The following is a 67,540-nucleotide window of genomic DNA, read 5'->3' as shown; positions in this document are numbered from 1 at the left end:
TTTTAAATAAGGGGATATATATATATATACTTATATATACATGCATGTGTGTGTCTGTGTGTGTGTAAGTATTATCTATCACCAACAGATCAGATATTCTTTAACAAAGAGTTTGGCAAAAATTTCTACCCAGGCCTGGATGGTAAATATTTTAAACTTTGTGGGTCATACCATCTCTGTTGCAATTATTTAACTCCACCATTCTAGTGTGGGATCAACTATAGACAATACAGAAAAAAATGAGCATAGTTATGTTTTCATAAAACTTTATTAACAAACACTGAATTTAAATTTTATGTAATTTTTATATATTAGGAAACATTTTTAAAAAATGTTTTCCCAACTGTTTAAGAATGTAAAAAATTATAATTAGGCCATGGGGCATAAAAATACAGATGATAAGCCGCATTTGTTCTATGGGCCGTAGTTTTCAGTCCCCTGCTTTAAGCTAGGAGATTTATGCTGATGATAAAAGAATTGCATGTTCAAAGCCCCAGCTAATTAAAAACACATTAGATGGGATTATAATATCAGATTGAGTGGGAACAGATTATAGAAGATTTGGAATAATAATGAGGCATTAAGACAAATTATATTTTCAATAGATTGCTTTATTTATTCTAAGCAGGAGAAGTAAGTGATAAGAACAGTGTTTTCGGAAGATTCATTTGAAAGTGCTATGCCATGTGAACAGCAAAAACAACGAACCCCTCACAAGAATTAAAGTAAATTCTAAGCACACGTTGGTCCTAGTCCAGTGTCATTGTAGGCTAGCTTTCTCCTGGTGGCAGCTCTTAGAATTAAGAAGCCAAAAAAAAAAAAAAAGAAAGAATCAACAAAACTTGATAAACAGTGGATTAAAGGGTAAAATAGAGGATGTAACTAAGTAAGCTGGCAATTTTGTTAAAACAGGAAGGTAATAATGGGAAAGAGAAGTCAAAATTCCCATTACGTATCTTTGCTCTATCAAATCATCAAGTATAATAGGGCTTCTAGGATTTCTGAAGGGATTCACAAGAAAAAACCCTCTAAGGGTTTTAAGTTATTGTCTCATCTTTGTTTTTTCATAGTTTAAAATGTTGTTATTTTAGTTCTTACATTATAATCAAGCAAGTCAGTAATTTTGCTAGTGAGTGGGGAATCAATTGGACCATTAAGTGGCTGACGTGTGAGTAAAATAAAAGGTTCATATATGTAAATCCCACAGGCAACAAATGAAGTCATGATAGTTTAATAAAGCATGGAGTATATAAACACATTTGTTTTTCTTTGTTCTATTAGTATATAATGAGAGAAAAATGACTTTGTTCACATTCCATTTTCTGGATATTTTCACAGCATAACATTCAAGGGTGTATATTTCAAGTAAAAACATTTACCAGTTACCTGAATCACTGAAGATGAAATCACTCAAGATTTTCTCTGGAAATCTCATTTTTTAAACTATCATCTCTCATCCCTCTTCAGGGACATGCTACCCTACTCATGGCTCTCCTATGTGAACCTTTTATCAATCAACTGGGAGAAGTCTTGTGCTTTTAGGAAGTAAGCATAGAATAGGACCCTAGGGCTATGAAGTTCTAACTTATTTTTTCAAAATAAGTTCTTTTAAATAAAGTATTCCCCTAAGCACAGAATGAGTTTAAATAACACATTTGGTGATTTCCCAGAAATTGGCTGGTGTTATGTGACAAGTTAAATGTCTTAGTGTTTATAGGGTAGTTGATAAATGTTCATGGGTGAGGTTGCTTTGATCCTGTGAGTAGTCCTTTTGTAATTTGAACCATCACTCCCCATTTCCTTTTGTAAACTGAGAAGCAAAAGCATCTTTCTCTGTTTTGAAATAACAAAATGATATCTGCGTATATAAGCAGTTAGGATAAAACACTGTTATGCTGTCTCTGCATGTATTTGAGATTGGAGTTTATGGCTGGCAAAACAGAAAGCCTTCTGTCACAGGCAAGGGACACTGCTAGCAGGTCAATTAATTGAAAAAGTTGATTTCATAAGAATTCATGAAATAATCTGTTGTATGCATATTTTAAAGATTCTTACTAACCTAAAGCCTATAAATATATATTCATTTTTTTTTCTAATATAAGACCAAAGTTACCTTTTGTCTTTTTAAAAAATGGGCCCAGTTCACTGTCTTTCACTAGCATGAATTATAGATATATTTAGGATGAAAGCCTGTTTTGTTCTATTTTTTTTTAAGTGAAGCAAGAACTTAAAGACCATTAGGTAATATAACTTAGGTATGGAAGCCTTTATGTTTAATATTGTTAAGGAGAAAGCCCCAAAAGTCCAAATTCAGGATTGATTCTGAAGAACTGATACGTAATCTTATCCAAATTCATAAGAACTTTAATAGGAGAAATTTACATACACGGGCACAGCAGCTATTTCTCCTGGGTGGCGATGGCCAGGCAAAATCCACACCCGTCCTGGAACAGGGTCCTATTTTTATAGGGGGTTATTAGTAAAGCCATATGGCAGGTAGTCGTGTAGAGACCACCAGAAAAAAAAATGCATTTCTTAGTTAAAAGGTAACATCAAGCAGTTCTTGCACTCTGGGCATTCATTAGCTTCGCTCCTGGGACATCATGTTTGTCTTTGGACGAGCATTCCGCAGCTTTTGAGTAGTCAGCCCGGAGGGAGGATGCAGAATCACAGAGAGACACAGCCCTGAGAGAGACGGGGCTTCCCAGAAGCCTCTGCGGCCAAAGCCATTCTGCATCTCTGTAGTGACTTCCCCTACAAAGAGATTTCCCTTCAATCCTTTCAAGTCGTGGCTCCTGAAGCTAATTCAGCCCTATTGGCAACTTAAATGCTACTGAGTCTTGAAAAGCATTTAGCTTAGTTCCTGCAGCAACAGCAGCAATCAAAGGAACACTTTGGTGATCATATTTGGTCGGTTTGCTAATAGATAGTCAAATTACATAATTACAAGGAGAAGCATAACCGATCATCTAAATTGTACTGGGTAAAAACAACATAAAACCCCGCAACCAATGGGAGGAAAAGTATGAGGGTCTGTAAGACAGATCTTAGTTTTGAGCATTCAGTGTGCTTTGTGGGGACAGTGGTTGCAGTTAAGCTTGCTCACTTGTTTTCGGCTGCGTAACCACAGTGCCAGATGTCACCAAGGACAAGGGACATTGTGCACTGCTTTAATGTAAGCACCTTACGTAGTTAAGGACACAGCTTTTGGCTAAAAGCCACCTTGTCTAGCCAGCCCCTATGTGGTGGCAGGCACTTGCCCCATGAGCCTGTTCTAGAGAAGCGGTTCTTGTCCTGTCTGTACACTCGCCAGCGCCGCGAGAAGCAGCTGCTGCCCCTGCCTGGCCTCTCGCATGCCCCTGTGAGACCAAACAGATGGGAATGAATGCCACTCCACCCTCCGGCTCCATAGACAGGGCGTCCTCGGGTGACGACACAGTTCCGTTCTCACCACAGTGACGTAACCCAAATTTTGGTCTAAGTTGAAACACACACTAGCCTACGTCACTTACGTATCCTAAGACATCTGTAAAATGATAATTTAGAACATAAACACACAACTAAGCCACTGGAAATGGACATAAAATGTACTATACTGTACATGCTACTGCGTATTCTTCTGCTGTGCACAACCAAACTATAATAGTTCGCCCACGTAGTGCATAATAAGTACAAGGCTAACGGTATAAGTCGAAACACTCACATCTCGGTTTTTTAAGTTTTTATGGGAGTGAGCATTGTAAACTCGGAACGTCTTATATCGAGACTGTTGTAACCCAAGGACCTCTCATATGCGCTTTGTTCTGACTGAATCCATTGTGAGCCGGCAGGGTCTCGACCTCCTCCTGCATTACGCTATGGATATCAGATACGATGGCATAGAACAAGTAAAGAACATTGGTTAGTATGATATTTAAGTGGTAGTTGTATGGCATATGTGTTGGATATTTAAGGTCACTTTATTAATTTTTTTGATGGCTTTTGAAATAGCTAGAAAGTACTCGTAAGTTTTCAGTTTTTGAGAGCAAGGGCTGGATGTTATTGTTATATGACCAGTGCCTACCACAGTGCCTGAGATATAATAAGCATATAATTATTATGTAAATGGGTAAATGACTAGATGGTTCAATAAATATCTAATCCAGAGGAGAAGAAAGGATAATATTCTGTCTCTACATAGTTTCACAGGACATACTTCTAGATCACTGAATCAATCCCACCATGAAAATGTATCCACCTTCATATTACTATGGGAAATGCTTCTTTGCTTATTATACAATAACATAGGCCAAGTCCAACCTCAATATAAATTTATCCTGTCTGTCTTCAAGTAGCTTAGGTAACTAGATCTCATAACTTCTAATTTGACTTTCACTCTCTAGAGAATTGACATAATTCAAAGATTAAGAGTGATAGCAATCTAAATGCCTAATTATATACTTTCTGCAAAATAAATCAGGCAGATTCTCTGGGTAGCTGGTCATCTATTTTCATTTCTTTATTTGTTACATCCTACCCTCACAACCTATATACAGTTTCCAAAATGCAAACCACTTAGGCGACCTGCAAGCTAAATTACTTCTGGGTAGTCTGATTCTCCGACTGTATTTTAGAAGTACATTTACTTTTTCATCATAAAAATAGTAACCACTGACTCCAAAATGACATGCAGGCTTTTTATTGCATCAAGCATAATTTCCCACTATAGTTTCATTGTGATAGATAGTGTAAGTTTTTTTTTAACTTTTAGAAATATTAATAATGATAGGCTTTTAAAAAATTTATATTATAAAGTAATAAGTGCAAAATCTGTATTTAATGCACTTTTGAATAATGTCATTATATACAAATCACAGTGATACATTGAAATAGCTTTGAGTAAACACTTTGTTTTCACCTTTCATAAAGCTATTGATGTGTCACATTATTATTATTAATTTTTTAAGTGAGAAGAAGGGAGATAATGAGACAGAATCCCACATGCGTCCTGACCAGGATCCACCCAGCAGCCCCCATCTAGGGCCAATGCTCAAACTTACTGAGCTATCCTCAGTGCCTGGAGCCAACACTTGAACCAATCAAGCCACTGGGTGAGAGAAGGGAAGAGAGAGAAGGGGGAGAGGAAGGAGAAGCAGATAATCACTTCTCAAGTATGTCCTGACTGGGGACTGAACCTAGGATGTCAGCACATCTGGCCAATGCTCTATTCACAGAGCCATCCAGCCAGGGCCATATTATTTTTTATAGCTTCTGTTCTGTGATATGATATTCACAGGTATAAGTTTACTCAACATGAGAAGAAAAATGCTTTCTGATAAAATGACTCCCATTTTCTCCTAAACAATTTTTCACGGCATCCAGTGACCACAGAAGTAAAAAATCCAAGAACTCTTTCTCAGTTTTTTTTATCTTTTTTTTTTTTTTTTTTTTTTTTTTTTTTTTTTTTTTTACTATTTTGTACTTTATGGATTTCCCAAGCAATCAGTACTACTAAACTTATATTTCTTTCAATTTTCTGTACTCACATTTTATTCTTGTCCCCTAAATAGATCTGTTCCTTGAGTTTTCTTTATTGGTGCACTCCTCATCTTATCTTTACAGTTACCATTATGTGGACAACTCTCAAGTCCTTTCTAATACTAGTCCTATATGTGCAAACACTGGCCAAGGCCTCCACTTGGATATTCAATTGTCATCAAAACTAAAATCACCATAATCTCCACAAACAACCTAAACCACTTTTTCTTCAGGGACTTCAAATTCCGCTGCTCTTTCCCACCCAGTCATTGAACTTAAATTCCTGAGGTGAACGTGACAGCTCACCTTCCCTTATGCCCCATATTCTAGAATTCACATTTTGGGGAGACTGTTATATACTGGGTACCACGTAAGGTCACAGGGAACTAAAGCTTGCCACGTCATTGCCCCTGACCTACAGAGCTCTTAGTTTGTTGCAAATAAAAGGTGTTTTTGAGAGAGATCAATTAAGGAGACAGAGAGAAAATGAACAGTCAGTTTAAAATGCGTATGACACTTGGAAGGAAGAGTGGGATTTGGGCAAACAGGGAAAGGACAGAGAGGACAAGCCAGGTCTCGTGTTTCCATCCTCCGGACATTCGTTGGCACTGTTCTTTCTGCCCACGTCCCCCTTCTCCTTTCTCTCCGCTGGTCAAAATCCCACTGAACTTTAGGATCTGTGACTGATTATCTCGTTCAATATTTGTTTTTCAATTGATTGCAGATGTGGGAGTGTGTGTGTCGTTTGTTAAGCTTTATCTTGTTTTATTAATATCCAGTTCTGACTGGCAGTAGCACTGTTTTTGGCACCAAGTAGGTATTCACAATATATTTGCTCAATCAATGACTAACTGTACAAGAAAATGAGCTTCTCGGGACAGTGAAAATGCAGTTCACACACTACGTTCCAAATTGCTCAGACATTTTCTGTTGTAGTCAGATACAAAATCAGGAGCTGATATTGGGATTCTAATTGTGAAGTGTACTTAAATACTCCGGTGCTTTGTAATCAGAAATAATCTGTCTTTTTTTTAATATATATTTTTAAATAATCTGTCTTTTAACATGTGGAGATATCTACATAAAATATTATGAGCTATCATTCTTTTTTTTTTTTTTAAGTAAGAGGTGGAGAGGCAGAGAGACAGACTCCTGCATGCACCCACACTAGGATCCGGTGATGCTCTGCCCATCTAGGGCAGCTGCTCCGTTGCCTGTCAACTGAGCTATTTTGGCACCTGAGGCAAGGCCATGGAGCTATCCTCAGTGCTGGGGGCCAACTTTGCTTGAGCCAATTGAGCCATGGCTGTGGGAGGAGAAGAGAGAGAGAGTGCTGGGGGCCAACTTTGCTTGAGCCATTCAAGCCATGGCTGTGGGAGGAGAAGAGAGAGAGAGAGAGAGAGAGAGACAGACAGACAGAAACAGAGACAGAGAGAGAAAAGGGAGGGATGGAAAAGCAGATGGTTACTTCTTTTGTGTGCCCTGACTGGGAATCATACCTGGGACTTCCACATGCCGGGCCAACATTCAATCATCACGCTAACTGGCCAGGGTCTGAGCTATCATTCTGGTACCTTCTAGCTGAAGTTGATCACAAATGGAAATTCAATTACAATGAATAACAGTTTATTGGATCTTCAGTTTTTCCTAATTTACCATTGTACTTTTTATTTTTCAAATTGTAACTAACACTGACTCTGCAGTCTGAATTAAGAAAAGTTGATTTTTACTGATTCATTCACTAAAACATTTTGTGCCTATAGGAATAAAAATTTAATAACATCTAATATTTGTTGAGCAATTACAATGGGTGAGCCACATTAGACATGTTACTTTATCTTTCCAGCACCCAGTGGATTACTCATCTCATTTTATGGCTGAAACTAAGGATCACAATGATGAAGTAACTACTGAGTCAAAGTCATAGAAAACAGAGGCACTATATTTGGGAACTAGGTCTAGCATCAAATCCCAGCTCTCGGCCCTGGCTGATTAGCTCACTGATAGAGCATGAGCCCAGTGTGTGGTTGCCCTGGATTCCATTCCTGGCCAGAGCACACAAGAGAAGTGACTACTAGCTTCTCCATCCCTCTCTCTCCCCTTCCTTCTTCTCTTTCTCTCTCTCTCTCTCTCTCTCTCTCTCTCTCTCTCTCTCTCTCTCTCTCTTGTCCTCTTCTGCAGCCATGGCTCAATTGGTTCCAGCCCATCAGCCCTGGGCACTAAAGATGGCTCTGTGGAGCTTCTGCCGCAGGCGCTAAAAATAGCTCAGTTATGAGCATGGCCCAAGATGGGCAGAGCATCGGCCCCAGATGGGAGTTGCTGGGTGTATCCTGGTTGGGACACATACAGGAGCCTGTCTCTCTATCTTCTCTCACCTCACTTGGGAAAGAAGAAAAACAACAACAAAAACCCAACTCTCATCATATACCTGTAGCCCTCAAAGTAATAAATAAGGTGGACATATAAGTGGATACAAATGCCATAGCATGAATAGATTACTGCCCTTGGACACAGTTGTCAACTGAGAAAAGTATATTTAATTTAATCATTATGTATTATAAGTAAAAAGAAAATATTTTGAACTTATATTTAGATGGTGCCATTCTCTCAATTATAGCTCTAGTCTTTAACACCACAGAATTGTGTTTGATAAATTTTATGGGTCCTTTAAGCACTAATGCTTCTAAATCTTCATTATTAATAGTTAAAAGAGCTCTCTGTTTGGCAGCAGGTAGAATAAATGTGCTCTTTTAGAGGTCAAATTCCACACTAGTTTGGTTATTTAAGAGAGGTTGGTATTTGTCAATTATACCTGAATAAAACTTAAATAAATGAGGAGATGGATGCTCTTTCTTCTCATATAATAATCTATCAGTGTGGCTTTGATTAACATGACAGTAACAAAAACGCAGCTAGGTAAAAACCTGAGCGTGAAAAATGTCAACCAGTGGTTTGAACTGTATTAGAGAAATAACGGAGTTGAGATTCTTTTCATTCTCTTCTCATTGAATTAATTTGTGGTTTTCATTTTACGTAAACATGTTCACTAAAGAGCCTGGAGCTACTCAAACTTGGCAATGACCCCAGCTTAGCACAATGGCTTGAAAGATACATGTTTAAACTTCCTTTTCCCCTCTTCCTTTTGTCTCTGAGGTGTATTATATATCTAAGTGACAGGACTCTTACAAATATTTAGGAAGATAAACACCCTGCGTCTGTTAGGCACAACAGAAGGATTCATACATCATTTAAGAAGTCCCCTCCTAACGAGCCTGGTGCAGGGGAGGACAGTCACCTTGGATGGGCCCACTACATTATGGCTGATTGCTGTCCAGGACATCATTATTGGTGATTTTGTCTTGTCCTTGGTTTATGGTTGTTACAGAGGATACAGATCCCATAGTGGAATTTCTGCTGCAAGGCCAAAAATCATTATATGTTATTATTCACTTGCAAGATGATGAATACCATGTTAAGATTTGGAACAGCTTCTGGAAATAATTTTCAAAGAAATGCACATTTAGACTTTTATACAAGATTTCCACTTTCAAAAAGTAGATGAATAATCATTGTTTTTATCAATAATTCTTGGCATTTTAAATATGTTGATAGTCAGCTTTCAAAATTCTACTCAATTTTTCATTTGTTGGAAAATAGAAATCTGGAAGACATGTCTGTAACACTCCTAGTGAAAAGTCCAGGACACCAATTTCCCCCAATTTCCCAGGAAACCAGGTTGGCTACTCTTTTATTCTTCTCTCCTCAGTGAATTGATCGAAGTGGGGCTAAAATGACTTGCTTGGTTATTACACACGCGCAACTTACCTTCCACGTGGAGTCTGAGTCGTGGCCAGTTTCTCATGGAATTAATGAACTTAGGATTTATGGACCTGCTGCCAGTTTTGCAGTCTCCTTTGCCATGGCCGTAGGCTACCATTGCTACCCTTGTTTATCTGAATGATGTTGGTTAAGGGGCTGGAGGAAGGATACTGGGAAATATCCACTTATAATGGTAGGCTAACTCAGAAGGGGCTGAGGAACCAAGCTAGGAGCCCTTCCTTCTCCCACACATCAAATGGTACCTTCCAATTGTGGTTATGGTAACTTCAGGGAAGATGAAATAAAAAAAATGTCATGGTCATCTGAAGGGTAGCCGTGCGACAGAGGTCTTCGCCTATCTTTGCACTGGCAATGATAGATGTGGAGATTTATTTAGTGGGTCTATTTTATCCATAAGAGACACTTGAGATTCAGAAATTATTTTGCATTTGCTTGACAAAGGAAGCCTCCCCCAACTTTCACGAGTGTATCTCTGAGTCACTAATGATCACTTTTCTATGACAGCTTTTCCTCCTCAAATACATTATATATTAAAACTTCTTTACACAACCTTTGCATGGCTCTGCATATGAAATACTAAAACATCATCAGTTTTAATGAAATAGTCAACCTACTACTTGAAGAATTTATATTTATGGCCTGCAGACTAGCTAGTCTCCAACATGAGCTAGGTGATGCATTTCTGGGAACTTCAAATTAATCCTTTTCATTACAGAAGTAGGTACCCATGAAAATGAATAGAAATAGCTGATCTCATTAAAGGCTGAATTGAAACCAATTCTTATGGTGGCAGTAGCTACAACCCGTGATAATTTCCCTAGCTGCTATATAAGTTAAGTCTTGTAATTACTTTTAAAAAATTCCAAATAGCATAATTTTAGATTATATTGTATGTTTTATGTGTGTATTTGTGTGTGTATGTTGGAGAACAGAATATAGAGATGTATTTAAATAAGCCTGAATTTTAATTAGGTAGGCTTGATTTTTATATTCATACGGCTTTATATTTGTCTTTCTGCAGACACAACTTTTCCCTCTAATTCTTTTTGGATTCTCATTCTCATTTTGAGAGACTGATCCTTAGATTATGACACTCGTTATAAATGCATTCGAAGCTAGAGGGCTATTTTTATGCTCACAGACTCCAATCATTCTGGGATTTTAATATCTTTTCTATAGTTTGAAACAAATTTTTAAATTTAAAAAGATGAAGACATTTGCCCTTGCCCTAGGGCCCTTATTTAAGATTTAGACAGAAGGTTAAATAGCAAAACTTTAATATAAATCAAGTGTATGCATTTCTGAATAAAGGTCGAGCGCCATTTTGCAGATGGCATTGATTCCTCTAGCTGGAGGGCTGGAGAGTCTGTTTACAAAAGAATACACAATCTGGACAGAACAAGGGCCCTTCTATCAAATAGAAGAGAAGAGTCATGTTCATTTGTCATTACAAGCACAGCATTTCCTTTAACGTGAGTTAATGCCCTTCCTTAAAAGAAGATTAGTCCTTTAAAATAAAGAAATTGGAGCTGGCAGGCAGCATCCAGGAGTAGAGACAGATTCGAAATTCTCTAAAAGGCTGATTTCAGACCCATTCAGAATCTTTTTAAAACATCACCAGAGAATACTTGTATATTCACATTTACCCACTAGGATTATTTCAGAATCATGACCACATTGCTTTCCGCAGTAAGAATCTGCATGCAAATAGACGTCAGTTCTGAACAGACACTCGGAAACTCTTTGGCTAATGCAGCAGGAAAGCAAACACAAAGACAATGAGGGAAAGATAGGCATCTTAACATGGGACAGGGAGGGGCATGCTTTGATTTGAGCTAATGTCTGTCCTCTGCAAGTAGATGACCCCAGTTTCTTTAATAACTTACCCTCAGAATGAGACCCAATGGGTAATTCTCCTGGTAGGGAATTTAAATTCAGCCTTTGATACCTTTCACAGATGAACCTCATATTATGAACACAGGGCTGATAATCGACCAAGGAGCATTTAAATATTTATGCAGATTCTACTTCAATTTTTATTTGGAAACTTTGCAACCCTCATAGAAAGGATGTTTCTTTTATCCCTGGATGTTGTAATTTCTGGGACTTTAAAAGTGAATATGTTAGTACAGAAAAACAGTGAAGCATTCCAGTGATGTTGTAGCTCTGAATAAGGACAATTCTGTTAAATTTCCATTTTTCAATCACAATGAGGAAATGGGCCGAGTGTAACAATATGCACCATAAGTAAATTGAAAATGTCCCAGGTATGATAATGCAATGAAATATATAAAACACTGATACCATATGGAAGATATATATTCTAAATCCTCTAATTGGCATTGAAGTCACTTAGGAAACTTGCCTGAATGTAGGGACTTCATTAATGGCATTAGTTTCAAAGTTATCTGGTTTGAATTCAGGACAAAGTCGATTGTTACCTTAATTGGTTTTATATCAACCAAGGTTTTAGGCTTTTTTTCTTCAGAAAGTTCTTCTGAGGTGCACTGTATCAATAATGGTAACACTGCCCTTGTTTGTTTGTTTTTACAAGAGTTTTGATAGGAAAACAAAAAGTTATAAAGTTTATGAAATCAAAGTCTTATAAATTGAAAAGCAATGAAAGAAAAGGAAGAAATCTGAAAAGATGTAGCGTAACAGGAAACAACAACAACAGCAAACCACACTTGGTTCAAATCTTTGCTGAGTGATTTGGAGCATACACCTCTGAAGGTCATAGTTTCTTCATCCATGAAATATAAAACGTAGTTCACACTGCATTTGATCTTTGCAGGAGTTAGAGGAGATGATGTATGTGAAGAGCAGGGAAAGGAATGCTCACCGAATGTTTCTACTGCCATTACCTTCTCAGGTGATAGAAACGGCAGGCTACAACAATGATTCTTGTACCAGGCTATGTTAGAAGGCCTCAAATGAGATTTCTCCAATTCTCAGCTTTTGGATTTTCCTTCAAAGTAGATATGTCAACAAGTAGACCAGGCAAAACCCCACAGATATGCAATGCAACCTTCTGATTTATTATGGACACTGATATGACCGGAGTCAGTGGACAAAGCACATGGTATGTACTAACCTGGAGCTCAGCTGAACTTGGAAATGCAAGTTAACCCTTTTATACGTAACTCAAATTCTTTTCCTCAAAATGTTTCAGTTTTGTCTGCAACAAAAATGCCTCCTAACCCTGATTTAAAGCCTAACATCCAAGGTAAATCTCAGTAGACCTCACGTGGTCCAACCTGTACTGAGTACTCTATTTCCAGGCACCGTTATAATAGCACTGTCACACAGAGGAGTATCGCTGCCAAGTTGGTTGGGGTGGATACTGTGCTGGACAGATGGTTTTATTGAAAACAATGTAGAACATGCTTCAACTTCCACATTGTTTATGGTTCTCTTCACTTGTGAATGTAAGAATTCAATAAACTGGTATTAAAAAGTAATTTTGTAGATAACACAGCCATGATTCAAGAATCTAGCCTTTAGCCTTCTGTCGGCCAAAGAAAAAGCAAAGACTAGCGACTAAAAATAAATGTGAAAATAAATTGACTACATGTCTCAAACACCACAGGAAGATACAAGGTTCCTTGTAGTACCACTCTTCTTTCCACCTCCAACAAACCCTAACATCCAAATCTCCTGAAATATGCACCCTTCGGGCTTCTAGTGCAATGATCTCCCTTCCATTTGCCCCATAATAGTGCATAACAATAATACAAACATTGGCTTGGAATTGCAGAAAGATCCTCATTGTTTGCAGAAATAAAGAAATTTAGTGAGCAGGGCCAGAAGCGTCTTTAGTGGAAAGTGAACAGGGAAAGAATAGTACTATTGTTTTTATTTTTATTTTGCTCTTAAAAATCTACAAGCTTAAAAAAAAAATCTACAAGCTTCAGGGGCCAAAGGGAAAAGAATAGAGATGATCAAAAAAGGAATGTTGGACAATGAGTATTGTCAATGGACTACTAAAGCAGCTTAGTAACAAGAGAGATCAAAGAGAACAAATGGTTTCTGCTTTATTAATGCTTGATGACAAACTCTTAGGGAAATTAACTTTGGAGAATATGAAAAAGACGCGAATCTGAGTTTTGTATTCTGGTTGAGTGCGGCTTACTCCCTCAGCGTTCTGCTTATTTGCTATTTTGGAGACATATTCTCTTTCCTTTTCTTTCTTTCTTTCTTTTTAAATTTATTTTTTAATTAAATGTTTAAAATGTATTGTGCTAACATGGATTCAAGTGCCCCTCTCAGTATAACACCCTCATCAACATGCCTCCCATTATACCTCCTTTGCCCTCTTTCCCCTGACTTCCTCTCCCCCTCCCCTCTGGGACTTGCTGTCTTGTTTTCTCTATCTATTCTCTCTCCTTTTCAATAATGATCAATAAAATCCACGAAACATAAGTATGTTTTTCCTGCTTACCACCTTAGTAAATAAAAAATAACCTATGACTGATAGTAATTTATAAATTAAGCTAACAAGCTTTTATCCAACAAATAATGCCTGAGATTGTTTAGGATCAAGACAAATGTTGTATCTTGTCTCCTGAGATGCCTGTTTTCATCACGCTCTGAGTGTACTTCAGTACTGAAATAGGCAAAGCCGTTGAGCAGGTAACTTCATGTACCTTCCATGTTTAGAGTCTATAATCCAAGTATGCATATCAATGAATTTAAAATTAATATTTTGAAAGGACACAATCCTCAATTATTTAGCGATCATTTAGTGTCTTGTTTTTCTATTTTTTGGGGTTTTTTTTTTCTGATTTCTTACTTTTTCATTTAGTGTTTAGGGTCTTAATGCTGATTTTCTCCTTGTATTTTTTAGGAGCTTTTTTTTTGTAAATGAATTTGTTTCTGTATAAACACTAAACAGTTTTCATCCAATGAGCATTTCTATTCCATTTCGTCAAAGGTAATGGTCTCTGAATTTACAGCTTCTCAAAAAAGTGAAATTATCTAACAAAAAAACCCCACATTCTTTGATGCATTTTATTTTTCTTTTCTTTTTTTTTTTTTTTTTTTTTTTTTGTATTTTTCTAAAGTTGGAAACAGGGAGGCAGTCAGACAGACTCCTGCATGTGCCCGACCGGGATCCACCTGGCATGCCCACCAGGGGGCGATGCTCTGCCAATCTGGGGCATTGCTCTGTTGCAACCAGGGCCATTCTAGCGTCTGAGGCAGAGGCCATGGAGCCATCCTCAGCACCCTGGCCAACTTTGCTCCAATGGAGCCTTGGCTGTGGGAGGGGAAGAGAGAGACAGAGAGGAAGGAGAGGGGGAGGGGTGGAGAAGCAGATGGGCGCTTCTCCTGTGTGCCCTGGCCAGAAATCAAACCCGGGACTCCTGCACACCAGGCCGACGCTCTACCACTGAGCTCTTTGATGCATTTTAAAGTGATTTCATAGAATGTCAAGGTAAATGAGTTGGATGACAAAAACAAATGAAGGCATATTAAGAGATCAAGAAGTCATAATTGACAGCATGGACAGACTTAGAAGGTATTATGCTAAGTGAAATAACTCAGTCAAGAAAGACAAATACCATATAATTTCACTCACACGTGGAATCTAAAGAACAAAACCAATGAAACAAACAAATAGAAACAAACTCAGATAAAGAGAACAGATTGATGAACTGGTGGGTTGGGGGACTGAAGAAAAAGGTGAAGAAATCGAGAAGTACAGACTGGTAGTTATAAAATAGTCTTGAAGAGGCAGAGTGTGGCATAGAGAATATGGTCAAAATATTGTAATACCTACAGATGGTGCAGGGTGGATAATGGAAATATCAGGGCAACACTTTATAAAGTATATGATTGTCTAACCACTATGCTCTACACCTGAAATTAGTACAAAATAATATTGAATGTAAACTATAATTGGAAAATAAAATTAAGAAGAATAAATCATAACTGCAATAGAAATAAATGCATTGATCTGATAAAAACTGGTGTAATCATATTATAAATGAATTATTTCTATGCACAATTATAGTAAAATTGCGTTTTACAACTTTTTAAAATATTCTCTGTAATATGGCTATTTAAAAATTATTTCTACTGATTTATGTGTTATAATAAAAGCAATATATTGTACATTCACTCTGTGGTGAAAATTGTATTAGCATTAAAAAAGTTGATTTTACTTAATTCTTATATTTACCCTATGTAATACATATTACTAATCTTATTTAACCAATTTTAAAGAAATGCTTTCTAGAGGTTATGCAAATTGTGTAATTCCACATAATTAATAAACAGCAAAACTGGCATTTAAAGTCAAGTTCAGACCTGGCTGGATAGCTTAATTGGCTAGAGCATAGTCCCAGAGAGCAGAGGTTGTTAGTTCGATCCCTGGTCAGGGCACATACAGAAACAGATGAATGTTCTTCTCTCACTCTCTCTCCCTCTTTCCCCCTGCCTCTCTTGCTAAAAATCCATCAATCAATAAAAAATTTTAAATCAAGTCCACAGCTCTCCACAGTTCATGGTTATTGCCTTTATACAATGATAACCCAATACCTTAATTCATAGATATCAACAAATTCATGAGAATATTTAATCCTAAAGTGGCTAAGAAAATGATTTTATTTTCTTTCCCTAAAAATGTATAATCTGGAATTCTATCTGGGGTGTATTATTATTTTAATGCAATAGCATTATAGCAACACAACCATGTAATACTATGATAATCCTATAGAAAATGTGGAGAATTGTTCTGAGACATATGTAGACAAGGTTATCCAGTGAGGAAATCATTTTGAAATCTAATGCAGGAATACCAAACTGTACAAAAAAATACTTAAAAACATTCCAGGTAACATTGGAGAATATTACATAATAAAGGAGATAATTCTGGTGTAGACAATGTTTGATGAAAATGATTTCTTGGAAGAACTTAAAAATAAATATATGGTATAATGCTTCACATGATCAGTATTCTTACGCAGAATAGTCAGTAGCTTGCAGAGAGTATATAAAGCTCACGCAAACGAACTAAACCATTATGGAGAAGAAAACTGTAATATTCCCTTCTTATAATATTGAAATCTTCTTAAAGAAATCCAGGTATGTTTTGAAGGAGATTGACTAGCAAGTTTCAGCATTGCTTTCCTTTTTTGGAGGCTGAGGGATTAGCAAGTTTTCAGGACCCTGCAAGAAAGGTGGCATCGTTGGATGGGGCAGTGAAGGAACCATCAAAATATAAGTTGGACCTTGTATACCCGAAACAGTTGTTCACATCTATTTAGTGTATCTTATCATATATACTAGTTCCAATCAAGCACTTGAGCAGACACACACCACTATCGAGCATTCAGTCGCCTTCTTTTGATCTTCTAATACTTTCCATGTTCTTTCTTCATTTTACCTTGTTCCAAACCCGTGTTGTGCAATCCTCTCCTAACGACTTGTCCCGACATTCATCACCGGAGTCCAACAAAATTATTAGTACTTTCTTAAAGCCAATGTGAGGGACCCATTGAGTACAGGTCTGACCCACAGGGTGTGGGTGTCAGTTCTGTCCCCACTCCTTCCTATGTCTGTGATCTTGGGAAAGTAATGTACATATTTGGACTTCTATTTACTCATTTATTATATAATGCTGTATTTCTATGCATTACCTCATTTAATCATCCCAATAATTCATTCAGGAAGTTTGTCCCATTATTCCCACTTTATAGATTAAGTGAAGAACTTGTCTAAGGTTACTGAGCTGGAAGTTGTCAGACATAGGAATCACTTTTGTGCTGTCTAGTTTCAGAGTCCAGCGGTCTTGACAGCTATATTATATCTCCACTATTGTATGTGTTACAACCTGGATGCTGAGACTTTGGATCTTAATACTATTCAACTTTATGTTTAAGGGTGATAAAATTTTGTGTGCACATACTTATATCATGGGAAACTGTATAATTCACATTTCCAAAGTATGTACCCTTGTGAGAATAGTCAAAGGAAAATAGCAAACGATACTCAATCTCTTTCATTATGATGAGTGTTCTGTTTGCAAATGAGTGAATTGAAATTTTACTTTTGCTTCATTTTGTTTTTCTTGAACCGCTGGAGTCATTGTTGGGTCTTTGGCCATGATGGTGCAGTAACCTGTTTCCTTACTGAAGACCCTGGCAGCAGTAAACGGGGCAGTACTAGTGACTGAATGCTGATGTCCATGTTAAAACCCATGGAATAGGTAGTAGTTTGAACCCTCATCCTAACACAAGACATCATCATCTATAATAATTCTTAAAAGATTCAAACTATAATTGGTTTCCAATAGCTTAATTGGTTAAAGCATAGTCCCAAAGAGCAGAGGTTGTTAGTTCGATCCCTGGTCAGGGCACATACAGAAACGGATCAATGTTCTTCTTCTCTTACTCTCTCTCCCTCTTTCCCCCTGCCTCTCTTGCTAAACATCCATCAATCAATAAAAATTTTTAAGTCAAGTCCACAGCGCTCCACAGTCCATGGCTATTGCCTTTATACAATGATAACCCAATACCTTAATTCATAGATATCAACAAGTTCATGAGACTATTTCCCATTGGATTGGTCTGTATTACCATGTAGAATCTAACGACACTGCTGATTAATTTGAATTCATTTGGTTTCTTCAATGCGTCTTTTGATTGCTGGATAACTGGCATGTCCTCAAGAGATACTTCTAGAAAGACTTTCTAACTTTCCATACCCAAAGAGAGGTGGCATTCAGATGTTACATAACACTCAGGGCGGATGCTGCTCATAGGTCTCCAAACAGCTTACTTTTGAAGAAACTTTTGGAGAAACAATGGCGGTGCAGGCATTGTGAGGAAGAACACGAGAGAAATGCTTACACACTATTCAAAACGATAGCTAAAAATTACCCTGACTTGTCTGAGGATCTCCTAGAAGGTGCTCCCATTCCCTTCCTTTGTTTTTTTGTTTTGTTTTGTTTTGTTTTGTTTTGAGTGTTCTTTCCAATCCTAACATAGAAAATTATCTGGAAGTTATCTGTAATATGGCTGGTTTGGACAATGCGATGTGATCCAGGCTGTAGAAGGGGCGGTCACAAATCTAAAACCATCACAGTATCCAGCACTTACCTTGGTATCGCATAGTGTGCCTTCAGAAATGTGGAGCTTTTCTCACTTTCCCTTTCGAGTCCCTGGACCTACTATTAACATATTATGATTTACCAGAGAGAGGGTATTTTAATAACAACACCGAGAGAGCAAAACCCATTTGTTTCATCCCTAGAGGTTTGCGAGCACATTTCAAGCACCTGATGGTGAGAATAAAAACAGATACGAGCGCACGGTCCGCTATTGTTCCTAATTGGAGAAAACACCCGATTAGAACCAAAAGGCTGAGAAACACATTGTTTGCCGCAGAAAATTATTCTCACAAATATCATTATTTAAAACGTCCGAACTCTATTTTCGGATATATAAACAGCCATGTGAGCTTCACAAGGAACGCCGAGACAGAAGGCTGACTTGAAATCTTCGTGGCATCCACCTTGGAGGCTGCCGGGGTCTTCTCCTGTTCCATTTTAGCTCAAGGCTGGATTCCTGAATCCACGTGACATCCTCCATCTCATTTTCAGCTCTATTGCACCAATTATGCTGCATTGAGGCTTACAGGGGGCTTACACTGTGTTTCGGATAGATGGGAGAAGCCAGTCTATATTCTTTGTGATAAAAATAGTCATTAATTACTGAGACTTGTAAACCGCTTATCAGCCTTCTTAATGGGGCCTGTCAGGTGCTTCTCGTTCTATAGCTAATCAGCAGAAGAGAAGAAAAATCCCCAGGAACAAGATGGTCTTTTTTTATTCTTTGCCTCAAACAGATAGTCAAGGTTAAAAATAAATCTAAAATGTAGTGAAAACCTCAGTCAATAGGCTCTCACCGGCAAAATACTGTCTTGTTTGCTTTTCAATCAATGTTTATTATAGAAAAAAAAGCTTTACAGTATTGTTCTATGGGGAAACTAATTACCAATAAAATATTTCCCCCCTATCTGGTAGAAAATAACATGTTTGGAGGACTTGGATGCAGGGAAACACTTTTATAAGTAACTCAGATGAAGTTAGAGAGGTACCTAATTAAAGAAAAGTGAAATGTCATAGGGATTAATGAAGCAATTCAGTTGAGAAGGAGCCCAACTAGTCAAGAGTCTGCTGAAAGCAACAATGGGTAGTCTTGCCTTCGAGTTAGTCTGTTGCAGAATTGACTGCCATAGCCAGTATTTTCATTTTTAACAATAACCTTATGTTTAATTGGCAAAAATGCCCATTATGTTACTTCATTAAGGCATTCAGATGCACGGGGTAGTAACTGGCAGCATGAAGAGCTATAACAACCTTTACTTGGTAGACAAAATAGGGATGAATGGCGTTTGTGTGTAAAGGAATCCCGTAGGTTGGAAAGATAGAAAGCATGTCTACATGGAGTGTGAGCACATACTGAGGGCTTCTTTCTTTAGCGTACATATTTTGTAAGTAAAAACCAAGCTTTAAGGAAGGCCGTGCACCTAGGTTTCATGCATTTCGATGCGACTAGTATTCCTGAATCGGAGGGCCGTTTTTCAAAACAGCCCAAGAAAAACTGGAGTGATGGCATATTGGCAAAGTTGATTTTTCTAAAAGCCTTGTAGAGAGCTTTAAAAATGAACAGTATGTGCAGGGGGGAGAGAAACAACTGTGAAAGAAATTACAAGTGAGTTTCACTACATTAAAAGCTTGAGATTGCTTATTAAACACAGAACTTGTTTTTCTGCTCTACCAGTCATTTTACATAAGTGTGTGATTTGGCTCCCATTTATAATGTGTAACTGCAGCAGGCTTCGACGGTGCCACGGGGAATACTCGTTACGGGTTGACTATTTGGTTAAAATCCTTGGAAAAATTCCAAAAGCGTTTCCATACCCATGGCAGACTTGGGCGAGCACTTATTTTTAGTTTACTTCTGTCCTTGGCGAGTAGGGAGAGAACTGGCTTCCAGACACAGGGCAGACGATCTATCCCCATTTCCTCTCTCCCTTCTCCAAACTGTTAGGGACTGATGATATTTGTATTTTGAAAGTAATTTGAATTTATACTACTCTTTGGGGAAAAAGATGTTTTAGGCTCTGTTTGTAAAATGTTGAGCTAGAAATGTGCGCTATATTTATACATAGTTATTTAAATCATAAGTAATTATTGTGTTTAACACCAACAAGAAAGTATTGACTTCTTAGTACAGTGTTTAAGTAAAATTCCATTGCACAGCAGTTTTGAGGAGCAGGGAGGGCTAGAAAGGAAATGTTCTGAAAGCAAGTGTAAGAAGAAATTTGCCCAAAACATAGAAAAGTAGGTCCTAGGCCAAGAATAAATTCTGGCACAGATTTTGTGATGGACAAGTGGAGTAAGTAATACACACACACATACACACACACACACACACACACACACACACACACACACACACACTTCTTTCAGATATAGTCGATTTATAATAAAGGAGGCAAAGGGAACCAGCAATGGAACTCAAAGCTACAAAAATGGAGAAGAAACATTTAAACATGTTCCAGGACAGTTAATTTTCTAATTGTTTTGCTATGGCTTGCACTATTTGAAAGGCTTTGCAGGAACAATCTGTTAGCAGAGGGAACACATGTTATTTTTCATTAAAAAAAACATATAGAAACTGACAGATGATACAAAATAGTCTTTTCTTTTCACATGGTCACCTTTCCGTCTACACATGAGGCACCTAGCTATGACGGACATTCAGAAACCCTTTCTTTCTCTGACATCCATTCCTTTACTCCATTGCTCTCCAACCCTGATGCCTTGTTCCTTCCACATCTTTTCCCGTCACCTGTGCCCTCTTTGTTAGGATTTTTGGGTCTTGGCTTCATCCTCTGAGGGAGCTTTAAAGTTAAGGTCTTGAAAAAAATCCTTGGGTGGGTTCTGTTGTGGCTGTTATCAACTCTGCACTCATGTCTTTGGGAGGAATAGGCCTAAGTCTTTAAAAATATCATGCTACAGCATCAAAACACTTCCTCACCATCAGGGTTAAAGAAGTAAAGAAGTAAGGAGAGAAAAAAATCTACTTCCTGTTTCTCTCCCTCTCGTGGTTTATGAGTTTTTGCAACAGATAGCAGCTTGTCTTTCATCAGTGATTGGATGTGTGTAGGATATCTCTCCTTGCTACGCTTAGCACTTAGCCAGGGGGCGCTTAGCCACCTGGGAGATGCCTTTCTTGGGCATCCCTGACAAATCATAGAGCAGTTGTGCATAGAATGAAAATACCAGTGGAAGCTGAAGTAAAAGAGGAACAACGTAGACCCCCAGAACTGAATAGATCTGGGCATGATGTGGTTGGAAGCGGAAACACCTTTCTTTCTTCTTTCTTTCTTTCTTTCTTTCTTTCTTTCTTTCTTTCTTTCTTTCTTTCTTTCTTTCTTTCTTTCTTTCTTTCTTTCTTTCTTTTCCTTCCTTCCTTCCTTCCTTCCTTCCTTCCTTCCTTCCTTCCTTCCTTCCTTCCTTCCTTCCTTCCTTCCTTCCTTCCTTCCTTCCTTCCTTCCTTCCTCTCTGTCTTTCTCTTTCTTTCTCTCTCTCTTTCTTTCTTTCTTTCTTTCTCTTTCTTTCTTTTTTGATTGTGTTTACATAGATTCTAGAGTTGCCTTGAATACATCCCCCCTCCCCTGTATTCCCCTCAACATCTCCCTTGGCCCCCTCCCTACAGCGCCTTCCCCCCCTTCCCTTCAGGTTAATCCCATCCTATCATCCCCTTTCCTTCTGTCCTCTTTTCCTCTAGTCCCTTTGATCCCTCCTCTGTCTCAATTCCGTTCCTCAGTTCACATTGTTCATTGGATTCCTCAAATGAGTGAGGTCATATGATATTTTTCTTTTTCTGCCTGGTTTATTTCACTTAACATAATAGTTTCCAGGTCCATCCATGGTGTTGCAAAAGGTAAGATTTTCTTCTTTTTCATGGCCCCATAGTATTCCATTGCATATATGTACCACTGCTTTTTAATCCACTCCTTCACTGACGGACACTTGAGCTGTTTCTAGATCTTCGCTATTGTGAACAATGCTGCCATAAACATGGGGGTGCATTTTTCCTTTTGAAACAGTTCTATGGTGTTCTTGGGGTATATTTCTGAAAGTGGAATAGCTGGTCAAAAGGCAGCTTGATTTTTAATTTTTTGAGGAATCTCCATACTGTTTTCCACAGTGGCTGCACCAGTCTGCATTCCCACCAGCAGTGCAGGAGGGTTCCCTTTTCTCCACATCCTCGCCAGCACTTATTCTGTGTTGTTTTGTTGATGAGCGCCATTCTGACTGGTGTGAGGTGGTATCTCATTGTGGTTTTAATTTGCAATTCTCTAATAATTAGTGATGTTGAGCATTTTTTTCATATGCCTATTGGCCATCTGTGTGTCCTCTTTGGAGAAGTGTCTATTCATTTCTTTTGCCCATTTTTTGATTGGATTGTTTATCTTTCTGGTGTTGAGTTTTACAAGTTCTTTATAAATTTTGGTTATTAACCCCTTATCAGATGTATTGTCAAATATGTTCTCCCATTGTGTAGTTTGTCTTTTTATTCTGTTCTTATTGTCTTTAGCTGTGCAAAAGGTTTTTAGTTTGATATAGTCTCATTTGTTTATCCTGTCTTTTATTTCACTTGCCCATGGAGATAAATCGGCAAATATTTATATTTTGCTGCGAGAGATGTCAGAGAGCTTACTGCCTATGTTTTCTTCTAAGCTCCTTCTGGTTTCACGGCTTACATTTAAGACTTTTATCCGTTTTGAGTTTATTTTTGTAAATGGTGTAAGTTGGTGGTCTAGTTTCAATTTTTTGCAGGAAGCTGTCCAATTTTCCAAAAAAGCATTTGTTGAAGAGGCTGTTTTTATTCCATTGTATGCTCTTACCTTCTCTGTCAAATATCATTTGTCCATAAAGGTGTGGGTTTATTTCTGGGTTCTCTATTCTGTTCCATTGATCCATATGCCAGTTCTTATGCCAGAACCAAGCTGTTTTGAGTACAATGGCCTTGTAGTATAACTTGATATCAGGAAGTGTGATGCCTCTGACTTTATTCTTTTTTTCTAGATTGCTGAGGCTATTTGTGTTCTTTTTTGGTTCCATATAAATTTTTGGAATATTTGTTCTATATCTTTGAAGTTGTCATTGGTATTTTAATTGGTATTGCATTGAATTTATAAATTTCTTTGGGTAATATAGACATTTTAATGATGTTTATTCTTCCTAACCATGAGCAGGATATATGCTTCCACTTGTTTGTATCTTCCCTGATTTCTTTTATCAATGTTTTATAATTTTCCTAGTACAAGTCTTTAATCTCCTTGGTTAAATTTACTCTTATGTACTTTATTTTTGTTGTTGTTGTTGTTGCAATAGTGAAGGGGATTGTTTCCTTAATTTCTCTTACTGAGAGTTTATTGTTGGTGTATAAAAATGCCTCTGGTTTCTGAGTATTAATTTTATATCCTGTCACCTTGCTGATTTCATTTATCAGGTCTAGTAGTTTTTTGACTGAGACATTAGGGTTTTCTATATACAATATCATATCATCTGTAAATAATGATAGTTTTACTTCTTTTTTTCCAATTTGGATGTCTTTTATTTCTTCTTCTTGTCTCATTGCTGTGGCTAGCACTTCCAGAACTATGTTGAATAAGAGTGGTGAAAGGAGGCACCCCTGCTTTGTTCCCAATCTTAAGGAGATTGCTTTTAATTTTTGCCCATTAATTATGATGTTGGCTGTTGGTTTGTCATACATGGCCTTTATCATGTTGAAGTATTTTCCTTGTATTCCCACTTTGCTGAGAGTTTTGATCATGAATGTGTGCTGGATTTTATCAAATGCTTTTTCTGCATCTATTGAAATTATCATGTGGTTTTTCTCCTTTCTTTAGTTTATGTGATGAATCACACTGATTGTTTTGTGAATATTTTACCAGTCTTGCCTACCCAGAATAAATCCCACTTGATCATGGTGTTTTATTTTTTTCATATATTGCTGGATCTGGTTTGCTAATATATTGTTGAGGGTCTTAGCATCTAAATTCATCAGGGATATTAGCCTATAATTTTCTTTCTTTGTGTTGTCTTTGTCTGTTTTTGGAATCAGAATAATGCTCGCCTCATAAATGGAGCTTGAAAGTCTTCCTTCCTCTTGAATTTTTTGAAATAGCTTGAGAAGGATAGGAGTTACTTTTTCTTTGAATATTTGGTAGAATTCACTTGTGAAGCCACCTGGCCCTGGGCTTTTGTTTGTTGAGAGTTTTTTGATAACTGTTTTGATCTCATTTGTTGAAATTGGTCTATTTAGGTTTTCTGATTCTTCTAGATTGATTTTTAAAAGATTATATGTATTAAGTAATTTGTTTATTTCATCGAGGTTGTCTAATTTTTTGGCATACAGTTTTTCATAGTATTTTCTTATAATCATTTTTATTTCTGTTGTGTCAGTTGTTATTTCTCCACTCTCATTTCTAATTTTATTTATTTGAGTCCTCTCTCTTCTTTTCTTGATATTTCTGGCTAAAGATTCATCCATCTTCTTTACCTTTTCAAAGAAACAGCTCCTGGTTTTATCAACAAATTTAAGAAGATTGAAATCAAGCATTTTCTCTGATCACAATGGCATGAAACTAGAAATCAACCACAATAGAAAAACTTAGAAATGCTTAAATACTTGGAAACTAAGTAGCATGTTATTAAATAACAAATGGGTTAACAATGAAATCAAAGAAGAAATAAATAAATCCTAGAAACAAATGATAATGAGCATACAACAATTCAAAATTTATGGGACACAACAAAAGCAGTACTGAGAGGGAAGTTCATAGCATTACAGGCATACCTTAAGAAGCTAGAAAAAGAACAAATAAACAACTTAACCCTGCATCTAAAATATCTAGAAAAAGAACAGCAAGTAAAGCCCAGCATCCAAGGGACGGGTGAGTGACCCTCTGCAATGGGAAACCTTCTCGCCCACTCTCGAGCCCCGCAGGCTTGAGCCCTGCACACCCTACTGCAGAGTAGGCGAGTTGAAGTTTGTTAAAAGGATCCCTGTACTTACTGGGAGAGCCTCTCTGGTTTCAATCCCTGGATTAGGGACGCGCCTCTCTGAGACCCGGATACTTGGGCCCGAGCTCTCCCACGCATCTGTTCTGCTGAGGTGCATGGGGGGCAAACCTTCCCTCTCGGCCTCACTCCTGCCTTATTGGCAATATGCTCCTGCTGCGAACCCTCCGCCGGTGCCAAAAATATTGCAGGCTGCCCCTCTCTCTGGGGAGCCCCTACCTTCCTATTCGCCTCCCTCCACTGAGGAGGAAAGTAGTTTAGCCTCCGAGTTTGACAAAATCATGGCTGAGCACGCAGAAATGAAACCAACCGAATTGCTAACTGTGCCATCAGCTCTGCCACCAGGAAAAGCGGAAGTCGCTACTTCTGCATTCCTGTGTGTGGGGGGACTCAGTGCTCCACCCCAGCTTCTCAGAGGCCATTTCCTCCAACACGTGTTCCTGCTGCAGACCCATGGGCCAGCCTATATGCCCCATGTGTCTTTTTTTCTTTTTGTTTGTCTTGTCTATTTTTCTGTATCTCTCCCTCTCTCTCTCCCTCGCCCCTCTCTCTGAAATGACGCTGGAAGGACCCAGCCATGGCACAGTGGCCGGGATCACACCCTCTTCTAACACAGGGGAGAGGTTATGCTTGTGTTTTTCAGCCAATTTGGATCCCAGGAACCCCCCAACCTGCTTGACAGGGTTTCTTGGGCACCCACTAAGTGGTTCAGTCTTCACCCGTCCAAAGCCACAGCCCTGGCCTTCTCCACACTGACTATGCATGAGGGGAGGAGGTCCTCAGCGCTCCAGAAGAAGACCTCGTGTCCGGCGTGCGCGCCCCATCACCTGGGGGGGATGTGGAAGCTTTGGTGGGGTGGGCCTGGAGAATTGCCCCTGGTGCTCTGTTCTTGCTTATGTGTGCTGTAGTAACTGCTGACTCCCAGATGCAGGCGGTGGCAGCCTGCTGCTCGAGCCTGGCAGCATGAGCTGGTGTTTCCAGTTCATCTTTGGAGGATGAGGAGAATTGGGCTGGAGTTGCGATTCGCAGACTCCAGAAGGTAAACGGCGGCAGCTGCAGCAGGAGGATGAACGGCAGCCAGGTTTGCATCACCAAGTGGCCGCTGAATTGGCAGGGAGTGCCTGCTAAGCTGCTGGTGGGTTCGCTGACATTTTGGGACATAGGGGTGAATGCCATCATGCTCTCCAGAGCAGAGATGGAAATGCTGACTACCATTGCCATGTGCTCCTCTTTGGGACAGTGTAAGACCTGCCAGGACAGCAGGAATGAGGGGGGTGGCTGATGCCTTATGTGCATGGACTGATTCCTGGACTACGACCCGAGTGAGCATTGGCTCCTTTGTTGGATGAACTTACGGATTTTGGACAATGTGAAATACCCTGATGGGGGTGGGGGGTAGCTTAGCTGGAAGCCATCCCCTGCCCTGGGAAGCTTTTGCCATAGCTAGAAAGAAGGCCGAGGACATTTTGTGCTTTTGGAAAAGTGCTCAGAGACTGGTGAAGTGTACCTCTGTAATTGTTGAATTTGTATGATTTGTCATGTTGTAATTTGTGTAATTTGCCTTATAACCATATGCAGTACGCAGCCCATGGCAAGCCATCCGTTTCATGTTTGGACGCTGGGATCTTTGTGGGAAGGGGGTGTGCATGGACCTACATCCATTTTTTACATTCAAAATGGAACTGTGTTTAATGGCACCTAGAAGGTCTCTGTAACACAATGGGAGGGAAATGACATCCCAACCCCTAGGAGGAATCCCCTGTATTATTTTCTAACTAGTCAAACATTACAGAAGCTTGCCTCATTGTTTAATCTGAATAAAGTGGATCTGCGTCACTGAACCTGGTTCCCGGAGTCGTGTCTTTGCATCTCCATTGTTGTCACCCCCGGCAGGACTTGTCCACAACTGGCGCCCAATGTGGGGCTCGAACCCACAACCTTGAAATTAAGAGTCTCATGCTCTACCGACTGAGTTAGCCAGGCATTGCACTTTATTCTAGGTATAAAATGGACAAAAAAAAAAACGGATTTGATCCCTGTTCTCATGTAGTTTAGATTCCACTATTGGAAGAGGGGAAAAAATAATCAAGTAATCTTACAATGCAAATACAGCTAGAGTACGTGGTGTCAAAAAGGTTTATGGTTCTGAAGAGAGCATTCTGGAGGGATTTAATCTCATTGCCAAAGTTGGGAAGTGCGTTTCGGAACATTATATTGAGCTGATACCTAAAGAATGCTTAAAAAAAATGTAGAGTTAGTTACCAAGGCCCTGTGATAGGAGAAAACATAGCTCCCTCCTGGAGCTGAGACACCAGTGTGACCAGAGTAGAGATGATATAGAAATAAAGGACTGAGTGAGAGTGGTCAGAGTACTTGGCTTGGGGGGCATCTGAAGAATTTTAGACATTGTCCTAAGAGTTCTGGGAAGGTACTAAAATGTTTAAAGAAGAGTGTGAGATGTGTAAATTATTTCTTTTATTACACTTGCTCTGGTGGCCATACACGGAGAACAGATTGGAAAGGCACACAGGTAAATATAAGCAGAATTTTCAGACAGTTTTTGCAGTAGTTCAGGATGAAAAATAACCATCGTCCAGGCCAGTGGTAGTGAAGATGGCATCCTATATATCAGCCTGGGAGATACTTAGAGGTTATAATCATTAAGACTTGGTGAAGTGTTCGATAAGGGCTGTGAAGAGGGTGGTATTAAAAATTATTTTTAGATATTTGTAATTTGTAACTGTAGTCTTTGTTAACCAATTTCATCAAGAATGTTTGTCAAGGAAAAAGATCAGTTTTGCTACGATAATGGTGTATACAAATAGCTCAAGTCATTAAAGGAAGGGGCCAAGGTGTAACACAAGTGTTGGAGAGCTCGCATTCAGTTCTCTCATATACATACTAGAACACACACATACACACAAACACATGGATGTTCGTGGAGAACTTGGATGGTGTGTAAAATTGTTAGTATTGGGGACAGTTATGGTCGTGTATGAGAATTCAGAATTCAGAATCTTTAATTGCAAACAACAGAAATCAATTTGGTTTAAATGAAGTAAAAGTACATTTAGTGGAAACATTATTAGAGGTTGCAGAATGCATGGGATCCTAGATATGAATGTCGGACAGACATGGCAATGAGCCGGTCAAGTAGTCCTAGAAACTGGAGAGCAAGAAGCACCGAGTTTAAGAACAGTGATAATCCGGGTGAGCTATGGTTTTTAAGTTGAATGATTCCAATTACATGTGGTCTCTTTGTCCTTCTGCTGAAGAGGAAGTACCTGATTGGTCGAGCGACTAGCCCATATCACTTATCATGTACTGAAAATGACAACAGCAGACCATACTGGAGAAGGTAATTTCTCAAAAGGACATCAAGATTCAATCAGAAATCGGAAAAGCCCCAAACAAATCTCTGCTACATCTTGGAAGGCACTTACCCTTCTCTTTCTCTTAAGTAATCACCGAAACAGTACAGAAATAAAGCAATTCTTCTAAACATTTCTTGGCTCACACATGTGAAAAGAGAGAATCTTCTCTTAATGGGCAGTGACTGTGGCACTAAAAAATTAATTGGGTTTGGCCCTGTCTGTATCCTCCTTTTCACCTCACATAATCAAGGGTTGACAAGGTGGCCGTATCTGTCCATCTTGGTTTTTGCAGCTGCTAAATGCATTGCATCATAGGGGGAATACTGGTTGGGAGTATGGGGAGAGAACCTTTCTCTAGTACACAAATACAATCTGTTTGAAATACAGATAAACTCTAACAAAATATTTTACACAGATTTTTCATAAGTCACATCGAATTCTAAAGAGGTCCCATCATTATTCAGAAGGACAACAATATAAATTTTATATACTGCATTTTTCTCTCTCCCAAATAAGTATTTTTCTATACTGCAGCCGTGTTATATAAAGTTATAGATTTTTTTTTTAAAGGAGGCGTTTATATCACTGTTGATTTACAGGTATTTCACAATACATTCCCACCCTCGACCACGATTCAGACATGTTCATCAGAACTCGTACCGTTGCACATGGAGTAATTTTAAGAGTTTTGTTTGTGCCCATCAATTTCCTGTCAGTACAATTCTCCTCACTCCTCTCAGGAAGATACGTCTCTCTCTCTCTCTGAACACAATTTTGGTTCCCAACTGTGTTAAGTAATTTATCTCTAGTTGTTGTCCCAAATCCTGCATCAAATTACCTAAGTTGTCAGTCAGGGTTCCACATATTGATTCAGCAATCTCTGCCTTGTGTCCTGCCCAACTCCAGCAGAGAGCTGATTGCTTTACTCCAAAATCCTTTGAAAAGTTAAATTGTTAACAATACAAATTCACAGGAAATTGGGATAACTCTTTGCCTTAGCTTCAATCTCTTCACCTTGAGCCCTGGGCATTTAGAACTCATCTCTGGGCAGCAGGGTGGGGGAATTGGAAAGGAAAGTGGTAATGCAGTTACTGCCAGGAGCCGGAGGAGTTAGTTAGACGCCTGCTTACTCAGGCAGTAAGTATAGTTGATGCTCAGACACTCACCTGCTTCCCCAAGCAAACAGCTGCTGATAGAGAAAGTCAATTAAATATAACCTACATTCCAAGATCCCTGCTTATTCCTGGACAAATAACCATAAAGAGAGAAAAATAAATTGGTCTGGAAGGTAAGGGAATCATTCTCTTTAACTCAAATCCTTGCATTGATTCAGCTCTTGCTCTAAAGAGAAAATTTTCCAATTAGCGACATTGTTCTGTGGATTATTTTCATAATAGCTAATGAAAAACCGTATCTGATTGCAAATATCATACCTTTATTAGAAGGCATTAAAACCTTAAATAGCCTTGAGTGCTTTTTACTTAATGTTCAATTTGCCGTTAATATACTTCAGGAGTTAAGTGCTAGTGTTTAACCTGTTAGGAGATTGTAAGTTAACTTGGGTGTTAAACAATGAGCTATTTTGAAGCGTATTACAAGTGAGAAGGTGCATAAAAAAGTGGATTATAATTTAAAATACTTGACTGGAAATGAAGCATCCTTTTTAATGACATTTATGCGTTGAAGTCTTTAGTAAAAGCTGTATATGGGGAAAAGAAACTGACCCATGAAGGCAGAATAGTGCACATTTATTGTTGTTCTTCACATGATTATAATGCTGAGCTGAATCTTTAAGTTAAAAGGGAGCCCAGAATTCATTTATTGCATCTTTTCACCATTCTTTTAAAAATATACGTTTTCATTTTATCTTCATCAACTTTGCAACTTCTCTTTATAAAAAAAAATCTAAAAAAAATTGTTTTTAGATGCAACTTAATTTATCTTCTTTTATTCTCTCTCACACAAACTCAGTATGCTGACCCTACCACATTATAAATATTCCCCATCAAGGCTACCAATGACCTTCACATTCCAAAATCCAATTGTTAATTGTAATTCTCATCTTAGTTGATATCTCAGAAGATTTTTACACAATTCTTTCTTCTTTGGCAAAGTATTTTGTTCACTTGGCCTACGGGGTACATTCTCCATTGTTTCCCTTTTTCCTCTTGGCTGGTCATGTTTAATTTCTCTTCATCTCCCTGGCATTTTAACGTTAGAAGTCCATAGACATCTTTTATTTTTTCTTTCTACGCTCAGTCTCTTCCTGATATTGTCCAATTTCATGGCTTTCTTTGTTGAACCCTAAATAGGATATTTAAAGTGAATGGCTATAAAATAATAATTATTATTCTTACAGGTGTGCTATATTAACCAATACTCTATTATGGTTAATTCATATGCATTTTCATTATCTACTTTATGAATATGAACTTTATTTTACTTAGCTCAAGTATACTTGAGAATCCATATATTTTTTCCTAGATTCCATTTTTAAACTAAGAATGAGCACAATGTATGAAGACTTTGTGGAATAGACATAGGAACACCCAGAGGACAATGGAAGTGGAAGCTTATAATAAAATATTTCATTTTGGCACTTGGAGGAATGTCAGAGGGGGTCGAGAGGATGGGACCTCTGGTTGACCCCCCAGCTGGATCCAAGCAATCAGAGGCTCCTCACCCTGCCTTGCTGTCATTGGAATGGATGTTCCACATACAATTTCCCACAGTGGGAACTATTTCAAGGACACAGCCTGGACAGAGTAATGCGTTGTTGCATCCTTCTGAACTGAATATGTGACTGAGCCCTGTGAAGGCCTCTAACATAAACTTTTAAGATTATGGCCAGGTATGGGCATCCACTCATCTTATAGCTGCCCAAGACAAGCCTCAGATGGAAGTATTCTTGTTTAGTAAGCCTGCCACCTGCCAAATTGGAGTGTCCTGCCTCTTTTTTCAGTCTCTCCCTGCCCTCCACGTAGGGGTTCCAGTTTCAGATTTCCCCTGGAAAATTTCCAAGGTTTTAAAACAACAAAAAGTTGAATAGTTTTAGAGATGATAAAAAATTATTTTTCTCAGAAGTGCAAAAAAATCACCTCTAATACTTCTTATTGATCATTCATTATTATTTATAGGCAACAAGACACATACTTTCTCATCACGTGTGGATATTCGTTCTTTAATTTCGCCTTGAACTGTTTGAGCTGTAGTTTGGTTGCTCTGGAAGCAGCTATTGAGATGGAATTTGGGTCAAGATGTATATTAGAGGTAGAGACTTTTGAGAGAAAAGGAGAGGAGATGGGTTTGGACAGAGGGAAAGAGCCACACAGATGAGACAAGGCCTCGACCAAACCAGCAGGGGGCTCCGGAACAAAGTCACTTGTCAAACGGTTGTGCATCTGGCTGAACTGTCTAAACTATCTTTCTCACTTAATAACCAGTTATGAAGTTTTCTAGAAAGGATGTGACCTTGGACAAAAAATATTAAAACCTGTCAGGTTTTTTATTTAAGGATACGTCAACCATTGTGTAACCCTTGTGCCCTAGAACCTCTGTATATATTGAGATAGCAGCTCTATCTCATGTCAGGGGCCAAGGTTTTCCTAATCAGAGCCCTATCCATGGTGTCACTGACTTGTCTGGGTTGAACATTTCACCTTGTTTTTTCTTGGTCATTTAACCATTTGGTTCTTGGGTTGGTCTATGCCTTTTTCTGCCCTGATATATAGATAATAAGAGTCCCATTGTAGGCCAAACAAGCTTGTGGTTTTTCATACTTAGACTTTTTCTTGCTTGTTTCCTCTAATGCTTATTTTTGTTTATTTTATTTTATTTTTTTTCTCAACGAAGCATAATGGCCCTTAGCCATAACCACCTCATCCTGTTATCTTTCATCTGCTAGGCCCTCCCTAAGTTACAATGCCTGATATTTACCTGGGCTAATTTATTACCAGCTTCCCTGCTATACCCTGCTAATTTACCAGTGGCAAAGCATTAACTGCCACTTTGTTGGAAGACTATTTGTGACCTTCTACTAGTGACAATATCTTCATTCCCTGGAGGTTGTTGGGTCATCTGGTCCCAATGCCTTAACTCCCAGACTTCTTTCTTAGACCCCATTTCTGGGGGCTCCTGGAGCTGAGCTTGAGCTTGGGATACAAAGTGTTCATTAATAATTAACTCTGAAAAAAAGAGGAGAAAGTAAAAGCTGGCCCTGAGAGTAGTTGAATTGCAATGTAGGTCCCGCGAAGGTCCAGCCAACTTGGCAGAAATTTCTAGAGTGGGTACTACCCATCAGAATGTCTCAGCCAAAATCCTGAGACTTTATTATTTATTTATTTATTTATTTATTTATTTATTTATTTATTAGGGGGGGGGATAGACAGACAGGAAGGGAGAGAGAGGAGAAGCATAAATTCTTCATTGCAGTACCTTAATTGTTCAATAATTGCTTTCTCATATGTGCCTTTAAATGGGGGCTACAGCAGAGCAAGTGACCCCTTGCTCAAGCCAGTGACCTCGAGCACAAGCCAGCGACCATGGGGTCATGTCTAAGATCCCACGCTCAAGCCTGCGACCTCAGTTATTTGAACCTAGATCCTTAGGGTCCCAGGCTGATGCTCCATCCACTGTGCCACCACCTGGTCAGGCATACTCTCACCTCTCTCAGCCAATAGATATGGAGTCACTAATCGTGTGGTCCCAGCTCCTTCAGGCTGGGAGCTGAAGGCTACCCTCTGAACATGCTATCGCTTAGCAACACGTGCATTCTTGAAAAGATGCCTCTGGGCCACACGCATTGGCATGTACCACAGTACCCTTGTATTTCATTGGTCAGTAAATATATTTATTATAGTTATAAGTAAATCTTTGGTTTTTAATACTTTTCATTGCAATTTTTTGAAATTCTCCTTTGCACATTCTCTTTCACCCACTTTCTTCAATCTCTTAAATTAATGTTTTTTTTTGTTTATTCTTTTATACCATTAAGATAATCTTCCTATGTCAAACTTGTAATGAGATTAAGGCTAAAAGGAATAATACTCGTGAAAAATTTCTATGTGTGGTTTGCCTGCTAGAAAGCAGGGTTTCTTCTTTCTAAGATCCGAGAGAACTAGAGCACTCAAGCTGGAGCTACTGGTGGTTTTGGAGTGTGTGGAGGAGGTAGATAGAGCATTCGTCTGCGGTGTGGTGTTAGAAGGATGTGACGGATACTGCTGGCTCGTAAGCCATCAGGGCAAGTTGTAAGTGAGAGTGGGGTGGGGAGCTGGATCTGGTGGAGCAAAGTATGCACATGGACAAGGCCATGATGAGCACACGGAGGGAAACCAAACTGCAACAAAAATCAAGGTGCTCGTAAGGCAGTAGCGGAGCATAGAGTTGTCTGAGCCCACAGTAGAGAGCAGCCAGGAGCCAAGAGCAAGATGCGGGTAGATAGAGTGACCACATCCTCCATGTCCTGTAAGCCACACTTCTCCATATATGCATTGGTGTCTAATGAAACAGAAGTGGGCAGAGGAGAGACAGCAGTGATGACAGTGAAACTCTGAATTGACTGAATACTTAATAACTAAAAAGGAGAATATCAAACAAACTTGAAGAACCAATCTCATCACTGTTATGCACCAGGGAAGAGATTTGAAGCAAGATTAGAATGCACGTGAAAAATAAATATGTCACATATTTTTCAGCATGCGTGTACAATACAGTATGAATGACAATGCTTTGTTTCTGTACAGCATTTCTCAGGAGCTGGTAGGGCTCCTCCCATTCAGATACACCCTCCTCATCTTTTTAATTCTTGGGCTTGGCATTTATGGGTCCTCAATTTATGTTTGCACCTTTAGAAGAGGGGCCCTGTTTTGTTTATCTGTATTGCTTATAGTGCCCAAAACTGAGTTTTGTAAATAGAGGACATTTAGAAAATACTCTTTATGTTTAATAGTATAATTCCATAGTCAGGTACAGTTTCCTCTTCCGTGTGTATATGGATTTATGGTTTATAAAAGGAGTGTACTCAAAGCATTTTGAGCAATTTGGAGATTTGATTTATCTGTCCTCCTGCCTTTCTAGGTATTATAAAGTCTTTGTGTTGCTACTTTCCACTTCACCTACAATTATGTCTTGGTTTTAATTTTAGTAGACTGTGTTGTTGGTGCTAATTGATCTTTCCTTGCATATATACTTTAAAAACGACCTAATACCTTTTTAGCAAGAAAATGGGCCTAAGAAGAATTATTTATTGCTAATTCACTTAATACTTAATATTTCTTTACCAGATTTTTAAATATGAATAACAGCATTTACTGAAACAGAACATTTTACAAGGTTTTTACATTAATTCGTCCTCTAATTCTTGCCAATTTGCTGCAACAATGTAATTGCCCTGCCTACATTATGGTTAACAGGAAAGATTAGGTATGTAGCATTTTATTGTCTTTGACAGCTTGATGAATTGTGACTTGAAGTGAGCAAGTGCCTTTGTTCTAATTGTTTCTTTTTCATTAAAGCTCGAGCACTATACTTGGGCTTTGGGGGAATACTCTCCTCACTGCTTTTAAAGTTAGAGCTGTTTGCCCTGATAAATGGGCTCCACCTAAACATTGTGCAGGTGGCTCTTTGTTTATGGCCCACCCTTTTTATCATTTCAGGGCTGAAACTGATGAAGATCAATCAATACAACCCACTAAAAAAAATTGTTAGAGAAAGGGATTCCAGGAAACAGCATGCATTTTCCTGCATTGCAAAGAAGTAGAAGAATAAGATAAAAAAATCTTTAGTGTTATGTATTTTTTCTCCCACATATACATGTCTACACCTATACAGTATGTACAGGTGTTTTTCTATATCGGTGTAGGGTGAACCTATGGTTCATTAACCTTCTTATCTAGCATGGTTAATGCAGATTAACATCATTAGTTTGATACCTTGGAGGGAACATTTGCATTTCTCTTTTCCAGAGATATAAATTAATTCTAACTAGTTGTTCCACCGAGTCATTTATCCACTCATTCACTTACAACTAATTAATTTCATTTAATTGACACGGTCCTATTGAGGGTCAAACATAAACCAGGCTCTATGCTATCGGCAATGTGGAAAAAAGATGAATGCAGTATATTCAATCCCTAAAGAGGTTATATATTCTGCTTTTTAGGGAAATCAGATGAGAGACTGTAACTGGGAATAAATACAGTTTATTACTGATTTAAAGCTATTGTTCAGACCAGCCATAAAATAGAGCTAAATAAGAATGTGCTAACAAAGTAATCTTATAAAAGAATTTCTGTAAAATGTTAAATCTTGTTTGCTGCTCTTATAACCATGATTCAATTGTACTAGTTTAGTAATCGAAGTTATGTATGCTGTAACAAATCAAAAATATATAATCAGTCCTATACTTTCACCTCTGGCCAAACTCTCATTACAGTTAAAAACCTCTTCCCCTCCGGCTGATGCACATCAAGGGTTAACATCCGAGCAAGAAGAATAAAATAAGCTCACCACTCCCAGGACGCAGGTACTTACAGTTCTGATTCCCATTCACTCACTCAAGGTCAAAGAGGACAGCTTGACTGTGGGACTCTGTGGACAGTTGTTACACGAAACAAAAATCCTGATTTATAAGTTACTTGCTAGCTTCAATTCTTATAACAACGGAACAAGCTCCAACCTTCGGATGTCTGAGAGCGATGGGACCTTCATCCACTTACCTGAACAAATTGGGCTGAGTCCCCTCAGTCACGAATTCTCAACCCCTTTCTTTCGATTCCTTTCTTCTAGTTCTTCTGTGTTATCCTACTTTTAATTGGCATGAATGCTACAAGTGCATGGGTGCCTGGACCTACTGATCAGATACAGTCGTGTGACTCTGGTTTATAGCTTCTCTTGTATTTGAATACATGGCTCAGAACTAACTGCTTGTAAGCTTAAGGTTTGTCAAGGTTGTGACTGTAAGATTACGTCCCCTCTCACAAGAAGAAAAGAAAAAAAAGTACTGTCCTCATCCAGCATCATTGGAGGCAGGGGGGCTATAAAACAACCTCCCATTCTGGCCAGTGAAAAGTCATTACAAATCACTGATACTTGGAGACTTACTGTGGACTGTGGAGGCTTATAAAGAGGGAACTGTTGTTCTTGTAATGTAGCATTTGATTACAGTGACTGAGCAAATAGCTGTCACCAGTGATATTTTATATGTAACCGCGGGCATTGCTAATGTCCTCTTTTCTATATTCCTTAACTAAAATATTTCCCACATCAGTTTGTTTTCACTTAACAAGTGACACAGCCTGGTTTTACTCTCCCAAGCTTTCCTGGGAAGTGTCATCAGGAATTCAACAAACTCCAGTACAAGGTGGACTTCTGGATGAGGTCTAAATATCTAAGATATTAATGATATTTTCAGTGGCTCCCACTAAAAAAAGTCTCTTCTCATTACATGACACAGCATTCCAGCCCAAGGGAATAAATATGAACGGGACTTTCGGTAAGAATAGCCTCCTAGCCTCTGCCGTGCAACTCACCTTGGGAGCTCAATGTGCTGCGGTCCTCAGAGATGTGTCGGGCGTATTATGTATAATACGTTGGCTTTGCTGTCTCCCACTGTAAGGAAGGAAGCTCGTCAATTGTTTGACCTTTCTGGATATTGGAAGAAATGTGTTTTATAATAATTTGACTAATCATTATCCCAAAGCACAAGGTAAGTGGCCAAACTTGAATGGTATGCCATAATCTTGAAGCATGTCCAGATAGTAGGAAGACACTTTTAGATCTCAAATTTCAGATTTGTGTTATAGCTGTAATAAACCTTAGTTAAATAAAAAGACAGTAATAAAGAAATAAAAGGAAAAAAAAGTCACCCCTGGATAGCTCGGTTGGTTCGAGTATTGTCCCCAAGTGCAGTGGTTGCTGGTCAGGGCACATACAGGAACAGATCAATGTTCCTGTCTCTCTCTCCCTTCCTCTGTGTAAAATCACTAAAATAAACATTAAAAAAAGCAAAACAACTAACCTTCACTGATAGTCAGTGGCTTCTGGACTTTTGTACTTAAATACTTTATTTTGTGGTCTAGTAACAGCTGCTACCCTGAGACTGGGTCCCACTAAACTCAACTCTTTCTCATTAATAGAAGAGGTTTATTTTTCTTACATTCTGTGACTTTGCCTATGAGCCATCTTCACTGTATCATAAATCTCATAACAGAAGGGAAACTGAATAATAATCTGTTGAAAAAATAGACATAATGCAACCGATCAAGAGCGGGGCCTGGTTACTTAGTCTTAGTTAACACCATAAACAGGCAACTCCATACTCATTTCTCACAAGATGACCCACCTATAATTTTACCTAAACTGTGTGCTCAGTAAGGGTCTTGTCAACAAGAATTTTCACCTTAAAATAGGGTATGAATCACTTATAAACAAACAAAAAAACAAAAATCTACCCTCCTCCTAGTTGAGTAAATCTTATGGAATGGCTTAACCATCTGTCAAACATAAGTAGAGTGAGTTGTTGATAACCCACAGCATTAGTGGTTCTATGCTATGGACCAAATTTTAGTTCTCCTAATTATGGGGAGCATTCCAGGTATAGACTGAAATATACGTCTACAAAGATGAATAGGTACATTACAACGAGTCTCTCCTGGAAACTCTACAAGTCTTCCCTACACTTCTTCAACAGACCTCTGTTTTTGGACTTCAATATTTGCTTCTGAGTTGTTCAATTTTAGCAAAGATCTGCTAAGTTGGTTTAGATCACCAATTGTAATCTTTGAAATACTCAGGAGCTGGGTGAATATGTCTGTTGCTATTTATAATCCTGACCCTTATGAACGTAGTGCATTAATGGATAATTGGTGTTGCCCAGATGGAGGACTCCCAGAAAGAAATGACTCTGGATAGTAACTTTGCCTCTTATGGTTGTACAACTACTTTCTACTATGCCCAGAAGTTGCTTTTGATAACAAAAGGGTGATTTCTGAGTCACCAAAGAACTTTTTGTAAGTGAATATCTTATAACTGAAGAGGGATGACAGGCCCCAGTTAGTCAGGCATGGATTCTCCTGACCCCAGAAACTGTGTGGCGTGTGTACATTTTTTATTTCAGATATGGATGAAAAGGCCAGAATGGCCTTTCACAATTGTTTCAAGCAGTGGCTTCCTATCTCTTCCAGCTGCAGGAGACCTCCCAGGCAATTATGCAAGAATCGCTGTGACCCAGAATCCATGAGAGTTAATGGGGAGATCCATACTCAATGAGCCACCAAGGGCCAGCGGATGGGACGGACTGAGGAGAGACGCATTTGGATGGCTCTGGGGCTCATTATCCTCCTCTCTCCAGTCCCACTCTCTTTTGGTGGCTTAGCAAGCAACTAGCATAGCAGTTTTGAGTTAGCTCAATAGTGAAACAGCCTGGTACTGGAAGCTAAGCTCCAAGGCCCTCCAGCTGTGCCCTAGCCCAGCATGGCTCTCTGCTCAGCGCCAAGAGGGCGGAAGAGTCAGTCATTCACTCTGCTGCATCTCTGCTTGTGAGTTCTCTCCATAAACCTTTTATTTTACAGTTACACCCATATTGTCACAATGGATGTGTGTCCCTGCAAAACAAATGCAAAAAGAAGATAAATATCATTTCTACCCATAGACCTTTGTTTAAACTCTAATGATGGGGAGTAGGAAGATCTATTAAGAACCCAAGGGGAAACATAAGATTTGTCAACATTATTTTGGGTAGGTGTGGGAAATTTAAAAACTAAGAATATGCAATGCATAACTTAAAAGGTTTCAAATGAAACATGCAAATATGTTGTAATATGCCTTATCTAGTGATGGGATTCAAATAATTTAACAACCGGTTCTCAGCACTAATGACGGTTTTAAGGATAAAAAATGATATACCAAAAGGTAGTTCATTATTTCATGCATTTAATACTTAAATAAGAACAATAAAAGAGGTACACAAAACTAGATTATGTTATAAGAAAGAGTTTTAAAATATTAATGAAAGAATATACCTAACAAGAGAACAATAAAACTGTTATTTAAGAAATTTTTATATTTCTTCTTCTTTTTTTATTCAGTGAGAGGAGGGTAGGCAGAGAGACAGATTCCATATATACCCTGACTGGGATTCATCCGGCAAGTCCACTACTAGAGAATGATGCTCTGCCCATCTGGAGTGTTGCTCTGTTGCTCAGCAACAGAGCTCTTCTTAACATCTGAAGCAATCTTCAGCTCCCAGGGCCAGCTCACTCCAATCAAGCCATGGCTGCAGGAGGGGAAGAGATAGAGATAGAGATAGAGATAGAGATAGAGAGAGAAGCGAGAGGGGGAGAGGGATGAGAGAAAAAGCAGATAGGCAATTCTCCTGTGTTCCCCAACTGGGAATCAAACCCAGAACATCCACATACCAGGCCGATGCTCTGCCACTGAGCTAACTGGCCAGGGCCCCACATTGCTTTTTGATTGGCATCCTCACTTGCAATTTTTTTCACCTATGGACAAAATTAACATTACTATGGGAGCTTAGAATGTGCTGTTGCACAAATGAATGTTAACAAATAGTAAGAAATTTGTGATTTCCACTTTGGGTGGCTGCCCAGGTGCCCACCTTAGAGAGAACCCTGATTACAAGTGCCATTTTAACAACTGGTTTGCTAAACTGAACAAAAAATTAGGTATTGGTTCTGCCAAACCGATGTAAACCAGCTGAATCTCTCCACTGACCTTACCTCAAAAGACAGAAGGAAATATCACAGGACCTTTTTTTAGTGCATGTAGATAACTTGGCTTCTGTTACCATTAGATGATAATTGTCAAATCCAGATACGAAGTACCGTAAATCACAATGCACTGAGTTTCACCTTGGTCAACTTTGTTCCAGATGAAAGTGATAGTACATTCTGGAAAAGAAAACATGTTTTCTTTCCAGTGAAATTTTCATAAAGATGTCATACTTACACAGTTCATCCAAGTTCACATCAACTCCAAATCTCATTATGTATGCTTATTGTAAGACCAACAATAAAATCCAAGTTTCCATATGGCATTGAGTGAAACATTTGTGACTTCAGTGCAATTCTTTGAGTTATAAAACAATTTTATTTTATTTTTTGTTTTGGGAGATCATAGATCATGGTTAATAAAGAATGAGTAGTGTTGCCTAACCTGTGGTGGCGCAGTGGATAAAGTGTAGACCTGGAACGTTGAGGTCCCCAGTTCGAAATCCTGGGCTTGCCTGGTCAAGGCACATATGGGAGTTGATGCTTCCTGTTCGTCCCCCTCCTCTCTCTCTCTCTCTCTCTCTCTCTCTCTCTCTCACTCACTCCCCCCCAACTCTCCAAAATGAATAATAATAATAAAAAGAATGAATAGTGTTGATCCTGTACTTTTGCATGTTTTGGTGTTGTTCAGGAATTCTGCATCAGTAGCACAGGTGAGGCAGTTACTGAAACTGAAAGAGGGAATATGGAATGATTTCCTTGGAAAAAAAAGCGTGTCTTGGAAGTTACTAGCAGCTGAATTATTAGTCAGGTAAAGAGCTCAAAGTTTTAGTGACAGTTATGACAGGAATAGCTGCTCTTCACTTTAGACACTTTGAAAGAACTGAAATGATAATATTCCTCACTATTGGACTTATTAAAAATACATTGGGAGAAAAATGATTATTTCTAATATGGAAAATCAGAAATAGTTACAGATAATGTGATTCATGAATCTTTAGGAAGAAACAGAATAAAGATAGTTAGAATCTTATTTTAGTGAAAAAAATACAGCGCTTCTTCAAGCTTATGAAAATTACTAAAAACTTTAGTGGCATAATTTCAGAAATGATTAATGGCAGGGCTCAGAGGACCAATGGCCATTGTCCGTTAATAGGAACAGAATTGAACTTGAGGCAAAGTAAAGTTTTAAATATGATGATGGCCTTGGCCTGTCAACTGTTAAAGATTGAACCAACCCTTTCTATCAGAAAATCCTGAAAATCCTTCTATTTGATGAGGTATTGAATAATATTCTTGTTTAATTTTCATGAATGCTATATCAGTGCATGATCTGTAAATTATAGCTAAAACCTGAAGAGACAGCAAGATCCCCACAAATGGAGCACTTACACATTTTTGTCTATAATTTGAAAATATTTTCAAATTATAAGGAAATGGTCCCAATAAAATAAGAATATCACACACAAATTGGAACTTCCTTGGAAGTTATTGAAGCCTATCAATTGATTATGTAACTGGGTAACAATAATCTATTTCTATAACTATTTCTAAAGGTTTTTTTTTTTTTTTACTTTTAAGCAAGTGGATTGAGTTTAAATTTATATACAATTTAATTAACATATTTTGGTATACAATCTATGAATATAGATAAATGAATAGAGTTGTATATTACCATCACAATAAAAAACAGCACAGGTCCATTACCCTAAAGAAGTACCTCATATATATATTTGAGTCACATTTGTGACTTCAGTGCAATTCTTTGAGTTATAAAACAATTTTATTTTATTTTTTGTTTTGGGAGATCATAGATCATGGTTAATAAAGAATGAGTAGTGTTGCCTAACCTGTGGTGGCGCAGTGGATAAAGTGTAGACCTGGAACGTTGAGGTCCCCAGTTCGAAATCCTGGGCTTGCCTGGTCAAGGCACATATGGGAGTTGATGCTTCTGCTCCTCCTCCTACCCTTCTCTCTCTCTCTCTCTTTCTCACTCACTCTCCCCCCCCCCAACTCTCCAAAATGAATAATAATAATAAAAAGAATGAGTAGTGTTGATCCTGTACTTTTGTATGTTTTGCAAAATATATATATATAATTCAGTGGCATTGTTCATATATCACCAATATTGTGCAACTATCATCACTAACTTATTCCAAAACTATTTCATCTCTCTAAATGCAAACTCTGTAACTATTAAGTGATAACTCCCTGTTTCCCTCTCTTCTCAGCCCCTTTTAACTCTATTTTTTTCCTGTCTGTAGGAATTTGCCTATCTATATAATTCCTATAAGCAGAATTATACAATATTTCTCCTTTTGTGTATGACCTGTTTCAATTAATAGAAAGTTTCTAAGGTTCATTCTTGTTATGTACCTAAACTTTATTTATGGCTGAATAATATTCCATTATATATATACCACATTTTATTTACCCATTCATTCGTTGATGATCTCTTTAATAATTTTCACTTTTTGTCTATAGTGAATAATACTGGAACAAACATTGGTGTACAAATATCTATATGAGTCCTTGATACCTAAAAGTGAACTTGCTAGATTATAAGGTCCATCCATATATACTTTTTCTTTGTGACAGAAAGAGAGTCAGAGAGAGGAACAGATAGGGACAGACAGATAGGTAGAGAGAGAGATGAGAAGCACCAATTCTTTGTTAAAGTTCCTTAGTTGTTCATTAATTGCTTTCTCATATGTGCCTTGACCCTGGGGCTACAACAGAGTGAGTGACCCCTTGCTCAAGCAAGCAATCTTGGGCTCAAACCAATGACCTTGGGCTTTAAGCCAATGACCTTTGGGCTCAAGCCAGCAACCATGGGGTCATGTCTATGATCCCATGCTCAGGACAGCAACCCCACACTCAAGCCGGATGAGCCCACTGTCAACCCAGTGACATTGGGGTTTCAATCCTGGCTCCTCTGCATCCCACCAACGCTCTATCCACTGCACCACTGCCTGGTCAGGCCATGTTTACTTTTTAAGATGTGAGCAAACTGTTTTCCACAGCAAGCTATATCATTCTATGCTGTCACTAACAATCCAAGAATTCAATTTCTCTACATTTTCACCAACATTTGTTTTCCTTTCTTTTCTTTATTATTATTTTCTGGATTATAGCTTTTCTATTAAAAACAAAGTGATATATTATTGTGGTTTTGATTAGCATTTACTTACAGCAAATGATGTTGAGCATTGTTTTTCATGTGTTTATTGACCATTTATATATCTTCTTTAGAAAAATGATTATTTGAGTGCTTTGCCTATTTTTAAATTATTTTTTGTTTATTTGTTTTCCTGTTCTTGAGTTGCAGGATTTCCTCATATATTCTGCATATTAATTCTTTTTCAGACATATAATTTGTGATTTTTTTTCCATTTTTAAGTCATCTTTTTATTTTTTTGATAATGTCTTTTGATACACAAATGTTTTAAATTTTGATAAACTCAAAATTATCTTTTCTTTTGTTACTCATGCTTTTGGTGTAAATTAAGAATCCATTACCAAATCCAAAATCAGGAGGATTTATTGCGATGCTTTTAAAAATAATTTAGTAGTTTTAGTTCTTATATCTAGGTCATTAATTAAATTTGTGTTACTTTTTGTATATGTTATAAAGTTCAAAATTGATTCTTTACCACGTGAAAATTAGTTGTCTCATCCTCATATGTTGAAAAGACTATTGTTTCTTCAAGAATGGATGGCAATTTTTTAAAATTATTTTTATTTTATTTATTCATTTCAGGGAAGAGAGAGAGAGAGAAAGAAGGTGGGAAGGAGCAGGAAGCATCAACTCCCATATGTGCCTTGACCAGGCAAGCCCAGGGTTTCGAACCAGCAACCTCAGCGTTCCAGGTTAAGGCTTTATCCACTGCACCACTGCAGGCCAGGCATGGATGGCAATTTTGTTGAAAATCAATTAGTTATAAATATTCAGGTTCATTTCTTTCACTTCTTTTCCACTGGCTTATATATCTACCGATCCTTACACCAACACCACACTATTTTGATTATTCTAGCTTTGTAATAAGTTTTGAAATTGGGAAGTATGAATTCTCCAACTGTATTATTCTCTTTGAAGGTTGTTTCAGCCATTCTGGGTCCCTTCAATTCCATGTGAATTAGAGTATTGTCTGGTGTCAGTGTAAGTTCAGAATACATACCAATTAAAAAACAGAGATTGCCACATTGGGTAAAATATGTGCTGTCACAAGACAATTACTTTGAATATATTTTTAAAGACAGACTAAATATTAAGCAATAAAACAAGTCTCAATAAATTTGAAGATTGCATTCATACCAACTATCTTTCCTGACTTCCATGGAAGGAAGCTGAAAATCAACTACAGAAATAAAACTGAAAATTTTAAAAAGTATATGTAGAAATTAAGAAACACACATTTTAAACATCCAATGAGACCAAAGAAAAACCATAAGGAAAACAGAAGATATTTATGGATGAATAAAAATGAAAATACAACTACCCAGCGAAGGTAATGCTAAAGTGGAATTCAGTTGTCTGATGATAGACAGTTCTCTCAGCTTTTTTGACTTTTTAAATTTATTCTTTATTTTGAGATAATTGCACCTTGACATGCAAGTATTAAAAATATATGAGAAATAATACAAAGAGATCTTCTATACCTTTACCCAGTTTTCCAGCTTTCTGTAATAGTTACATCTCGTATAATGAGAGTACAATATCACAATTTAAAAGATGATGCAATCTATGGGTCTTATTCAGAATTCACCAGCTTTACATGCACTAGTGTGTGTATATGTTTATGTATTTGGTTCTATGGAATTTTATCATATGTTTAGCTTTGTGGGACCACCATAATACTCAAGATAAAGAACAATTTTGTCACAAGGATCTTTCATCCACCCCTTTTATAATCACATCTACCCTCTTCAATCTCCCTATCCACCTGCTTTCTAATCTCTATCAACCACTAATCTGTTCTTCACTTCTATAAATTGTCATTTAAAGAATGTTACATAAGTGAAATCATGCAATGTGTGACTTTTTAAGATTAACTTTTTCACTCAGCATAATTCCCTTGAGTGCCATCTACATATTAGTATATATTAATAATATATTAATTTTTTTTGCTCTTCATTACTGAGTAGTATTCTTGGTGAGGCTAAAACACAGTTTAACTCTTTTTTTTTTTTTTAGCAAGACAGAGAAAGAGAGAGAAAGTCAGGGACAGACCCACAAGAAGGGAGAGAAATGAGAAACATCAACTGGTTGTTGCAGCACTTTAGTTGTTCATTGATTGATTTCTCATACATGCCTTGGCCAATGGGCTCCACTGAGCCAGTGACCTCTTGCTCTAGCCAGTGACCTTGGTCTCAAGACAATGACCTTGGGCTCAATCCAGTGACCTTGAGCTCAAGACAGTGACCTTGGGCTCAAGACAGTGACCTTGGGCTTCAAACCAACAGTCTTTGGGTGCAAGTCAGCGACCATGGGGTAATGTCTCTGATCTGACACTCAAGCCAGTGACTTTGTGCTCAAGCTGGATGAGCCTGCGCCCAAGCCAGCAACCTCAGAGTTTTGAACTTGGGTCCTCAGCATCCTAGCTCAACACTCTATGCACTGTGCCATCACCTGGTCAGGCCACAGTTTAACTCTCTGTTCATTGAAGATTATTTGGTTTGTTTACAATATGGACTATTAAAAATAAAGCTACTGCTAAGATCCCTGTACAAGGTTTTGTGTGAGCTTAAGTGTTACTTCTCTGGAATAATTACCCGAGAGTGTAAATGCTGAGTTGTATGGTGGGCACAGGTTAGTTTTGTAGGAAACAACCATATTGCTTTCCAGAGAGGTTGTACCATGTAACATTCCTGCCAGCAATGTATGAGTGAGCCGTTTCTCTTATAGTTTTAGATTTCTCTGCCGCTATCATCAGTTAACATGAAATGACTTCAGAGTAGGTCCAGGAAAGAAACAAAAAACAAATAAAAAACAAAACAAAACCCCAACAACAACAACAAACCCACCAGGGATTCCTCCTGCATTCTCCAGCTAGAGAGTTTCTTTTTCACAGTCATATTGCCTTAACCTAGTGTTTCTCTGGGAGATTTTCCTCTCAGTGCCCTCCGTTCTGTTAGCAGCTCAGCTCGCTCTTAGATCAAACAGGAGAGATAAAGAAGGAAAAATAAACCATTAACTCATCACCCCGCTGGACCTTTTTCAAGTTTTGACACCCCTGCTCAATCTGCCTGTTATTGGATATTGTTGTGAGTCTTTTTGTCATTTACTTTTATATTCTGTTCTCAGCTTTAGTTATTAGCATTGAGAGCTGTAGGCTGTTGTGAGCTTACTTCATCTTGGCCATTACCAGAATCATTTCATGCAACTTTATGAGTTATCAAGCTGTCGGTACATTTTCAAATATATTGCTGCTCCAGCATTTTTTTTTTCCTCTCAGATCTCTTCCTCTTTTGGCCAGCTGCGAAAGATATTTGTAAGTGTTCTAAAGTGAACAATGGCTGAGTGATAAATGTCATCTAGCTGGTAATCTAATAGATGAGAATACAGCTCCTGACAGTGCAATTGATGAATACTGTAAAATGTAGGGTATGCCTCAAAACCAGAGCACGTTTGAAATTCTCTGATGATGGCCCCCAATTGCAGTACTTGGGAGCTTTACATTCCTCAGTGGGAGATGATTAAGCAAAAGGCTTGCAAAGTAAATTCTTTTATGTAAAAAAAAAATGCTACATCAAGTTTCTATTTTGGTTTTCTCTGATATTCTTCCATTTAGCTTATCTTGGGGTGAGAAAAAAAATCACTGTAATTTCAAAGGCATGAGACTAATTTATGATATATTAGGTGCCCAAATAATTATTAGGATTCCAGTTTTTCTCTAAAAGTGACAACCTCTGAAAGTACTCACTTAGGCAGTGTCTCAGGGTGGTTAGTCTTAACAATTGATTTGTCTCATTTACCTTTCTGACTGATCACTGAAGGCTGGAGAGTGATTGGTAAGGATGTAGAAGAAGAGGAGACCCTCTTGGGACATCTCAGCCATAAACCTAAAGATCGTCTGGAAGTGCTCTATATTTAGAAACTATGGTAACTTTTTTTTTTAAAGTATTTTTTTACTTATTGATTTTAGATAGAGGATAGAGAAAAAGGTTAGAGGAGGAGTGGGAATTATCAATTTGTAATAGTTGCTTTGCATACATGCCTTGACCAAGCAAGCCCGGGATTTTGAACCAGGGATCTCAGCATTTTAGGCCAATCCTCTATCCACTGTGCCACCACAGGTCAGGCAGTATGGTCACATTTTAAGTAAGAATTCTAGGCTATTTTCCTTTCCTACTGCACTAAGAACCACATAGGACTTTCATTCTAAAGAATTAATTTGCATCCAATTCTACCATTTTCTAATGATGTTACTGTAGACAGTGTATTATTATGAGCCTTAGGTTTCTCATATCAAGATGTGGTTAATATCAGTCACAAAGATCTTAGTTCTGAGTTCTAAACTTATACACACACACCACACACACACACACCACACACACACACCACACACACCACACACACCACACACACACACCACACACATCACACATATCACACACATCACACACACCACACACACACACACGTGTTTAACAAGATTAGTCACAAAGACCTTAGTTCTGAGTTCTAAATTTACACACACACACCACACATACACACACCACATACCACCAAACACACACACATGAAACCTAAATAAAGAGGTAAACTGAGACAAGCTCAAATGACCAGAAATTGAGTTTATCCGGGAAAAGCAGAGGAATTGCAGTTTCGGAAATACATGCTATAGCACACTACAGGTGAGTCTGTTGAGAATTTGGGATGGGGTTTATTTATGGACAAGCATATAAAGAAGAAGAAGTCCAGCCAGAGTGTAAGCAGTAAGTGGTTTAGCTTGAGGACGGGGAGAGATTGTTGGTGGATATTCATTGGTTAGGACATAATGCTCAGACTTCTCTAAGTCAAGCATTTAGGAAAAATTTAGTCTCTCAGTTCTTAAGTTCTGTTCTTCTGAGGGCACATGTATATAAGTCTCCACCTAACATCCTTCGGTTCATTTTAGATTGAAGAGCTTTTACTATATGAATATACAGTATATAATGTATATGTATATATATACAATGTATTATATATATGATGTATTATATATAAATGTTTAGTTTAATATGTAAACACATATGTAAGTACTTTATAAGATATTTTTAAGGTAATAGGAGGGGAAAGAATGAGGCATGTGCCTCAACTGAGATCCACCTGTCAACCCCACCTGAGGCCAATGCTTGAGTGCCAAGTTCTTTTTAGCACTTGAGGCTGATGCACTCAGACCAACAGAGCTATCCTTAATGCCCAGGGCCATGCTCAAACCAATTGAGCCACTGGTTGCAGGAGGGGAAGAGGGAGAAAAGGAAGATAGGGGAAGGGAGAGAAGCTGATGGTCGTTTCTCCTGTGTGTCCTGACCGGGAATTAAACCTAAGACATCCATACACCTGGCCAATGCTCTACCCACTGAACCACCGGCCAGGGCCAAGATTTTAATCAGCACACAAAATAAATAAATATTATTTTTATGTAAATAATGTATACCAAAATAGCAATTTACCCCCAGTGGGGAAAAGAAGATTAAAAGTAGTAATTATTAGAATATTTACATATCTTATAGTGTATTTCCTCTAGTAGTATCTCTAGGTGATAGCAGAAACTGACGATTCTCTCTGCTCCAGTCTATAATTCTGTTTTGCTGGCTCTCTTTGAGGTTCTGAGTCTTTGTACTCACCATTCTAGAATCTACATACGAATTGCTGTGTACTGTCAATTTTACTATAATCAAATACATTTCAAAGCCAAACATCATGATGTTTAAAAAGGGACAGAGAACAATTATATTTGACAGACAAATTTTTACATGACCTGAAAATGTCTTAGGATTAAACATTATCCTTTTATACTCTGATTTGCTTGGAAGTGTTTGTTTAGTTGAACTTGTGAAATCATTTCACTTTACTTTGTGGGCTGATAGAAAAGTTTGGAAAGTCTCAACAAAAATTTTAAAATTTTGCCACATTGCTCTCTTGAATTGAACTCCCAACAGAGAAGTCACCAAGTTTATATTGAACATACTGGGAGTTGTTACAACTAACAATGTAATCATTTATACAATTTTCATGAATATCCAACAGATGGTAATATTTATCTGTTTGTGAAGGAGTATAGTCATTGCTCAAAACATTTGACATAATTATTAGAAAACATCTAATGTTAAAAATAGAAAGCAGCTTATCTTTTTCTTATGTTTAATATAAAACAAAAGTACTGTATTCATGTTTTTCTTGTAGTTTAAAACTAGACATGTGGAAATCTTTTGTGTCATTCAGAGGACAAATAAAATAAATAATTCACACTGAAAGTAACTGTTTTAGAATCTGATAAATTTCCCTATATAGGAATTTCAATTGACTATATTTTAAAACATCATGTTTCAATTCTCTAGATATAGTCATTTTCAATGTAAATTTGAAAAGTTTAAAGAACAAACACTAAATGTCATGAATTTAATAAAATTTGGATTGTTAGATATTTCTCATTTCTTTCCTCAATTGCCCTAGTTGGAGTTTCCCCTAATAGCCTACCAACCTGCCACTCTATCTACATTATTTTGCAGAGCGTGTTTTAGAATTCAAATCTTTAAAGTTTTAAAGAATGATCCAGAAGATTAATGTTATTTTGGCAGGTTGGTTCTCAAAATAAAACACATAAAAGAAGCACTTTCTCTGAAAAGAACTGGAGCAGTTTTGATGTTCTCTTCCTGAGAATAAATAACTTACAGAGACAGGGCTGCACCTTCAAAGCTTCTATTTCTTTAACAGAGGTCCCACAATATCACCACTTTTATTCTTTGAAGTGAAGGATTTTACCAGGTTTGAATTAATTCATAAGCACTCTTGGAGATTAGTAAAGGGGCCAACTCTCACCCATGGACAGGGAAAGAAAAAAAACAACAGCACGTTCCCCCCCACCCCAAGCTTAGAGAAGATGAAGAATAGGCTCTTAAATCCCTAAGTAGAGTTCACTGTTCAATTTTATAAACCCAGTAGATAAAGATCAGGTTAAGGTTATAACATCATGCACACACACACACACACACACACACGCACGCACACAGGCACACACACGTGCTCTTGTGAATAATTTTTTTTTTTTTTTTTTTACCTGTGGAATATCATCAAACGGGAGATGTTTTGGACTAGTATTGTTACTTCTTTATTTTTTTGGTTCAGCATAATAAATCTAAGTTAGCAACAAAATTAGTGATCAGGAAACCAGTATAATGACCCAATTATACAACACAGGTGATGATGAAAAGGAAAAAAGTTTATTCACGTGCTGGCCACCTGAGAAGATGGGGGACTCCTGTTCTCAAAAACTTGTTTTCTTCTTGTGCAGGCGGGGGTTTTTATAAGGAAGGAGAAGGAAGAGGAACACACAGAAATAGGACAAAAGAATCAAAAGGAGTGGTTTGAGAGTTCTTTGCTGAGAACATTTAGCAGTTTATTCAGGTAACTTACTGAACATATCTCTCAGAGCTGGCGCCTCTGAAGGTCTGAGTCCATTCCCTGCTTGCTACAGGACCGGAAACTAGCAAGGAACATAGAATTTAGGAATTTTGTTTCATGTAGCAAGTGTCCACAGATTCCCACAGTCAGGCTGTCCTCTTGGCCTTGAGGGAGAATCAGAACTGCAAGTCTCAGCCTGGTGGGAAGAGTAGATGGAGGGAAAGGCCAAGTTGTAGCTCCCACTTGTGTTTATTCTTCTGGCTCAGATGTGAACCCTTGATGTGCATCAGCCAGAGGGGAACAGATCTTTTAACGGTACCAAAGACTTGCCCTGAGGTGAGAGCACAGAATTGATTACGCACTAGTGATTTGTGACAGAATACATTATTATGGTTGCCAAACTACTAATATTAAATCATTTTTATAAGAGCAACCATCTGGATTAACATTTTACATCCTTTTATGTTTTTATTTTGTTAGTACATTCTTACTTAGCTCTTTTTTTATGGCTAGTCAGACTAAGATCATTAAATCAATAATATATAACATATTTATTCCTGGTTACAATAACACACCCTATAGTTAAGAATATAAGCATGTCATTCTTTCAATCAAATCCTGTTTCTAAAGTTACGTAACTATGTGACTTTGAACATCTTACTTAAACTCTCTGTGCCTTAGTTTTTTCTTTCACAAAACAATGTATAATAATCACAAATAATTAATAACGTTCTTTTAGGAGAATGCAGTGACTCAACATGTATAATACTGGAGCACCGTCAGCTTTCAATAGATTTTAGATGTTCTTATTATAAATATCACAGTTTTAGTAATTATTATTACCATGATTATTACAAGCATAATCATTATTGTATTCCTTTTTATTGTATTTGAATCATTTTTTAAATTAAAGTTGACAACAATAAAACAATAAACTTCTGACTCAGGCAACAACATGGATAGTCTCAAATACAGAAGAAAGCCAGATCACAGTAACGTAAACTGCATGAATCTACTTATCAGTAGCTGAAAGGTAGCTACAATTTATGTATGGTGATCGAGAGTAAGATAATTGCTCCTTAGTGGATTTAATTGGAAGTTAGAGTGATAGAAATGATCATATAGGAGTGTGTGTATGTAAAGTCCATCATTAACCTGTATCTTAAAGATTCAATACGTTTAATACACATTATTGTATGTGATTCATTCCTCATTAGAAAAAGAAGTGGGGTTGAAAGAAGAAGGAAGGGAGATAGAAAGAAAGGGAGAGAGAGAGAGAGTGACAGAGAAAGAAAGAAAAATGGATGTCTGGTTCCAGCATAAGTGAAGTTCCGCTCGGCTCTTCTGAATGCTTCTTCTTCCAGCTTCCCTCTTTGTTTCCTAGGACACTGACATTTCATTAATTTTAGGTTTGTGAATTTAAGAATGGGTTTTCCCGAGGATTCTGATTTATCTTACTAATTTCTTATATCCTTCATTCTTCTAAAAGAAGTGGAATCTGATTTGTATATTTTATTCTTTGCCAAAGATTGAATCATATAGTGTGTGTGTATGTGTGTGTGTGTGTGTGTGTGTGTATATATATGTATATGTATATATATATACACACATAAAATTTGTTATTTTCATTATGTAGTGTGAAATCTGCCAGACACTAAACCGTTTGACAACATAACACATCATTTTTGGCATTCATTATGTATCCTACCCTCTTAGAATGTTATTGTAAGCTGAGATTTATTTTCAGGTAAATATACTTTCTGGATATGAGTGATGTTTCATAACCTGACATAAATAAAGATACTGGTGCTCTCTATTTTTTAAGAATCCCTACTTAGTTGATTAAACTATGTTGAAGCCATCTTATTTGTCTATATATTTTTTTCTGTGGGAGGGTGGGATTCAGATTTTTCATGTAATAATTTTATCAGTTGCCAAATGTAATTTTAGTTTCAGCCTTAAAAAAAAAAAACCTTACATTTCTCTGCATCTCTTGTATTCTGAGGCTTAACAGTTACCTTTCCACTTTTTAAATTTAATGTTGATTCATCATCAAGGGATGAATATGATTCAAATTCAGGCTGCATAGAACCAAAAAGAAATATTCTGAACCCAAATTGGAAAGCACACACAAACATTTGGGTTTAGCATGGAGCCTGAAACAAATACATAAGGTGACCCTGTTAAGAAGAAGAGAAGAGGCCTGGGGCCCCTGGGGGATGCCTTCACCTCTACAACTGCCAATAGTTATATTTAAACAGAACTTAATGTCATCTTTAAACTTCATTTGATTCCCTGTATTTTCTTAGAACATTGCTGTTTATTTTGCAAGAGAGAGGTCCGTCCTGACTTAGCAGTACCACGGGGTTGCTAAGTCCATTTATGGTCATCGCTATTTGACACCAGGCCTGACCTTTGGATTAATTCTTTGATTGTGAATATTTTCTCTGTTGCATCTTCAGAATAGTTCTGACAATCATCTGAAATAAAAATACTAAGAAGCACAAAAGAATTTTTTTCTTTTGTTAAGTAATAGCAAATGCTGTTGTTCTGCTCAGATGCCCGTGGGTCCATCCTTAACTCTACCCACTCCTGAGTCCCGCCAGCTTCCCTGCCCTCGTGTGCTTTTGCTCCCTCTGGAGAGGCCAGCCCTCAGTTTATGGGAGCTGTTCTGCTGGCATTGGCAAAGAGCCCAGAATGCCTGGCAGGAATCTTCCTCTAGCGGGCCTTCAACCAATGGCTGGTCTGATGAAAGTCTCAAGTTGGGGAAATTCTGAAACTCTAGAGCTCTGCAGTAGCGTCTGAAGGTCCTCTTTGGGGACATTGTATGCTTTTACAGGCTGGTTGTCTTCTTCTTTTTCTCAGTCAGGTGTTTCCCACTTCCCAAGCAACTTCCCAGTCAACGTCCCTTAGTGATCTCTCCTGTGATTATCTCAAAACAGCGCCAACAGAATGCTCCTCTTCTTAAATCTGCTCTGAGGAGCCTGACCCAAGACAAACTAAAAGCATGACTCGCTTCCAGCCCATGTCCACAGTGAGGTTCTACAGAGAATCCAGTTCTCTTTTGCAAAACATTTTAAAAACAGGGTGTTTGCATTACTGATATTATTTTAGACTGATACCTTCTTAAAATCATGATTGTTATTTCAAATACTAAGAATATGTCTCCTGACTGTAGTCAGACTATAATCAATGAATTTATATCCTCCAGAAAAAATATTAGCCTGACTATAACTCTTGCAATTTCCATTTTCTTTGACAGTGTAGTTATGCTTCCCACTCTGAGGAGCAGGAAGTCTTACTTCTGAAACTTTAGAAACAGTATGTGAATTGTTAACCTTCATGTATTTTTATATGCTAATTTTTGATATGATAAGAGTTCCTTGCTAATCATAAAAAGGGTCAAAATGACATTGCAGCACTTGTTTATCAGGTGGCATAGTCATACAAAGACTCAGAGCTGGAGTCTGTCCACAGAATGCAGCCTGCTGGGGACAGAGGCACTTGCAAACTGAGCTCACCCTTAGCGTCCGCTGTGGCCAAGGAACCTGCAGAGAGCGCCTGCCCCTGAGTCTCCTGCAGAGCAGTAGACCAGGACTTTCACCATCAGAACCTCCTGTATCTGCCTTTGGTCTTAACGGTATCCCTTCAGCTCCCTCTCTTGACGAAGCCTGAGACTGTGCCAGCTGGCACAGGAAAACGTTCGAGTCCAACGTCAGCATCACCGACCAGAGTTAAGAAAGATCAACTTAGGGCTGAGAGGCAATAAATTGATGACACACAGTTTTAATTATTTTATATTTAAAATTAAGTAAATATTCTATTTTGTTGTGGTGATTAACTTTATTCCAGAAAGCATAGAGCTGCTTTCCATATTTTTTTAAACTACTAAAGCAAACTCACTAAGTTACATACAGAGAGCAATGTATTATTTAATGATTAGATATAGTAATAGGGATTAATGTGTGATAATTCAAAGACTTTTTTTATTGTTTGCTATTTTTATTTATTGTTATTGAACTATATTCGGTTTGTTTCATTGTGGTTGTATATGAATGAGAAGAGATGTGAAATAAATGTACATATTCAACTCAGGGCTTAATTTTGCTTTCAGAGTTGGTACTTTTCATTCTGCCAGTCACATAAGAAGTGGTCATCTGTGACGCACATACCTGTCATACTCTTTGTTTTAGTGAAAGGAATATTTTGAAATTCTTCTTTTTCTTTATCTTTGATGAAGTCATAAAGGTAACGTAGTATTGTATGTCTATCACACGGTAACAACTTATTTTACAAATGGAAAGTTTCATAGCTAAGTGACAAAAGTCGCAGGGCTTGCTGGTGGCAGATTTCATGTAAACAGGAACGCAGGCATCTGAGTCTCTAAGCATGCAAACTTCCTGTGCGGTCAGACGGTGGGGGACAAGTGGAGTATTAGCAGGCTATTCCCAGGTAACAAGCCATGCCCATATTTAGTGACAGGTTCATGACAAACAGGCTGACAGGTATTGGGGGGCGTGGAGTGCTGGATGGGGGGATGGAGAGATTGAGAAAAGAGTAAAGAAAGAACTGATGAACACTGACAAGAGTGTGATGACTGCCGAAGGCAGAAGGCGTAGGGAGGTGGAGAAGGATAAAGGGGATAAATGGCGATGGAGGGAGACTTGCCTTGGAGTGGTGACCACACAATACAGTGTGCAGATGACGTGTTGTAGAACTGTGCGCCTGAAACGTAAATAATTTTGTGAACCAGTGTCACCCTAGTGAATTAGAAAAAAAAAACACTAAGCATTTAGTTAGATCACGAATATACAGTTTGGCAAGTTAGGTGAGGCTTTCTTTGGATGGACTCCATCTGGTTTGGTGGCAGCTTTACCAATTTCACCTGGGCCCCCTCGTCTGTGGGCCTCAGCTTGGACAATTATATTAACTTAGGACCATCGTTCTGACTACTGTAGTCAGCAGCCCAACATTTCTTGTGAAATGTTGTCATTTCCCCACTCCCCATCCCTTACAATCAAGGAAGGTTTCTCATCTAGTTTTGTGGATGAAAAAAGAAAAGCTTCGAAAGATAGGAACAATACAGACAGGATGTGGTACAGTTGGGAGAGGTAACAGGTGTTGTAGGAACATTCTTCACCCTCTCAGTCTGCTCCAGATGTGATCTGCAAACACAGCAAGGAGAATCAACGTCCGTCTCGTGAGGGTGGCCTCAGGAACACAGAGCTTCGTTTAAAATGCTGCTTTGAGGAGCATGTCTCCAATACAAGACCTGGGTCTAATGGGCCGGATGAATAGAAGCACTCACAGAGATGGTTCCATACAAGCAGATACAGCAGGTACAAACTAGAGAAATCTCCAAGCAGGGGTCCCCAAACTTTTTACACAGAGGGCCAGTTCACTGTCCTTCAGACCGTTGGAGGGCCGCCACATACAGTACTCCTGTCACTGACCACCAATGAAAGAGGTGGCCCTTCCGGAAGTGCGGTGGGGGGCCGGATAAATGGCCTCAGGGGGCTGCATGCGGCCCGCAGGCCGTAGTTTGGGGACGCCTGCTCCAAGGGATGTTTGTGGGGGGGAGGAGGAGGGGTGGTCACGGCGAGACCCGGAGAGACTTTCCAGAGGCCTTCGGTGTTTGCGGGAGTGGTGGAGAAGACGCTGTTCAAAAGTGATCGTCTGAGTTTGTGGGCATGGGCGGCACTGCTCCTCAGGTGAAAGAAGATCCAGGCTGGTACAGTTAATAAAACAAAAAGTTCACCATAGAACCTCCATTCAAATGAACGTGAAAACACGACTGGCTTCCCTCAGTCAACACCCATTGCGTTTTAATTTGTTTTCCTCCAAGCTTTCCGGTGCGCACCGGTGGTGGTCGTGCAGTTGGGGGTGTGGTGTGTTCTTCATCCCCATCTTCCTGGCTTAGATTTTCTTTCATTTTACCTGTGGATTGAGCATTTGGTTTCGGTGGCACTGAAGTGAGTGACTATTTCTTCCTGACAGTTTAGGAGCTGAAAGGAATGGCTTGTGAGAAGCCTACAATCTTTTTTCTTACACCTACAGCTGTTATTTCACCTTCTATGTATCTGCGGAATATCTTTTAATTTTTCTAATTACGTGCATAATTTTTCAAGTCTGTGCCGGTCCTCCACCGGGATAGAGAAGCAGCATGTAAGTGCCACGCGAGAGGCGAGCTGATCTGACACTGTTGTTAGAGAGCCAACAGAACCGGAAAAGGTCGGGAGAAGAAAAACTTGGGATTTGATTAAGAAGTGGAGGGCTTTAAGTGACACTCCAGTGCTTTGGGCTGGAGTTTCAAAAAGTTGGCAAGGGAATCGACTCTCCCCGGGCTCAGGCTGAGGACGGCAAGGATAAAGCTATTTTTATTCTGCAGACAACAGCTTTCCAGCGCCAGACTTCCCCAGACTCACACAATGAGGCCATCCAACCCCGAAATGATTAATGCCAATTTAGTAATTGTGCGCATGGATCATTTCTCTGTCACCCATTTCATCCGCGAGCTGTGCCTTTCTCTCCGTGTAGGAATCGCTTATGTTTTGTGCCACTCACCTGTTGCTGGGGGCATGGGGACAAATGACCTCTTTGTGTGCGGCTGCGGGCGGAAGAAACGATCCCATGTGTGTGGCTGGCGCCCACTACTAAGCCGAGCATGTAATTATGCCAATCAGAATGATTGTGGTCAGAGAGTCAGATCTATCTTGGGTATCAGCACGTGGGGTCTGGTTCTCAGCTGGACTGTTTTCCGAAGGGGAGGTAGGTGGGCGGACAGAGGCCACGGTTAAAGAAGATACATTTTTTTGGCAGCAAAGACACATTTCAGGAGAAGCCAACGAGACCTCAGGGGTTCTGGCTTTTGTACAAGTTTAAGTGAAGTGAGTGCAAGTACAAGGTTTCGAGTTGGGAGCCCTGGGGAAGTTAATCAGAAGAAGAAGTATTGTATCGCCAGCCTCACAGTGCGGACTTCCCCAAAGCACTTCATACCCGAGTCTCAAACTTAATCAAGCACTGTGGCTCCGCGGAGTAAACTAAAAAGCGCCTCTGGCTTGTGTCACTCCTTTCAAGTGTCCGGGAAGCACTGGTGCCTGCTTAATAGGGCCTTTCTGGAAATTACTAGCTACTTTTCAGAAGGCACCGATCAACCCGAGGCTGCGTGCAGCCGGGGCTTTAATTGACAGTGTGAGGTAGGGTGGCAGTCAGGTATGGCCCGTCCTCAAGAAGCTATTTGCTGCCTAACATCTCACTGCTTTCCTACCCGCCCACGCAGCAACCCGAGAGGCTCTAGGCTCACTCAACACTCCGCTGCTGCCATGTTATGCCAAATTTTTCTTGTTCACCACAGGCTGTCAAGCAGATTTCCTAAAACAAACATGATCTTTTAAGTGCCAGTACATGGTGGCAGATTAAAAACAAACACATTTTTCATACTCAGAATTGGAAGGAAACTACAAATAGCACATAGTTTCTTAAACAAAGGATGTTCGCCATCGAGACGACAGCGACCCAGTGCGTGCGTCCCTTTCTCAAAGGCTGAGCAGTTATATTTTTTTTTGAAAAGCAGTCGATTTGAAACCCCGCTTTTAAGGAAGCTTGGCTGTCTCCCCTTCTTACTTTAGGATCAACTGAGAAAATAAAAATGGTAACTACAGCAAAAACACAACACTTGCAAATAGTAGGCTTCTGTTAATAGGAGTGTAGACGAAAATTATTAAAGGCATTGAAACAGACAAAAACCGTTAATTACTGAGTTTCTTGGTAGCATACTTTTCCCGGATTTGTGATTCTATTTGGTTCTGCTCCTTTTGTCCTCTTTGAGCTATTTACTAATGCTAATAATTCTTGTTCATAGAAATTCAAATAAACTTTGACCTGTAAGATGCAACCAATTACTGCCCTATGGATATTATTCAAATTCACACCTATTTGCCCATTTGTTTTAACATTCATGATTGCCTTTATATGTGTGTGCTGTTTAAATTCTCATTTGAACCAGTTGTGACAGCTTACTGGTTCTCTCATCAATTAATGACTTAAATGAAATATTGGGCACATATTCATTTTATATTTCCATATGCGTTATAAGATTCACTTTAAAACTATATCTCTTAATAGAATCAATTCAGAAGATTTTAAATTTTTTTATTTTAAATATATTTGACATACAATTTGTATTAATTTCAGGTGTACAACCCTGTGATTAAACATCTATATAACTTACAAAGTAATCACCCTGTTAATCTAGTACCCATCTGATACCATGTATAGTTATTACAATATTATTTATTATATTCCCTATGATGTACTTTACATCACCATGACTATTCTGTAACAACCAATTTGTACCTCAAACACAGGAGACTCTTTTTTAAAAACGTAATACTGAGTAGACCTATGGGTAATGTTTTTCTCTAGAAGAACTATCGTTACCTCACCCCATGAGAGAAGATAAACAGCAAGTAAATTTAAAGACTGATTTGAACATAACATACGCTCATTAATGGAACAAAACTATCAGGATAACTTTAATAGAATGAGACATAATGAAGTTGCCTTATGTTTAATCAAATGAATATTCAATAAATAAAACCTTGTGTTAGTCATTGATGTTTGCATTGGTTCAAATTGATATCTGTGCTGAACCTCTTTCAAAGTCATTTTAGGCTGAAGGCAGAGGTGTTTAGAAGTTTAAAACCATTGGGGGACAATGACACAGGATCCGATCATTTTTTCCCCTTTATGCCTTCAGGATCTAAAGAGTAGCTTAGACAGGAATCTCCATGATTACTCCTAATCAAGTATTTGTATGCTTTGAAGCAACTTCAACGTTATGAATATTGTAATAGAACAAAAAGGAAAAATCAATTACTTTAGGAGATCATTGAACTGGCTCTTTAGAATGGGTATGCTTCACGATAGTTATCTTCTAGTAGCTGTCTTTTACTAAGAGCCAGGTGAAGGCTTGATTCAGCTAATGCAACCGAGATCACAGTTCTGAAGTTCATATCATAACAAAATATTCACTCAAATGAGATTTATGCGAGGGCTTCAATTCATAAATCAGAAATGTTTAGGAATCTGGCTGCCTCTAAAGATGTTTCTCCTTCCCTCTTGGTAAGTTTACTTTTGTTTGTTTTTTGTGTGTTCTTTTTCCTTACCCATCAAATATAGTGTCCCTTAATAAACCATAATAAATCTCTCCTAAAAAAAAGTTAAGCCCTTCATTTTATTTCTTTCTTTCCTTTTATTTGAAATGTAATAAGTTGTTTGTGAATAAAGAAGAACAAAAGAAAATTTATGTTCTGATATGAAAAATCAATGGGATATCTTGAGCTTGCATTGCACTACCTGATGAGTACCTTCAAACCTCATTTTCTGAGATGTTTGATAAAACCTGGGTTAGAGGAAATACTCCCCCCCCCCATCTTTGGCTGTCTATATAGATCAGAATATAACGTATTATTTGACATTGGTTATTTTTTCCAGCTTTGTATTTTTATGTGATGAGAAAGTGAGGGAGAAACAGAAGAAAGATCTCTTGCCTGACCTGTGGTGGCGCAGTAGATAAAGCATTGACCTGGAACACAAAGGTCACCAGTTTGAAACCCTGGTCTTACCTGATCAAGGCACTTATGGGAGTTGATGCTTCCTGCTCCTCCTTGTTTTCTCTCTCTCTCTCTCCTCTCTAAAAAATGAATTAAAAAAAGGAAAGAAAGAAAGCTCTAGAATTAGAATTGTATCTGTACAAGAAACTCATAATCAGAACTTGTCTGTTAGCTATACTAAGGTCTCCTTTTCATTCTTTTCTCTACGCACAAGACAGACAGACAGACAGGGACCGACAGAAAGGGAGAGAAATGAGAAGCATCAACTCATCTTTGCAGCATTTTAGTTATTCATTGATTGCTTTCTCATATGTGCCTTGACTGGGGGCTATAGCATACCGAGTGACCCCTTGCTCAAGCTTGCGACCTTGACCTCAAGCCAGCAACCTTGGGCTTTTAGACCAGTGACCTTCCAGTTCAATCTAACAGACATGGAGTCATGTCTATGATCCCAAGCTCATGCTGGAGAACCCGCACTCAAGCTGGCGATCTTGGGGTTTTGAACCTGGGTTCTCAGCATCCCAGGTCGACGCTTTATCCACTGTACTACCACCACCTGATCAGGCAAGGTCTCATTTTCAAAGGTAGATTTTTCTTGCCCAAAGATTAGGAAAGTTCTCTTTAATATAACTTAGCATTCAAAACTTCCTAAGTTGTAACATTTTCTTTTAATTATTATTGATTTTGAGAGGATAGGGTAGAAGTGGGAAACATCAACTCATAATAGTTTCTTCTCATATGAGCCTTAACTGGGCAAACCTAGAGTTTTGAACCAGCAACCTTGGTGTTCTAGGTTGATGCTTTATCCACTGTGCCACAACAGGTGAATAAGGTAAATTTAATTTACAAATTTCTCTACCTTCAACCTTTATGCACACTGTACTTCAATGAAACTAGACTATGTTCTGATGCTTTGCAAAACCTTAGAATGTTCACTGTGTTTATGTAGACATACCATCCATTTTCTAATACAGTCCTTTTTAACCTCTTTGTGCTCACAGGCCAGTATTATTATTATTATTTTTTATTCATAACCCAACACTGTAATATAAACAATTAATTGCTAAAATATAAAATAAATATTAAAAGGATTATAAAACCCAAGTCCTGATTCTTTCAAATGGCTATAAAAGTTTCTAAAGCCTTTGGATCTCTGGACTTAAGTCTTCTTGGGTCAGTGACAAACATATCAATGATTCAAGGCAACGGACGTTTGTTGGATAAACAGCAGAGCACCATTTTCCTCACAAATGCTATATGTTCTAATTATTTTTCTGTTGATCTCTAAACAAAGTGACCTAATCTTTATTTTAAAAATTGTTTTACATTATTATTTTTCTAACAATAATTGACTTAATCCCTAATATATTGATATTAGAATTCTCAAATAGTTATATTTCCTTTGAAAAGAGGTCTATCCTAAGCTCCAGCACTAAATGTGCAAGTCTTATTTGTTGTAGGAGTCTTTGAAATGCCTTCTGCAAGAGTGATTCCAAGTAAGGCATACATAAGAGTCTAAATACTACTATGATTGATAATATCCCCAAATTTACTGAACCTCCTTAACAGTCCTGCTGTGTCTCCCCATTTTGCTTTGAGCTCAGGTAGACATGGCTCTAACTTTCATTCATCAAATGTTTATCTTACATTTCCCCTTTATTTAAGTTTGCCAAACATAGAAGCTCAGAACCTTCTTTGCTCTCTTCCTAATTTCATTATCCACATTTAGTGAGTTATCCATTATTATGGCTTTAATTTCTCAATATTTCTCACATTTCTATCTTCGTTTTTATCTCCATTGACCATATCATGGTTCATTCTCAGTATTATCTAAACATAGAGTTGTACAATAGCCTTCATCTATTTTTTTTATCATTACATGATAATTACATGTAATTATATAACAGATGTAAAGGCTTTACCTTTCTTTGGAGAACTATTTTTCTCAAAAATTCTTAAAAGTTAGTTTTGACAGTTTCAAAATAAACTCAACACCAATAAGTTTAAAAATAACCAATAAGTTAGAAAATATGTAGAGACTGGGCGGGATTTTTCAAGCATGAAAGAATTCATTCATTCAACCTCCTATACTAGTCCTAAATTAAGGTGAGGTTTCTTGTTTCATTGAAAAATTTCTCACAATTATATTATATAAGTTTATGATTAAATTGATGGTAAAATAAGAGTAGAAATGTTTATATAGATACTTTCTGGGGAAAATTTACTTTAGATATAAGAACCTCTATAAGCAAGTACATTACAAATATAAGATTAATCATAACAATGGTCTATCCAAAACTAAGTTTTAAAAACAGCAAATTTTCTGTGTCTAAATATTGCTGAAATCACTGCATAAAAGAAGTTTCAAGATAGAAAGTATTTCATCTTTTAAAAAAATTATATAGAAGAAAATGACACCATACTAATTTTTATAATAGCAGTAAGTGTAAAGACTTGTATACTGTTGATTAGTAATCCTGTAAATTAAGATTTTATATATTTTTACACCATAATTATTAAGAACCTTTGTTCATATTATGAACGCCATTTTTGAACCTAGCTAGCCTGCTTGCATTATGTTTTGTGGAAGTTGTTACAGTAATATTAGAAGTACCAAAGGTTACGTACTGACAACTATCTGTAAGATATGTTAGCCTGAGGATGACATTTTTTTCAAGAATAGAATAAAGCTAATCAGATACCAAAGTCCATTATCTGATGAGAAGTAAACAAGTGACAATATTACAGCTGTCAAAATAAAATGTAGTCTTGTAAGAAGGTTGTCTGGAAAATGAAGAAAAATAAATATCAAAAGAAGTCACTGAAATGAAATGCAAAAAACTATCAGTTTTTTTCTTTGGACATAATGTATTGAATTTTTACATAATTGTATTACGACCAATTTGAAAGTTAAAGTATAAGAGTTAGAATAAAATCAACTGGTACGTTACTATGCCATTCCAAAGCAGAAATGTTAAATACTACTGAAATAGGCTCATTGGGTACATATATAATGGGATCAACATTTTCATCATTTTAGTTTAGAATGAACTTGCAAGCAAAATAGAGACAAGCTCATAAATAAATAGCAGGCTGACAGCTGTGGTTGGGGGGCTGGGTGAGGGAGTTGAAGGGATTGAGCAAAAATTAAAAAAAAAAAAAAGAGAGAGAGACAATCCATGAATACAAATAACAGTGTGGTGATTTCTGGTTAGAGGTGGGGAGGTGGAGGAGGGGGTAGGGGAATAAATGGTGATAAATGAAGACTTGACTTTGGGGGGTGATAACATGATATGACGTCCAGAGATATGTTGTAGAATTGGGCCCCTGAAACCTGTATAATTTTGTTAAACAGTGTCACCCCAATAAATTCATTTAAAAAAATAAAAATTAAAACTATACTTATCTTCTTGATCTTATGTTTTAAAAATTTAAATTATATTTATTTATTTACTTACTTACTTATTTATTTATTTTTTGTATTTTTCTGAAGCTGGAAACAGGGAGGCAGCCAGACAGACTCCCGCATGTGCCCGACCGGGATCCACCCGGCACGCCCACCAGGGGGCGACGCTCTGCCCATCCGGGGCATTGCTCCTTCACGACCAGAGCCACTCTAGCACCTGGGGCAGAGGCCAAGGAGCCATCCCCAGTGCCCGGGCCATCTTTGCTCCAATGGAGCCTCGGCTGCGGGAGGAGAAGATAGAGACAGAGAGGAAGGAGAGGGGGAGGGATGGAGAAGCAGATGGGCGCTTCTCCTGTGTGCCCTGGCCGGGAATCGAACCGGGGACTCCTGCATGCCAGGCCGATGCTCTACCACTGAGCCAACCTGTCAGGGCTTAAATTATATTTAAAACATAATATATGCTATTTTTTGTTGGGTCATCCTGCTGTAGAAAGATTTCAAAATGCGACAGCTCACAAAAGACAACTTATTTTTCTCTCAAGGAAGAGTTCCAATAGACAAATGTGAAAAAAAGTAGATGGCGCAGCCCTATGATGCTCTCAGTTCAGCTTCATGATGTACTATCACCTTCACGTAGGTCTGTCCTCATCTACATGGTCAAACTGGCAGAAGTCCACCCACACAGCCTTTTAGGAAGGAAAAAGAGCGGGAAGTACAAAACAAGTAATAATGTACCAGGCAATTGTATGCATGATTTCTGCTCACTTTTCTTTGCAAGAACTTAATTACCACATAGTCCTACATAGCTGCAAGAGAAGCTGGGAAATGTAGTTGTTAGCTGGCTCTTCATGAGCCTCTTTAGAACTGAGCAAAGGAATAGGCAGAGGGAAAAGTAAATAGTGGAGAGTAATAATCAGAATTTGCCTCATGTATCTAATTAAAATTAAAATGAATTTATTAAAAAAAATAAGTTCTTTTATCTGCTACTAACTTTTTTTCATGCTTTTCAGATACTTTGATCCTGAAGAGGTTCAGAACACACCACCCCACACCATACCTTTTGGCCTATTGATTATTTTAAGCTGCAGGCACATTATTTTTAAGCTGAGAGACAGCAAATGCAGGAATGGCTCTGACCTCTTTCTTTTTACATAAAAGCAGGTCATGAAATTACCTGAAAATTCTGTCTCTATATCAGGGAGACAAAAATATTTTTATTACTGGATACTGAAAGTTGACACCAAAATGAATCTGTCCATACAAACTTATTAAAATAGTCCTTGCCTTCCATTTGTGTTCCCATATATCAAATATTTCCTAGACATTATTGTATAATTTATTCTTCATAGCTAAGCCCCTTTGTCTTGTCACATTCTCATAATTTATTGTTCTTGGTTTCAAAAAGAATTTAAGGGCCAAACAGTTCTCCCTGGTCCTCATTTTCCTTTTAAAGTCTCCCATGTGCACATAAAAATATTAAACAATATGTACATGTTCTTTCCTATTAATTTGTTACATGTTGATTTAGGCCTAACTATGAAACTTAGAAAGGTAGAAGAAAATTTTACTTCCCTACAACATTCATAAAAAATATATAAAGGTCATAACATTTCTACCTCTTCTGAAGTATACTTATTATACAAATATGTATAGTTTTGTGGTTTGTTACTTAATGCATCATAGAAGTATTTCTATATCAGTATATAGATATATCAGTTTTTGCTCCTTAATAGCTTTACAGTGTCTAGTTATATAAAGGGACCTTCATTATTTTAACGTCTTGCTTTTTGATATTTTGGTATTGTCAAGGTATTTTTTTTCTTTCTCTCTTATGACAAATTCTGCAATACACTTTCTTATATATATTTCTTTGCATAGGTATATGAATATATCTATATATTTCTTTTATTACTATATTTAATATACTATATTTCATCAAATGCACACATTCTAAGTATAAAGTTTGATGCGTTTGGGAAATGTATGCAGTCATGCAAATGTCATGACACGCTAGATTTAGAATTGTCATATCACTTCTAAAATAATTCTTTATGCCCCTTTGCAGTCAAATCCTTCTCTCATCCAGCCCTGGGCCACCACAGATCTGCTTTTGGTTGGTATAGACTTGCTTTTTTTTAGGTGATTTACATCACTAGGATCACGTAGCATGACTCTTGTTTTGTCTGGCTTTATTATTTGCATAATTATTTTAAAACTTTGTTTTATCTTGAAATGATTTTATAGTAACAGAAAAGTTGCAAAACAGTATAGAATTCACATGGAGTTCCCTAATGTAACAACTTATTGCCACAGTCCAATTCTCAAAACCATAAAATTAACAGTACAATAGTGTTTTAATTTCATCTGTATTATATCTAATAGAAAGAACCAAAATTGTCAATACTAAAATGTATTTAATCAGTAATTATAGCATAAGACCTTACAGAAGGTTAATAAATTTTTGTTTTAATAGTAGAAAAATATCTAGAATACTAATTTATTAATTCTACTTAATATTTTTTCTGCCAGTACCCTGCTTGGTCTTGACATTCATATATAATTTTTGGAAGGATTCAGGAAGTTCTCAGCTACTAACAGTACTCATTTTTACTGTAAAGGATTGTTAATTTTGTTCCAGATTCTCCTGGTCTAGCTCAACAATACATAAAGTTTTATCTCATGGGAATAAACTTGGCAATTAGAAATGAAACAATAGTTCTCACCTTAACAAAACTCCTAAATGACTCACCTGTAGGCATATCTTTGATTACTGATTTACAGGTTGGCAAATCAGGCTGACTAGTGTACTGATCAGCATAATTATTTTGAAATTCACTTACATTCTTTCATGTATTATTAGTTCTATTTTACTCTTAGTAATATTCCATTGTATGGATATACCACAATTTTGTCAACATAAAAAGAAATTTTAAAAAATTATCAAAATTATTTTTACAAGGAATAATAATCACTAACATTTTGGAGTATACACTTGTGAATAGTTTTCTACATTTACATGCTCACTTATGATCATTTATTCCTCCCCCAAAAATATTCTCATTATTTTCATGATATGATTATTCAATAATCAACATATCATAGGCATATTCTATTTAGATATATTTATACTTTTTCATATTTAAAACATTTAATAAGGTTGCTTCTCAGTCTTTCAGTTAAAAGCAAGTATAAAAATTTTAATAATTATTTTTAAATTCATTACTATTATAAAAACATCATGATTGAGATCTTTGTTTATGTAATATTAAAACGTTTCCAGATTATTGTTTTAATATTACTTTTAATCCATGCTGATAGCAGTAACAGTTTAGTTTTATTTGATATT

At 37.8% G+C, this 67,540-nt stretch overlaps 1 non-coding gene across 1 annotated transcript; it reads right to left on the bottom strand.

Annotated features, from left to right (window-relative positions):
• Positions 1–27,375: 27,375 nt before the first annotated feature.
• TRNAK-CUU (transfer RNA lysine (anticodon CUU)) lies at positions 27,376–27,448 on the bottom strand. Its single transcript has one exon. It is a non-coding gene; the product is annotated as a tRNA-Lys (tRNA).
• Between the last annotated feature and the right edge of the window lie 40,092 nt (positions 27,449–67,540).

The sequence above is a fragment of the Saccopteryx leptura genome, chromosome 8 (genome assembly GCF_036850995.1).
Source record: "Saccopteryx leptura isolate mSacLep1 chromosome 8, mSacLep1_pri_phased_curated, whole genome shotgun sequence".
Classification (NCBI taxonomy): Eukaryota; Metazoa; Chordata; class Mammalia; order Chiroptera; family Emballonuridae; genus Saccopteryx; species Saccopteryx leptura.
The sequence above is the reverse complement of the archived record's forward strand: the minus strand, read 5'-3'. Positions and strand labels throughout refer to the sequence as shown.